General features: G+C 57.7%; 2 protein-coding genes across 5 annotated transcripts; both read left to right on the top strand.

The window, feature by feature from the left end:
• The first annotated feature begins 10,912 nt into the window (after nucleotides 1-10,912).
• On the top strand, nucleotides 10,913-32,070 carry LOC125159270 (granulocyte-macrophage colony-stimulating factor receptor subunit alpha-like). 4 transcript variants are annotated; one of them, XM_047847406.1, is made up of 12 exons: nucleotides 10,913-11,028; nucleotides 16,308-16,409; nucleotides 17,272-17,414; nucleotides 18,651-18,774; nucleotides 21,283-21,412; nucleotides 21,506-21,678; nucleotides 23,070-23,203; nucleotides 26,235-26,264; nucleotides 26,682-26,817; nucleotides 27,975-28,071; nucleotides 31,486-31,567; nucleotides 31,853-32,070. In XM_047847406.1, exons 1-12 carry the CDS (start codon nucleotides 10,965-10,967, stop codon nucleotides 31,946-31,948), a joined length of 1,311 nt encoding a protein of 436 aa, XP_047703362.1. In that variant the 5' UTR covers nucleotides 10,913-10,964; the 3' UTR covers nucleotides 31,949-32,070. The 4 variants fall into 4 exon arrangements, with proteins under 4 accessions (XP_047703362.1, XP_047703364.1, XP_047703363.1 ...); XM_047847405.1 differs by lacking the exon at nucleotides 10,913-11,028 and adding an exon at nucleotides 12,005-12,339; XM_047847408.1 differs by lacking the exon at nucleotides 16,308-16,409 and having other exon boundaries at nucleotides 10,937-11,028.
• Nucleotides 32,071-39,553: 7,483 nt separating this feature from the next.
• On the top strand, nucleotides 39,554-61,107 carry LOC125159257 (granulocyte-macrophage colony-stimulating factor receptor subunit alpha-like). Its single transcript, XM_047847385.1, has 12 exons — nucleotides 39,554-39,770; nucleotides 44,080-44,173; nucleotides 45,475-45,617; nucleotides 50,914-51,040; nucleotides 51,122-51,248; nucleotides 51,739-51,923; nucleotides 52,488-52,621; nucleotides 54,088-54,111; nucleotides 57,914-58,049; nucleotides 58,555-58,648; nucleotides 59,521-59,602; nucleotides 60,937-61,107. Exons 2-12 carry the CDS (start codon nucleotides 44,101-44,103, stop codon nucleotides 61,012-61,014), a joined length of 1,203 nt encoding a protein of 400 aa, XP_047703341.1. The 5' UTR covers nucleotides 39,554-39,770; nucleotides 44,080-44,100; the 3' UTR covers nucleotides 61,015-61,107.
• Nucleotides 61,108-69,137: the final 8,030 nt, after the last annotated feature.

Here is a 69,137-nt window from a genome sequence, read left to right as displayed (position 1 = left end):
GGATCCACGTGGCCAGCCTGGGAGATGCAGGACGACGGGACAGGCAGGGGTCTTAGGACAGCCTGAGCATGTGGGTCCCCAGAGCGGAGGACGAATGTCTTGCACACTGTCCACGGCTGGCTAGAAAGTACAGGACGAGGAAGGGTTCCAGATGGTTCCTCACTGCCTTGGGACTCTTCCTGCAAGAACTTCCTGGGAGACCCGTCTGTGTCCCAGACCCGACTCAGCCGAAGGACACGCACTGAGACGTCAGAGGGCCATCTTCCCCGGAAGGCGACGACGTCCTCCTCCGGCTTCACAAGAAGCCCCATGAGCCAGTGACAGCCACGTCCAAGCAGGAGCATCTTCTTCTGAGTCACAGGCGGGTCAGAATTGCATCCACAGAGGAACTGAGGGGCCGCCGTCCGACATAAACTCTTGGGAAACACTCGAACCTTGCCCTGCTTGGAGTTAGCACAAGGTTCGCGGCAACCGAGTAGATGAGTGACAAAAATAACCCCAAGAAACAGCAATGGCCATGTGGAAGCATGTCAGCCACGTAGATTCAACGGACTCCGTGGTCATGGGACTGACCTCCGTGTACCTGGGAGGGTCTAGAACAGAGGTTTTCTGTGTGAGGGATTCCTTACAGGAGCAGAGTGACCAAAGTCAGTAAGACCTGAGTCTAATTAAACTCCAGTTGGGGTTGTTAAATATACAATATAATGGGGACACGTGGGTGGCTGAGTCAGTTGAGCGCCCGACTTCGGCTCAGGTCACGATCTCACGGTTCCTGAGTTCAGAGCCTGGAGCCTGCTTCGGATTCTGTGTCTCCCTCTCTCTCTGCCCCTCCCCCACTTGTGCGCACTCTCTCTCTCTCTCTCTCTCTCTCTCTCAAAAATAAACATTAAAATAATAATAAAAATAATAACTAAATAAATAAACAATATAATATACAGATAATATATATCGTATAAAGTATATACATATAATGTAGGTAATCAATATAAAATATAGTAAATAAAAGCATATACAATCAATTAAATAAATATATAAATACATAATTGTTTATATGTTGCATGAAAGCATATATTTCTATAATATTTACATAATATATAATGCATAGTATATGTGACATGTAAGATATATATTATTCATAATGAATATTACTAAATATCTAGTTTCCATTATATAAACATACATATGAAAATATGCATATATATATTACATATATAATATAAATACATACATATATGTAATAAATAAGACATATACAAAAGTATATATGACATTTAAAATAAATATATAGGGGCGCCTGGGTGGCTCAGTCGGTTGAGCATCTAACTTCGGCTCAGGTCATGATCTCACGGTCCATGAGTTCAAGCCCCGCATCGGGCTCTGGGCTGACAGCTCAGAGCCTGGAGCCTGTTTCGGATTCTGTGTTTCCCTCTCTCTCTGGCCCTCCCCTGCTCATTCTCTGTCTCTCTCTGTCAAAAAATAAATAATGTTAAAAAAATGTTAAAGAAGTATATAAATATAGATTAGATTATATATTGCATACAGGCATATACATTATATATAATATATAACACATAATATAGGGGCACCTGGGTGGCTCAGTTGGTTGAGCATCTGACTTTAGCTCAGGTCATGATCTCAGAGTTCATGGATTCAAGCCCCACATTGGACTCACTGTTGTCAGCACAGAGACCACTTTAGATCCTGTCTCCACCCCTTCCCCACCTGCGCTTTCTCAAAAATACATTAAAACACTTAAAAAATAATAATAATACATAATATATGTTACATAGAAAATATAATACATATTATATAATAGATATAACATAAAAATCTATATTTTCTAATATGCACATATATCTAAACATATATGTGTATGTAATGTATAAAATGTAATATATATTACACAAAAGTATATATTGTACATACAAATATATGTAGTACATAACGTGTGATATATCTGCCTCATAAAAGTATACATTATGTAGGGGCACGTTGGTAGCTCAGTCAGCTAAGCATCCGACTCTTGATTTCAGGTTTGTGGGATCGAGCTCCGCATCGGGCACTGTGCTGACCATATGGAGCCTGCTTGGGATTCTCCTCTCCCTCTCTCTCTGCCCCTGTCCTGCTTGCAAGTGCACTCTCTCTCTCTCTCTCTCAAAGTAAATAAATAAACATTTTTAAGTATATATTATATAATATAGATATATAAATATATGTAGTATACATAAAATAATATACTACAGGTATTACATAATATATAAATACATGCAATATATAAAGTATAATTGTCTATTAAATAAAAGTATACGTTATGTAATATAAATATATGTAATATATAAAGTGAATACATCTATTACATAAAAGTATACACTATGTAATATAAATATATACAAGTATATGTTATATGTAACGTGAACACATCTATTACATAAAATATACGCTACATAATATATAGAAGTATATATAATACATAAAGTAAACACATCTATTACATAAAATAGACACTGCATAATATAAATACATACAGGTGTATGTAATATATGAAGTGACCACATGTATTACAAAAAAGTATACACTATATAATACAAATATATACAAGTATATGTAATATATAAAGTGAACACATGTGTTACAAAAAAGTATACACTATATAATATAAATATATACAAGTATATGTTATATGTAATGTGAACACATCTATTACATAAAATATACACTACATAATATAAATATATACAGGTGTATGTAATATATAAAGTGAACACGTCTGGGGTGCCTGGGTGGCTCAGACAGTTAAGCATCCGACTTTGGCTCAGGTCATGATCTCACGGTCCGTGAGTTCAAGCCCCGCGTCGGGCTCTGTGCTGACGGCTCAGAGCCTGGAGCCTGTTTCACATTCTGTGTCTCCCTCTCTCTCTGCCCCTCCCCCACTCATGCTTTGTCTGTCTATTAAAAAAAAATGAATAAACTTAAAAAAAAATTTAAAGTGAACACATCTATTACATAAAAGTATACGCTATGTACTATAAATATATACGAGTATATGTTATATATAATGTGAACACATCTATTACATAAAATATACACTAAATTATATAGATATATAGAGATGTATGTAATATATAAAGTGAACACATCTATTGCATTAAAGTATACATTATGTAATATAAATGTACCCAGTGTATGTGAAATGTAATATATGCATTACATAAAATATATGTTATGTCTGACAAAATATATGGGATATATATATTGAGTCATAAAATGAAACATATAATGAAACATAAAATATGTAATATGCACTGCAATACAGCCTATGTTATATATAGTGCATGCATATGTGATATTCATCACTTATCCTATGCCAGTCTATAAGACATACAAGTGTATCTGACAGTGTGTGTGTGTGTGTGTGTGTGTGTGTGTGTGTAATGAGGTCACTACACAGTGTGGTTCTGATATTAACTGACACCCCTACTCACCAGGACACAAACCCACCCTGACTTCATCTAAACCTAATCTCCCCCCTACTGGCCCCCTTGGGGGCCAGGTGACACATTCAGGGGGACACATTCAGTCTCCAACGCCCTTGGTCCACCCTGGAAATACCGAGCCTGCCGGCGGGGTTCAGGCTCTGCCCTGTACGCTTTCTCAGGGACTGAAAGTCTGTCCCCACATCCGGGTCCCCCCGGGTGGGGAGCACCATGTTGACGTGAGGGATGAGGCACCCACCGGGCACAGGAGCAGCAGTCAGCAACCCAGCCACCAACCCTGTGCCCCTGAACGTAACTGTGAACCAGGGCCTCCCGACACCGAGGAGATGGGGCCACAGCACATCTCCCCAGGAAGTGCTCGGTCTTGCTCACTGGCAGGCAGGAAGTTGAGAAATCCTGCCTGAGGCTGTTCGGAAACGCGCCTCACTGTATCTGCTTCTATTTCTGGGAAGAGATGTGACAAGTGGCCAGAGCTGCACCCACCCCAGAAAGCTTGCTGACGTCCTGCTTCTGAGTAGTTGCCCACCTCACCCCTGCCCTACTCTGGAAGAGTGATGAGGACAGCCCCCTTCCTTCTTCTCTGGAAGGACACAGTGGGCGGGAGGGTCCCCGGGCCGTGAGGGAGGGGAAGGGAGCCTGCAGGGACAGAAAGGGCAAATGGGTATCCCCAAGCCCCCAGTGCAGGTGTCCAACTCCACACCAGGGGCATCTGGGGCTGGACAGTTCTCTGATGCAGGTGTCCTGGGCTTTCAGAGGTATCCTTGGTCTCTACACCCAGATGCCAGTGGGATCCTCTTCCCACTGAAATGTCCCAGAGATTGTCCAACGTCCCCTAAGGGGCAAAATCACCCCTACTGTTAAAGCATTGCCATAGACACACAGATAGAAAGATGGCTTGATACACTGATAGATGATGGATGGATGGATTGGTGAATGGATAGATGATAGATAGATAGATAATAAAAGAATGAATAGATAGGGGATGGATGGATGGATGGATGGATGGACGGATGGATAGATAGATATGATGTATGGGTGGATGGTTGGATGGATGGATAGATGATAGATAGATAGATAGATAGATAGATAGATAATAAAAAAATGGATAGATAAGGGATGGATGGATGGATGGATGGATAGACAGAATATATGTTGGGTGATGGATAGATAGATAATAAAAGAATGGATAGATAGGGGATGGATGGATGGATGGATGGATGATGGATAGATAGATATGATGTATGGGTGGGTGGATGGATGGATAGATGGATAGATAGAATATATGTTGGGTGATGGATAGATAGATAGACAGATAGATAGATAGATAGATATGATGGGTGGATGGATGGACAGACAAGAAGATAGATAGATAGATAGATAGATAATACAAGAATGGATAGATAGGGGATGGATGGATGGATGATGGATAGATACATATGATGTATGGGTGGATGGATGGATGGATGGATAGATGGATGGATAGATAGATAGATAGATAGATAGATAAGATGTATGGGTGGGTGGATAGCTGGATGGAAAGATGGATGGATGGATGGATAGATAGAATATATGTTGGGTGATGGATAGATAGATAGATAGATAGATATGATGGATGGATGGATGGACTAGATAGATAGATAGATAGATAGATAAAAAGATATGAGGGATGGATGGATGGGTGGATGGATGGATGGATGTACAGACAGAAGATAGATAGATAGATAGATAGATAGATAACAAGATATGAGGGATGGATGGATGGATGGATGGGGGATGGGGGATGGATGGATAGATGATGGACAGGTAGGTGGACAGACAGACTCTCATGGCCTCACCACCACTGACGTCCAGGGCTGGAAGTCCATAACACGGTACATCCTGTGCAGTGTAGACTCCTGTGCACTGCCTCTGGTCGCTACCCCGTGGATCCCGGTAGCAGTCCCCACACTAGCATGACACCAACCATCCCCAGACACTGTCAGGTGTCCCCCGGGCAGGGGGAGGATGGAGACAATAAGAGTGAAATCTCCCCCAGTAGAGACCGTCTGAACCCGGGCCTGTTGACAAACTGTCTAAGAGCGTTCCATGGGGACTGGGGGCCACAGGGAGGCTCTGTGAGGGTCCGGTGTGAAACCGCACAAAGGAGACATGAATCCCGCGGGAAGGCGGGTCCAAGGTGGAGACGAACACAGGCAGCTGCATCCCCATTGCGATGGGCGGAAAGGGTGTGTGTGCACATTCGCACGCGAACCCCCGCGCAGCAGAGTCTGCTCACGAGAACGCACCGTGCGTCATGACTCTCCAGATAGCTGGGTGCCTCCCCGCCAGACCCGCCTCTGGCCTATTTGCACGAACGCCCCGCCTTTCACGGTGGCTGCCCAGGACCCGCGTAAGGACAGGAGATGCTTTTGCAAAAGCATTCAAGGCGCGCTGAAGCGTGTTCACATTTCCGCTACGGGTCCCGGTGTTTCCTAAACGTTCCTGCTGGTTTCTTCGACGTCCTTCCATCTGGCGTATGTTGGGACGCCCGGCCCGCCCATATGGGACACGCACAGAGGCACACACACTTTCTGTGTCCGGGGAAACAGAAGCGAAAAGTCAGTGGAGGTCGGTGGGGACGGGTTAACGACGTGACGGGGATTGACGATGCCCCTGTCGTGATGAGCACAGGGTGAGGGAGGGAAGGGTTGCATCACTATGTTCTACAGCTGAAACGAATATTACACTGTACGCTAACTACACCGGAATTTAAATAAAAATTTAATTAAAAGTAAAACATGCTCAGGGCGCCTGGGTGGCTCAGTCAGTTAACCTTCCGACTTCAGCTCAGGTCATGATCTCACCGTTCGTGGATTCGAGCCCCGCGTGGGGCTCTGTGCTGATGGCTCGGAGCCTGGAGCCTGCTTCTGATTCTGTGTCTGCCTCTCTCTCTGCACCTCCCTTCCCCCGCCCTCAAAAATAAATAAATGTTAAAAAAATAATTTTAAAATATTTTATTTCCAGCAGGCTCCGTACCCAACGTGGGACTTGAACTCACTACCCTGAGATCAACAGACTCATGCTCTACCGACGGATTTTTCTACAGAAGCCACGAATCATACCGCCGGTGGATCAAAGGAGTTTCCACCCTTTTCTTTGTTAATTATCTTATTTTCTGTCCTGGCCAAGACCTCAGACACAATGCTGAATAGCACGTCTGAGTGATAGCATGCCAGCCCTTTCGTCCACGTCATGATTTCTATGGCTATTGGTTTTTATTCAAAATCCTGCTTTCTCTATACCATACCTGTTATTTATTTCAGCTTTTTAAAAATTGTATTTAATAAATTAATTTTGTTTTGGAGACAGAGGACACAAGTAGGAGAGGGGCAGAGACAGAGAGAGAGACAGACAGAGAGAGAATCCCAAGCAGGTTGGTCACTCAGCACAGAGCCTGACATGGACCTCGATCTCACAAATCGTGAGACCATGACCTGAGCCAATATCAACATTCAGATGCTTAACCAACTGTCCTACCCAGGTGCCCCTCTTTATTTCCCCTTTTCAATCTGTTGACTTTCTAAGGAAAAATAATCTATCCCGTGGAACTCTAAAAAAATCTTGAGTATTCAGACTTTTTTTTTTTTTTTTACATTTTTATTTATTTTTGAGACAGAGAAACACAGAGCATGAACAGGGGAGAGTCAGAGAGGAGACACAGAATCCGAAGCAGGCTCCAGGCTCTGAGCTGTCAGCACAGAGCCTGATGCAGGGGTTGAACTCACGAACCCTGAGATCATGACCTGAGCCGAAGTCGGGCACTCAACCGACTGAGCCACCCGGGCACCCCTTTTTTATTAATATTTCCTAAAGCCTCGTCCATCCTACAGCTTCCGGAACAAGTGCACCCCAAGGTAATTCATACCGACGGTGTTGGTAAAACACTCTCCCCTCAGACCATCCACAAGTCGTAGGAATGGCGTAAGGTGCCGAAGTGTCCTGTCTGCTCAAGGCTGGGTCCCAGGTCCGCCATGTTTTCCAGCCATGTTTCTTGCTCGCGGTGGATCCAAAGGCACAGCGTCGGGGGCTCCGTGTGCCATGCGAGACCTCCTATGTTTGAAGCGATTCTCCCGATTCCCCCTCTCGGAGCCTCTCCCTTGGTGGTCTTGTGCCTCCCGGGGTCACGTAGGGCATCCCACGGCTTCTCCTCAAGACGGGCTATGGGTGCGGGCCTGTCTTTCTCACTTCTGTCACCGAGCTTTGGGTCCCTTCCCGCCCAACTGCTGACGGCTGTTCCCGCCTCTAAGAAAAGGAACAGAAGAGACTCGGGGACCACAGCTGCCGTCAGCTCAGAGGGAACTATAGGTCAGGACGACGGAAAGCCCCTTGTACATGGACATCCCTCATCATGGAGGAGGAGGCTGGGCGTCCCGGCCAGCGTCGGGAGACGAGGCAGGGAGGGCTCGTACCCTTCACAGCGTTGCTGACTCCCCGACCACGTGGGAGCCCAAGAAAACGTGTCACTCTCCCCACGTCCACAGGCCAGGGCGCACACCTCCGGGATTGGGAGCAGACCACAGGTTCGGGGATTCATCGTAGAGCTTAGTTCTTGGAGCAAGTCACTCCGTCTGCCGTTCTGGGCCTGTTCTGGAGGCTCAGGAACACGGGACCTTGTTTCCGGAAAGGCAGAGAGAAGAATAATCGAGTAAATACTCCACATCTGGGGGTGCTGGGGAGTGAGGGGAAGAAAGGATGAGAGGCAGGGCCCCCCGGTGTGGGGACCTGAGACCCCCTTCCAGAGGACGGTGAGGAAGACGTAACCAGAAACCTCTGCTGCCTGTCAGGACCCGGTCATGGGAACCCGCCTGAGCCCCTCATCTGAAACAAGAAAGGGCACGTGTCAGTTTCCTCGGGATGTAGGGACAAAGGATTCCATCCAGGAGGCTTGAAACAGTAGGAATTGATCCTTCCCCAGCAATGCAGGCCAGTGTGAGATCCAGGAGGGGCAGGACCCCTGAGATCCAGGCAGGGCAGGGCCACTGAGATCCAGGAGGGGCAGGACCCCTGAGATCCACGTGGGGCAGGACCCCTGAGATCCAGGCAGGACCAGTGAGATCCAGGCAGGACAGGGCCACTGAGATCAGGCAGGGCAGGACCACTGAGATCCAGGCAGGGTAGGGCCACTGAGATCCAGGAGCGGCAGGGCCACTGAGATCCAGGAGGGTCAGGGCCTCTGAGACCCAGGAGGGGCAGGGCCACTGAGATCCAGGCAGGACAGGACCCCTGAGATCCAGGCAGGGCAGGGCCACTGAGATCCAGGTAGGAGAGGACCACTGAGATCCAGGCAGGGCAGGGCCACTGAGATCCAGGAGGGGCAGGGCCATTGAGATCCAGGCAGGGCAGGGCCACTGAGATCCAGGAGGAGCAGGACCACTGAGATCCAGGCAGGGTAGGACCACTGAGATCCAGGAGGAGCAGGACCCCTGAGATCCAGGCAGGGGACGACCACTAAGATCCAGGAGGGGCAGGACCACTGAGATCCAGGAGGGGCAGGGCCACTGATATCCAGGAGGGGCGGGGCCACTGAGATCCACGTGGGGCAGGGCCACTGAGATCCAGGTGGGCAAGACCGCTGAGATCCAGTCAGGACCAGTGACATCCAGGCAGGGCAGGACCACTGAGATCAGGCAGGGTAGGACCACTGAGATCCAGGGAGGGCAGGGCCACTGAGATCCAGGCAGGGCAGGGCCACTGAGATCCAGGCAGGGCAGGACCACTGAGATCCAGGCAGGGGACGACCACTAAGATCCAGGAGGGGCAGGGCCACTGAGATCCAGGAGGGGCAGGACCACTGAGATCCAGGCAGGGCAGAGCCGCTGAGATCCAGGCAGGGCAAGGCCACTGAGATCCAGGAGGGGCAGGACCCCTGAGATCCACGTGGGGCAGGACCCCTGAGATCCAGGCAGGACCAGTGAGATCCAGGCAGGACAGGGCCACTGAGATCAGGCAGGGCAGGATCACTGAGATCCAGGCAGGGCAGGGCCACTGAGATCCAGGTGGGGCAGGACCACTGAAATCCAGGCAGGGCAGGGATGCTGAGATCCAGGCAGGGCAGGACCACTGAGATCCAGGCAGGGCAGGACCACTGAGATCCAGGCAGGGCAGGGCTGCTGAGATCCAGGCAGGACCAGTGAGATCCAGGCCGGACAGGGCCACTGAGATCAGGCAGGGCAGGACCACTGAGATCCAGGCAGGGCAGGGCCACTGAAATCCAGGAGGGGCAGGACTGCTGAGATCCAGGAGGGGCAGGGCCGCTGAGACCCAGGCAGGGCAGGACCACTGAGATCCAGGAGGGGCAGGACCCCTGAGATCCAGGCAGGACCAGTGAGATCCAGGAGGGGAAGGGCCCCTGAGATCCAGGCAGGGCAGGGCCACTGAGATCCAGGAGAAGCAGGACCCCTGAGATCCATGTGGGGCAGGGTGAGCATCACCACCACCACCACCATCAGCAGCAGCAGCTCTGCTTGATGAACTGTCTTGTTTTCAAGGGAGGTGGTCCAGAAACCAGTCCTTGGCGTGCATCGGAGAGGAAGACAGCCTCCAGGTCTCCACCTGCACACGCGGGCACGAATGAGCTCCCCAGAGTGAGCGAGAGGCACCAGCTTTCCCGTGATGCCCCCGGGCCCCGAGGGATGCCCAGCCCAGCACATCCATGTGGCTGGAGCGACAGTGGGGACAAGGGCTGGAGCTGTAGGGACGAGTTGACCATTTCCTCGCTGTGAGTTTCTGGAAGATCGTGGCCTCCAATGGCTACCACATTCGATTCTCAGAAGGTGACCTTATAGCCAAGGTTACACGTCACCTTCAGCAAAGCTGAAAACCTATTGTGTCAGGTAAAACCCCGAGGCCCAAAGAGAGAAAGAAGAAAAGGGAACACGGAGTGCATGTGGTTATTCTTAGAGAAAGTCCCGTTGCCGCCCTTGGGTTCGGAGATTCAGCAGGACTCGCAGAAGTCCGCAAAGCTGTTGCGCCCGTGGCCCTGACTTCATACAACAGAAGCCAGAGGGGGAAATCGGGCCCACGTAGAGGGGCTTGGCAGAGCCCGAGACAGGGGACGCGTGGGCTTACAGTTGTCCTGTCTCCATGGACGTGCGGAGGGTGGGCAGGTGTCCCAACAGCCTCCTGCGGCCACGCACGCGAAGGATAACAAAACGCGCCCTGAGCCGTCAGCCTGCACTCGGGGGCACGTGCTTGTGCACACGGATGCTGGACGGGAGGGGGTCACGCCCCAGGTCAGCTCTCCAGGAGCGCGGACAAGCCGAGGCTTCCATTGACCGCAGACAGGGGTCCCGACTGTATAGAATGAGCCCGCATCACAGGAAGGGGGCGGGCGCTGAGCAGAAAAGGGAAGTGTCGGCTGAAATGCCCCTGCAGTGCAATCACGGTCCTCACTTTCTGACACGGCCCAGAGCCGCCTGACACAGCGGCCAGATGGCAGCGCTCCGGGAAACAGAGAGAGAAAGCAGGTGGCCAGCGCAGAGGCTGGAGCCCTGGGGTAAGGCGGGTTCCTTCCCTGTCTGAGTCTCCGATGCGCCTTGTCACCGTGGTACCTGTTCCTGCCGCTGACACTGGCCGTCAGGGAGCACCTGAGGGGGAGGAATGGGAAAATCCGGATGGGGGGCCCCCGCTCAGAGGGGGGAAAATTGCAACAGCATGTGGGCGCGGTGTCGGAGGGTCTGAATTAGCCTCAGGGATGGATGAGCCCGCTTGCTCCGGGAGCAGGCTGAGCCCCCCGTGCAAGGCTGTGCATGGGGATCCCGGAAACCACTCGGGACTTACTCCGGAGGCTTGGATGCGCTCAGAAGTACCACGTACACACGGTCTTCCATACGGGCAACGGTGCTTCCCAGATCCTGGGGATACACGTTCCTGACGGTCGCTCATGTCAAAGCCCCCGGCAAGCAAGTGGAGATCTGCTGGCCGGCCTGGGTAGCAGGTGTCTCTGGGGACAATGACGTGGTGATGGAGCGCATCCGCGTCTGGTGACAACCAAGAGAAGACGGGAAAGTTGGGTAGGCAGTGGACGCAAAGGAGAGCAGTGCTATGTGGTCACCATTCATTGGAGACACGCAGCCCGGGCGGGTCCAGGTTGGCAGGAGGGACGTGAGTAGTGTCGAGCAGTGGGCACGGGGTCCCCCTTTTGGGGGGTCGAGGACGCCCCAGCTCAGGTGGGGAGGATGCCTGAACGTCGCCGATGCGCGAAATGCTGCGGAACCGTAGGCGTTGAAAGGGTGGATTTTATACCGTCTGCGTTTTTCAACGTTTTTTTTTTTTATTTATTTTTGGGACAGAGAGAGACAGAGCATGAATGGGGGAGGGGCAGAGAGAGAGGGAGACACAGAATCGGAAACAGGCTCCAGGCTCTGAGCCATCAGCCCAGAGCCCGACGCGGGGCTCGAACTCACAGACCGCGAGATCGTGACCTGGCTGAAGTCGGACGCTTCACCGACTGCGCCACCCAGGCGCCCCTCGTCTGCGTTTTTAAAAATCAAGGCAAAGATAAACTCAAGGAAGCACGAGATCCTACCCCCCTGCCCCGCCGGATGGCATTTTCCCATCCGGTGGAGTGAGGCCGGTAGGAGCTGCCCCCCAGAACGGGCGTGAGCAGGGAAACCAGGAACCCTGTGGGAGGTGCCTACGCTCACTACACCAGGCGCCTGAGACATCACGGCACCAATGACTTCACGCTTCACCGCAATGTCCTCCTCGGGGACTGTCGGCATCCTCGGCCAAGAGCCGCACAACGTGACTAACCATCCAGTCAGAAGAGCAGCCCTCCCGTGGGTCCCCTGCCCGCCACCCTTGGGTATGAAACAACCCAGTTGTTTGCTTTTGGGTTTTTCTTTTTTTTCCTTCATCCAGTTTACAGAAGTTGATGGTTTTGCTCCATCACCATGAGCAAGAAGAAACAGGCAGGGGTCAGTGCAGAGGAAGCAGAATGGGGAACAGGTCCAGGCGGGGGCAAATTTCGGTGCAGTAATTCAGGGCGGCGGGTACACTGGGGCGGTGGGGCGGGCGTCCATCCACAGGCACCTGCTGCGTGTGCAGCCCCCAAGCAGGTGGTACGGAAGGCTGGAGAAAGGAGGAGAAACGCGGATTCGAGACGTTTACGGGGGTGAATGGAAAACAAGGCTGGGAAGGCCTGGGTGGGGCAGGGTTCAGCCTGCAGACGGAGGAAGCCGGAAGGTCGCCATAGCTCTGGACTGCTAGGTGCGGGGGAGGCCGGGAAGTTGGGACAGGTCTGGTCCCCGCTTTCATTTCCTGTTTTATAGCAAGTGTGGTGCCCTGCGGGCAGGGTGGGCTCTGGGAGGTTGGGAGGCAGGAATTGGAGGCCGGGGGCAGCTCCCCGGTGCACGGTGGCTCAGGTGTGCACCCCTGGCATGTGGGGAGCTGGCTGGATTCTGCACCGTTGGGCTCCAGCCGGAGAAAGTGGTGCACAGCAGGGGAGAAGGGGCTGGGGCATCTAGAAGAGTCCTTAGTAGGCAGGCCGCCTGTCACTGCACAGAGTGAGTGGGAAAGGAGGCAGGCGGTGAGGAATGATCCCCCACAGCTCAGAGGTCCGTGAGGCAGGGAGCAGCGAGGCAGGGGCCTGTAGCTCCTACAGAGGGAGGAGCCCCTGGGTGGGGCTGGACGTGGGGGAGAGAGGAGCCCAGATGTGCTGAACTGGCCATGCGTGGGAGGGAGACAGGAGAGGGAGCTTAAGGGGGGCCCAGGGGGAGAGGAAGAGAGCCCATGAAGAGAAGGACCAGCTGGATGGAGGCAGCCAGAAAGCAGACACTGCACGAAATGGGAAAGGACTTGGTGAGAGAGAGGGAGGGAGGCGGTAAAAGGGAGGGAAGAAAGAAGGGACAAGAGGAAGGAAGGAAGGAAGGAAGGAAGGAAGGAAGGAAGGACAGAAGGAGGGAGGGAGGGAGGGAGGAAGGCAAGGAGGGAGGAAGGGAGGAAGGAAGGAAAGAAGAAGGAAGGAAGGAAGGAAGGAAGGAAGGAAGGAAGGAAGGAAGGGAAGAGGGAGGGAGGAAGGGAAGGAAGGAAGGAAAGAAGAGAGGGAGGAAGGGAAGGAAGGAAGGAAAGAAGAGAGGGAGGGAGGGAAGGAAGGAAGGGAGGAAGGAAGGAAAGAAGAAGGAAGGAAGGAAGGAAGGAAGGAAGGAAGGAAGGGAAGGAGGGAGGGAGGAAGGGAAGGAAGGAAGGAAAGAAGGGAGGGAGGGAGGGAAGGAAGGAAGGGAGGAAGGAAGGAAAGAAGAAGGAAGGAAGGAAGGGAAGGAGGGAGGGAGGAAGGGAAGGAAGGAAGGAAGGAAGCAGGAGGAAGAAGGGAAAGAAAGAAGGAAGGAAAGAAAGTAGAAAGGATGCAAGGAGGGAGGGAAGAGAAATGGGAAGAAAGAAAGGAAATTTGTGGCTATCTGTTCTGTCAGCACCCGGGGAGCTAATACACCAAGGGTAAAGAGGGAGTGTTTAGAAAAGATAGAAAACAGACCATTAACACAAGGAAATTACAGAAAACACCATCATGTGTGGTACGAGAGAGAGAGAGGAACCTCCAAGGAAAGATAAGGAGTTAAAAGGATGAGGTCACAGGGAACACAAAGGCAGGAGGAAACAGCAGAGGCAGTTAGTGGCTGAGAGGGAGAGAAATACTTAGAGACCTAAGACCCTCATTACAACTAACAAGTGACAACAACAATCACCAAGGAATGAACCCCAGCAAAAATACCACCAGGCAGATGGTGGGCAGACCACAAGACCCCACCCCAAACCCAAGCGTAGCATCAGGTGTTCTCTGTTGAGTGCAGCTTTATGTGACCAGATCCCTTTGCTTTTGTCCTTACGTGTTGAAAAAGTTTTTAATAGACTTTGGTTTTTTTTTAAGAGCAGTTTTAGGTTTACAGAAACATTTAAGTCAAAATTAAGGGATTCCTATATATGTGCTTCCCCTTGGACCTAGTCTCCCCCATTATTAATATTTGGCATCAGTGCTGCACAGCTGTTATAATTGATGGACCAATATTGATACGTGATTATTGATTAAAGCCCACGGTTTACATTAGAGTAACTCTTGGTGTTGGACATTCTTTGAGTTTGGACAGATGTGTAACAACATGGATCCACCGTTATAGGATGATAACAGAGTAGTTTCACTGCCCTAAAAATCCTCTGTGCCCCACCTGCCCATCTGTCCCTCCCCCAACCCTGAAGACAGCTCACTTTTTTCTGTCTCCATACTTTTTCCTTTTCCAGAATGTCATAGAGTTGGAATCATACAGGACGTATCATTTTCAAGCTGCCTTCTTTCACTTAGTAAATTATTTAAGCTCCTCCATATCTCTCTGTGCACTTACCCCTTTTTATTTCCCTCTTTTATTTTTACACACCCCTTTCAATAGTTGCAAAACTCAAGTTTTTAAAAAAAGAAGTTAAAAAAAAGAGAAACCTCAAAATATTGTTATTACCTCAATGGAAACCTGACCTATCATTTCTTTTTCTACTCGCCCCAAATCCATGCTAATTATTAAGACAGAATCAGAGTGTGTGTCAACTATACTCCTATTAAAAACATTTTGGAGGCACCTGGTGGCTCAGTCGGTTAAGCGTCCGACTTTAGCTCAGGTCATGATCTCATAGTCTGTGAGTTCGAGCCCCGCGTCGGTCTCTGTGTTGACAGCTCAGAGCCTAGAGCCTGCTTTGGATTCTGTGTCTCCCTCTCTCTCTGTCCCTCCCCTGCTCGTGCTCTGTGTCTGTCTCTGCCTGTCAAAAATAAACAGCAAAAAAATTTTTTTAGTTAAAAAATTTTTAATACAAATTAGAAAATTAAAATTGTATGAACCAAACAAGAGTCGGCACAATGAGAAAGTAATAGGAGTGTGTGTAATTTTCTCCCAAGTACTGTGACATATCGGGTGTGGCTTCAAGACTCATCTGGACCATGAGTCAAGCCTTATCAGCATGGCGGACGTGTGAATTTGCAGGGTAGATTCGCGGGGCACTGGTCAATCTCCATCCACGCTGTGCGGGGAGATCATTTTGTAACCTGCCTCTCACAGGAAGCTCATTCTGGAGAAGACAGAAGTCAGTGAGTGGGTTCCTGGTTTCTTGGTCATGCGGGCTCTCGAGTAGGTGGACAGCCCAGGCCATTCTCTGCAGGTGGAACCGGAATGCATTTCTTTGACAAATGAAGGCGTAGCCTGGGGAAGGGCTTGGGGAGCCTGCGTTCCACCCGGACCCCGGTCAGAGATGGTCCAGAAGTGTCCGGGAGGCAGAGTATGTGGAGCCAGGACCTCACTCACAGTCCAGCAGCCTGGGAACGACCCTGACTCTCTGTCTCCACTGTTGTTTTGTGCGCAACATGGCCATCAAGTTGGTGCCCATCCTGGACTCAGCCCTGAGCCCTAGGGAGTGACTGGATCTTGGTACCTGTGGTGGGCACAACATGCTCAGAGACGTGTCCATCCCGATGTCAGCATGGTGGACGTTGTAATAAGGGCCCCGCGGACGTCTATCTCCTCCACTAGATTACAGACGGGAATGATGCCAGAGCATGTGGTCAACTCACCACAGGGACACAGAGGACACAGGGTGGGCTGGAGCCCGTGTACAGGCTGCAGTCCAGGCCCTCAGTTCTGGGGACCCCCTGAGACCGGTTGTAACTTGCAGTGACCCCAGGCAGACCAGTGGGCTGGCCATCAGCCTGGGGATGGTCTTGTGGTGAATTCTGTCTGGGTCCTCCTGCCGAGACCCCTAGTGAGAGCTGATTTCCTCACAGTGTGACTGTCCCTCCACCAGGGCTTCCTCGTCCTCCCAGCCGCCCCCTGGGACCCTTGGCCACGACCATCCTGTTCTGTATGCTGCTGGACTCAGCGTTACCCCTGACTCAGGAGCACCAGGGTAAGGGCGTGAAGCTGTCTGACCCTTTTCTGCCCGCCTCATTCCGCGTCCTGTGTCCCTGGGGACACGTCCTGACACGTGAGGTCTCTGGGTCCTCCCGCACCTTACGCGCCTGCACAAAGTCTGTGCTGTCCAGCCTGGCCCCTGCCGTGTGCTTGCACGTGATGCTGATGAGGTCTGCTCACTCCGGAGTGCCCTGGGTCCAGGGCTGTGCACAAGCTGGCTGGATGTGTTCTCTAAATGCATCCATGTTGTCAGAGTTCTGTTGACCGTCAAAGACTTTCTCGGCTGGGTTATGTCTGGGATTTGGTCACTAACTGACAGCTTTCCTGCTTTCTGATACCACTTCTGCCTCAGGACCAACCGGAGGAAGCCCGATGCGCTGTCCTAACATATCACAGGGGCGCCCCGCTTCTAGGGAGTCACGTGATCTCCCCCACACCCACAGCCTCTGCTCGGGGCACAACCGAATGGCCCCGCTTGTCCACTGTGAAACCTGCCCTCCCCTCTGTCCGCCCTTGAGTCTCTGACAAGTGCCACCAATGGTGGCCGACTCCCTCACCGTGGCAAGCTCGCGGTAAAAATAGCCTCTGCTGGTTCTCACTTGGTTGGTCTTGTCTCACGTACACGGTAGGCGTCCTCACATGGAGAAAAGGCACGGAGATCCAGGCAGGAAGGGGAGATGGGGACGGGGCAGATTCTCAGGATGTGCCAATGCCCTGGGGCCACCTGGGGTGGGACAGGGGAAGGGCACAGCATGTCCCAGCCTTGATTTTTGCTTACAAGATATGGGATGGGTCAGCGGGTGGGGAGTGACGATGGGAAAAGGTCAACTTCTGAATCCGGTGGCTACGTCTTTCAGATGTTCCAACCACGGAATGGGTCCCCAGTCTAAATATGAAGTTTGACCGAAGGACAATGGAACTGAGTTGGGACTGCAAAGAAAACACTACCTACCTCGAATGTGTGATGATCCACAAGGAGAAAGGAGAGATCAGAAAAAAGGTAAGATGATCTGATAAAGTCATCTGGTATCCTTCACGAGGCTCTCTTCACGTTAGCAATAAGGCTACAACAGGTGGGGATGAACAGCATGGGTATGACGTTGGGACACATCATGGTTCTAGATGTACCAGGGAGATAAGGGCTGGCCCGTGTCCAAAAGGTGCCTGGGGGCCCGATTCCCTGGGGACTTCCTTGGAAAATGTCTTACCCCAAAAGGAAAGGGAGGGCGGGGCTCCCCAGAAAGGATGCCCAGCTCAAAGCTCCTATGAGGTTAGACCTGTCACAGGCTGTAGGGTGGGACCCTTGGGGATGATCACCCACCAAAAGAGAGGGAAATGAGACAATCTGGTGGGATGCAGGACCCAGGGCCACAAGGGCAGATTCCGATCCGGAACCCGAATGTGCCCAGAATTTCCAGGGGGCACTTTCCGGGAGACGGAATGTCCAACAACAGTGATCAGGGGGAAGACATATGGCTTATTCTGTGATTTTCAGGCTTTGGTGTCCCGTCAGAGGGTGTTGCTTAGGGGAACCACTGTCCTCCCAGTGGAAACTGCAGCCTTTTGCCCGGTGCATCCATCCAAACTCATCCACACGGTGGACTTAATCCCAAGAAAGACATAGCAGTAGTCCCGAGTGTTCGATGACAACAAGGTCACAAGGCTCACCAGATACAATGGTAACATGAAGCCTGTGACTGTATGAGGGGTTTGAGACGGGACAAGAAAACTCCCCCACCTGGACCCCACTGAGCCAGAATCTGCATTTTATTTTTTAAATTTTTTTTTTAACGTTTATTTATTTTTGGGACAGAGAGAGACAGAGCATGAACGGGGGAGGGGCAGAGAGAGAGGGAGACACAGAATCGGAAACAGGCTCCAGGCTCCGAGCCATCAGCCCAGAGCCCGACGTGGGGCTCGAACTCACGGACCGCGAGATCGTGACCTGGCTGAAGTTGGACGCTTAACTGACTGCACCACCCAGGCGCCCCCAGAATCTGCATTTTGACCGGATCTCTGGTGACTGAGGGCCCCAGTGAAAGAAGGCCTCAGTTCCCGCCTTCTAAACAACACTATACACTGCAGGGTTGAGGTCCCACCTACGCGTTGGCACGCCAACACCCACCCAGAGAGTGTGCATGGGTGGTGGTGACTTCACGGGGTCAGTGGATGAACAGACGACATCCAGATGAGAAGAAAAAATTTCCTAATGCGCTGACTGGTTGCATCTTTTTAGCCCAAGAACAAAGACTGTCACTGCAACTTTTCCCATGATTCTCTCCATGGGGGAGTCACGTTCGTGGTTAAAGTAAATAGCACCCAAGGACCGATTCCAGAAAAACTGGTCTACGCTAACCCAGGTAGGGAAAACATCACAGTGATCCTTCTGGACATCATTACCCTCAAGGCATGCCCAATTTTGTCTTTCTTGTCTGACTTTGCTCACTTAGCATACATAACACCTTCTTTTTGTAACTGAATACTACTCCATCGTGTGTATACATCACATCTTCTGTATCCATCCATTCAGCAACACCGTTTAGGCTGTGTCCACACGTTGGCTATCGCGAATCATAATGAATGATGATTCACATTATTGTGAATATGTGCCGTAATGAACATGGGGGTGTGTATACCTTTTGGGGATCCAGATTTCGTTTCCTTTGGGTATAGACCCAAAAGTAGGGATTGCTGGGCCATATGAGAGTTCTGCGGTGAATATTTAGAGAAACTTCCTAATTTTTCCACAGTGGCTGCACTCACTCACATTCCCACCAGCAGTGCACAGGGTTCCCTGTTTTCCACACCCTCGCTGGTATTTATCTCTCCTCTTTTTCATAATAGCCATTTAGCGGGTGTGAGACGACAGCTCCTTGCGGCTTTGATTCGCATTTCTTTGATGATGAGTGATGTGGAGTGTCTTCCCACGTAGCCGTTGGCCATCTGTGTATCTTCTTCTGAAAAATGTCTATTGAGGTCCTTTGTCCTATTCAGGTTGTTTCAGTTTTGGGGGGTCTTTTGTTGTGTTTGTTTGTTTTCTTTTGTTGTTTTCTCCTTCTTCGCCTCCTCCCACTTCTCCTCCTTCTCCTCCCAAACCCAGAGTCAAATGCTTAATGGACTGAGCCACCCAGGCGCCCCTTATCTGTGTGTTCTTAAATTTTCTTCATCAATGTCGGATAATATTCAGTATACACATCTCTCACCTTCTTGGTTCAGCTTATTCCTTGGGGCGCCTGGGTGGCGCAGTCGGTTAAGCGTCCGACTTCAGCCAGGTCACCATCTCGTGGTCCGGGAGTTCGAGCCCCGCGTCGGGCTCTGGGCTGATGGCTCAGAGCCTGGAGCCAGTTTATTCCTAAGTATTGTATTCCTTTTGTTGCTATCAGAACAAAGGGATTATTTCCTTTTTTAAATTTTTCTTATTTTTAAGTAATCTCTACACCCAATGTGGGGCTCAAACCCACAGTCCCAACATCAAGAGTCACATGCTTTACCAAATGAGCCAGTCGGGCACCCTGGAATGATTTTCTTAATTCTCTTCCTAAACGGGTTGCCATTAGAGTATACAAATACTGCTGATTTTTGTATGCTGATTTTGTATCCTGCAACTTTATTACATTTATTTATTAACTATAATAAAAGTGTTTTTTGGGACACCTGGGTGGCTCAGTTGGTTGAGCGGCAGACTTTGGCTCAGGTCATGATCTCGCGGTTCGTGAGTTCCAGCCCCATGTTGGGCTCTGGGCTGACAGTTCAGAGCCTGGGGCCTGCTTTGGATTCTGCGTCTCCCTCTCTCTCTGCTCCTCCCCTGCTTCCACTCTGTGTCTCTCTCTTTCTGAAAAATAAATAAATATTTTTAAAAATTTTTAAAAAATGAAAGTGTTTTTGTTTGTTTAGTTTTTAGGGGTTTTCTGTACACATATGATTATATTATCAGCAAACAGATAATCTTGATTTTTTTTTTTAATTTTGATACCTTTATTTCTTTTTCTTGTCGAATTGCTCTGGCTAGGATTTCCCATGCTATGTTTAAATTGAGGTGGTGATGGGGCACCTGGGTGGCTCAGTCGGTTAAGCAACCAACTTCAGCTCAGGTCATGATCTCACAGTCTGTGAGTTCGAGCCCCACGTCGGGCTCTGTGCTGACAGCTCAGAGCCTGGATCCTGCTTCCGATTCTGTGTCTCCCTCTCTCTGTCTGCCCCTCCCCTGCTCACGCTCTATCTCTCTCTGAAAAATAAATAAACATTAAAAAAATTTAAATCGAGCTGGTGAGAGTGCCTACAGTAGACTCATTTCTTACCTTACAAGGTAAGCTTTCTGTTTTTTTTCCATTGCTGTTAGCTATGGGCTTTTTACATCTGTCCTTTATTGTGTTGAGGCAAATTCTTTCTTTACGTATTTTATTGAAAGGTTTTTTTTTTTTCAATCATGAATGGATACTGAATTTTTGGATATCGGGATGTGATTTTCTTTCCTTCCGTGTGTGTATGAGACTTTGGCTTCAGGGTGATCCTGTCCTCACGAAATGAATTTGGGGGACACCTGGGTGGCTCAGTCTGTTAAGCGTACAATTCTCGATTTCAGCTCAGGTCATGAGTTTGAGCCTTGCATCAATGAGGCTTCCCGCTGACAGCACTGAGCCTGCTTGGGATTCTCTCTCTTCCTCTCTCTCTCTGCCCCTTCCCACCTCTCTCTCTATCTCTCGAAATAAAAAGTAAATAAAACAAAATGAATTTGGAAGTGTTTCCTCTTCTTCCATTTTTTGGACGTGTTTAAGAAAGACTGGAACGAACTATTGTTTGAATGCTCGGTAGAGGCTCCAAGCATGTGGTCCATTTGCCCAGATTGTTTCCTTCTTGTGTCTTCTCAGGTGGCGAGGGCACCGCTGCCCAAAACTTCTCCTGTTTTATCTACAACGTGAACTTCATGAACTGCACTTGGGCGAAAGGTCGGGCTGCGCCTGATGACGTCCAATATTTTTTGTACATACAAGACTTTAAGTAAGTGTCGACCTTGTGTAGGTGGCCTTGAAAAGCACAGGACGGGAGGGGGGGACGCCGTGACCGGTCTCCGAACACCTTGAAATCTTGTAGGGAAAAACGGGAAAGAGAGTGTCCTCATTACGTGACGGACTCACGAACCCACGTCGGATGTCACCTGCACGATCTGTCGGGATTAACGTTCCGCAATTACTTCCTGGTGAACGGTACCAGCCGAGAGACGGCGGTCCAGTTTTTTGATACGATTTTGTCCTTGAAAAAAATAGGTGAGAAGGGCGTCCTGTGGGGTGAACCCATTGCTTGGCAGGCGAGCTTGGAACAGGATTTGCTGGGACACCAGCCCGCGTTTTTTGGGGCTGCTGTTAGCACCTGGCCACAAACTGGGGGGGTTGGAAGAACGGAAAGGTATTCTCTCGCAGCTCTGGAGGCCAGAGACCCCGAGTCGAGGTGTCCATACGGTTCCTTCCTCCTGGAAGGTGGCCGAGTAAGGGGGCCAGCACCTCTTCTACTCTGAACTCAGCGTGGTGAAAAGGTGTGGTGCCCCTGCCCCCCACCGCCCACCGGAGGAAGCCAGAGCCCGCCCCCCCCAGGCCCCCACAGTGAAGTCCCAGCAGGACAGAGGGGGACATTCGGACCGGGAGGTGGCGGGAGGGGAATTCGGGCTCGCTTGTGGACCTCCCCATGTGGTAGCGGGCACAGCCTTCTCTTGCCTTTTGGGGGGACCCCGCTGACAAACGGATGCCAGCACACGTCTCCCCCAGCCCCCTCTTGCAGAGCCACCTGTTGGGGGAGCTCTAGGTGGTCGCTGGGGCCCCTGGGACTGTCACAGTAGGACAAACGTCCCCTGGCCCAGACGTGGCCACCTTCCTTCCGAGGGAACCCCCACTTTTCTTTCTTCTTCCCCGTGTTTCTAAGACTTTTATTGGACCCAGGAGGCCCCAAGATTATTGCAAACTTCAGCCCTCCCGGCTCTGTGGCCCAGGGCTGACCAGAGCCTTTGAATTTCCCGGGGTCCAGAGCCGTGAATGTGTCTTTTGTTATGTTAACGAGGTGACCGCTAAAAGCGCTCCGGGTGGGGGCCGGTTGCCAGGGTTACCAACCGCAGGCTCCGTGGCTTTGAATTCTCAGTTCCCTCCTCTGACTTCGGCCAGGGGCCGGGGGGAATGGGAGAGGGGCTGGGGGCCCCAAGGGGCAACGGTTTAAGGAGTCGGGTCTGCGTAAGGAAGGCTGCGTGCCGTCCCGAAAGGACCGGGAACGGAACGCGCCCCCTCCCACCTCCGGGGTTGAGGACCGAATGTGGCCGCCGGGAGGAGACACAGACCGCACGTCCCCAGCCCTGGCGCCACCCACCCCGCGGGGTATCCCTTCGCCGCTCGCCGGGTCAGGACGTGCGTCCTCTCCGCCCGGCTGTCCCCATAGTGGCCCCGTGCCCGCTCAGCCCCCCTGCGTCCCTCCTTCCCTCCCCCGGGGTTCCCGGGTCCCTCCCCGCAGCCGGCCACGCGGTCACGCGTGCGCACCGCCAGCCCTGCCCACGCGCCCGCCCGCGGTCCCCTTTGGTGCTCCGGGGGACCCCTGCCGGCTGCCCCTTGACGCCCGGCGGGCGGACCTGGGCCGGAGCCCCCGGGGCTCCGGGCCGTGACCTCGGTCCCCCTCGCAGAAATATACAGCCCGCCCAACAACGTCAGCGTCGACTGCAACCCGTCGCACTGCCAGATCCTCTGGGACCCGCCCAGGACGCGACACCCCTCGTCCGCCTGGGACTTCAACTACCAGCTGCGCATCCAGAAACAGGTCAGTGCGCTCGGCCCCGGACCGGACGGCGTCGACCCAGAGGGCAGACCAGCGCCCCGCCCCCCGCCGCGAGGGCCCGGGGCCCGCGGCCCCGCAGGGATGGGTGAGGCGGGGCGGCGGGGCAGAGGAGGACACGGTGCCCCCCACGGGACGGTCACCCCGCGGCCGGTCCCAGGGCGAGGGGACACCCCCGGCTGCACCCCGAAAGCCGTCGGGGCTTGGAGGTGAGCAGGCGGAGGCGGGACGCACAGGCCCTGGCCGTCCACGCCGCCGGCACCCGCCTGGAGAAGGGGGTTCTTTCCTCCAGGACCGCCGGGACCCAGTGTAGACAAGGCAGGTTCGCTCCGCCCAGACCACGGGAGGCCAGGGGGGGCAAGGCGGACTCTCTCTTGCTCATCAACGGAGACTCGGTATAGACAGGGGGGACGCTAGGCTCCATATGGACGTGCGCGCAGTGTAGACAGGGGAGACGCTTGGCTCCATATGGACCTGCGCCCAGTGTAGACAGGGGGACGCTAGGCTCCATATGGACGTGCGCCCAGTGTAGACAGGGGGACGCTGGGCTCCATATGGACGTGCGCCCAGTGTAGACAGGGGGACCCTAGGCTCCATATGGACGTGTACCCAGTGTAGACAGGGGGACGCTGGGCTCCGTATGGACCTGCGCCCAGTGTAGACAGGGGGACGCTGGGCTCCATATGGACGTGTACCCAGTGTAGACAGGGGGACGCTGGGCTCCGTATGGACCTGCACCCAGTGTAGACAGGGGGGACGCTAGGCTCCATATGGACGTGCGCCCAGTGTAGACAGGGGAGACGCTAGGCTCCATATGGACGTGCGCCCAGTGTAGACAGGGGAGACGCTAGGCTCCATATTGACTTGCGCGCAGTGTAGACAGACGGGCCACTAGGCTCCATATGGACGTGCGCCCAGTGTAGACGGGGGACGCTAGGCTCTATATGGACCTGCGCCCAGTGTAGACAGGGGGGACGCTAGGCTCCATATGGACGTGTGCGCAGTGTAGACAGGGGGACGCTAGGCTCCATATGGACGTGCGCCCAGTGTAGACGGGGGACCCTAGGCTCCATATGGACGTGCACCCAGTGTAGACAGGGGGACGCTAGGCTCCATATGGACCTGCACCCAGTGTAGATGGGGGACTCTAGGCTCCATATGGACGTGCACCCAGTGTAGACAGGGGGACGCTAGGCTCCATATGGACATGTGCCCATTGTAGACAGGGGACGCTAGGCTCCATATGGACATGCGCCCAGTGTAGACAGGGGGACCCTAGGCTCCATATGGACGTGTGCCCAGTGTAGACAGGGGGACGCTGGGCTCCGTATGGACCTGCGCCCAGTGTAGACAGGGGGACGCTGGGCTCCATATGGACGTGCACGCAGTGTAGACGGGGACGCTGGGCTCCATATGGACGTGCGTCCAGTGTAGACAGACGGGCCGCTACGCTCCATATTGACTTGCGCGCAGTGTAGACAGGGGGGACTCTAGGCTCCATATGGACGTGCGCCCAGTGTACACGGAGGGGGATGATAGGCTCCACATGGCCCTGCGTGCAGTGTAGACAGGGGAGACGCTAGGCTCCATATGGACCTGCGCCCAGTGTAGACGGAGGGGGATTATAGGCTCCACATGTCCCTGCGCGCAGTGTAGACAGGGGAGACGCTAGGCTCCATATGGACCTGCGCCCAGTGTAGACAGGGGGGACGCTAGGCTCCATATGGACCTGCGCCCAGTGTAGACAGGGGGGACGCTAGACTCCATATGGACCTGCGCCCAGTGTACACGGGGGGAGGGGGGACGATAGGCTCCATATGGATGTGTGCGCAGTGTAGACGGGGGACGCTAGGCTCCATATGGACCTGCGCCCAGTGTAGACAGGGGGTTGCTAGGCTCCATATGGACGTGCACCCAGTGTAGACAGGGGGACACTGGGCTCCATATGGACCTGCGCCCAGTGTAGACAGGGGGGACGCTAAGCTCCATATGGACGGGCGCGCAGTGTAGACAGGGGGGCCGCTAGGCTCCATATGGACGTGTGCCCAGTGTGCACAGGGGGGATGCTAGGCTCCATATGGACGTGCGCCCAGTGTAGACAGGGGGGACGCTAGGCTCCATATGGACGTGTGCCCAGTGTGCACAGGGGGGATGCTAGGCTCCATATGGACGTGCGCCCAGTGTAGACAGGGGGGACGCTAGGCTCCATATGGATGTGTGCCCAGTGTAGACAGCGGGCCGCTAGGCTCCATATGGACGTGCGCCCAGTGTAGACAGGGGGACGCTAAGCTCCATATGGACCTGCGCCCAGTGTAGACGGGGGGGGGGGGGACGCTAGGCTCCATATGGACGTGTGCGCAGTGTAGACAGGGGGGACGCTAGGCTCCATATGGACGTGCACCCAGTGTAGACGGGGGGGGGGACGCTAGGCTCCATATGGACGTGTGCGCAGTGTAGACAGGGGGGACGCTAGGCTCCATATGGACGTGCACCCAGTGTAGACAGGCCGCTAGGCTCCATATGGACGTGCTCCCAGTGTAGACGGGGGACACTAGGCTCCATATGGACGTGCGCCCAATGTAGACGGGGGACACTAGGCTCCATATGGACGTGCGCCCAATGTAGACGGGGGGACGCTAGGCTCCATATGGACCTGCGCCTAGTGTAGACAGGGGGAGCCCTCACTCCACTTCCAGCAGTGCCCAGTGTAGACAAGGGGGAGCCCTCTCTCCACATCCGCCTGCGCCCAGTGTAGACAAACACGACCTCCAGCCCTTGCTTGGCCCCATCCGCCGCTGGCTTGAACCCCAGGCATGATCAGCCCCCATTTCCCTCCGTGGATGAGTCCCACCCTCAGTCCCCACGTGACTCGGGGTGAAGGCAGCTCACAGGGCCTCAGCCGTCCCCTGGGCCCCGGGGTGTGACCCTTGACCACACTCCCAGGGGACAACGTGTGAAAACTGTAAAAATGTGCCCAATGCAGAAAAGTACATCTAGTTCTGTTTGTTTTTTCTAGAACAACAAGGAACACGCCGGAAATCAACTGGTGAGTTAAAACCCTGACCCAGAAGATTCCTGTGAGCGTGACCCAGATTTCTTCCTGCCAAACACCTGTAGTGGATGGACATCAACGTCCTTTATGGGGACGTTTCCTAAGTCCTAGGGACACTCTGACCTTCCGTATCGTCTTCTGTCCAATGGGGCTTAGCTCAGTCCCCGTCTCTGCTCCTGGCCCTTGTACCCGCTGAGTGATTTCTACTTGGGGGAGCCCCCGAGACCACGTGTTTCTAGACAGTTCTGTTGCTCGGCCCCGTGAGGGAGCGTGCTTCTGAACCTGTCAGCTGCCTCGGTGGGGTCGTTGCAAAGGCATTCCCCCCCGCCCGCTCCCCCCCACGTCCCGCCCCAGCCCTTCTTTGCTGAACACAGGAGACCCTGCCTTGAAACTTTTCTCTTCTGTCCAAAGATCGACGTGACCGGCAAATCAGAAAATAAATACAACTTCCCGAGTCCAGAGCCCAGACCCAAGCACACTGTGACGATACGAGCCTCAGACGCACGGGGACAGCATTGGAGCGCCTGGAGCCAGCCCGTGGAGTTCGGTACGTGACCCGGGAGCACCCCCGAATCCTTCTGTTAGCCCATCCCGTCTCCCTGGAGGCTCACGACCCAGGGGTCTCCGTGCGCTTGTCTGTGCTCCTTCAGAGGAAGGACAAACTCCCCGCAGCCTCCTGAACCGGCCACCCCAGCCAGAAGGACTCTCCTGGTCTGACACTTGTAGGGCAACTTTGTTGAAGCCGTATGCCCGCAGAGAAAAAAAAAAAAACCATATGCCTGGAAATGCGTATGGTTGCAGGGGTCCATTTGCATTTATTTTTTTATTTTTTAAATTTACTTATCTATTTGGTCCATTTCTATTTTATTTGGAGGTTAAAATTTATTTATTTGGTCCATTTTTATTTTATTTGGGAGGTTAAAATTTGTTTATTTGGTCCATTTTTATTTTCTTTGGGGATTTGAAATGCATTTACTTAGTCATTTGGTTTGTTTTTTAGAAATTAATTAATTTTTTTGGTCCCTTTTTTTTAAATGTTTATTTTTTTATTTAAAAAAGTCTTTTTTAATGTTTTTATTTATTTTTGAGACAGAGAGAAACAGAGCATGAGCAGGGGAGGGGTGGAGAGAGAGGGAGACACAGAATCCAAAGCAGGCTCCAGGCTGCAAGCTGTGAGCGCAGAGCCTGATGCAGGGGTTGAAGTCATGAACTCTGAGATCATGACCAGAGCCGAAGTCAGACGCTTATCCGACTGAGCCCCCCAGGAGCCCCTAAATGTTTGTTTATTTTTGAGAGACAGAGCAGGAGCAGGGGAGAGGCAGAGAGACAGAGAGACACAGAATCCAAAGCGGGCTCCAGGCTGCGAGCTGTCAGTGCAGAGCCTGATGCAGGGGTTGAAGTCATGAACCCCAAGATCATGACCAGAGCCGAAGTCGGACGCTTAACCGACGGAGCCTCGCAGGCGTGCCTTTTTGGTCCCCTTTGAAATCGGTTTATCGCACCGTCAGAGCACGTTATGCTGTGGACGATGCAGAGGCCCCTTTGGCTCATGGACAGCTTTGCAGGAAGGCTTCGGGGTGGACACTTGGCGGGTCCCCCGCCGCTCTGAGCCTTTCTCCTCCGCGGCCGGCCGGCGAGGGAATGACTGCCGTGTGTCTCCAGTCTGCCCTGAGGGGTACGAGGTGCGTCCCCCTGTCTCCCCAGGCTCCACACAAGCCACAGCCAGCTTTGTGCACGTCTATGTGCTCGTGGTCCTGGGGACCTTCGTCTGTGCCCTGATTCTCAGCTGCCTTGTGAAAAGGTAACGCCACTGGTGGGTTGGATGGAGCTCACAGAGCTGGTGGTGTGCCCTCAGCAGGGGGCGGTGTAGACGCGGGCCAACGGGGGCCTCGTCGGGACCCCCCGACGGGCAGCCCCAGAGCCCCCCAGGGGCCCTACCGAGCCCACCCGTGCGCCCCCCCCCCTTCAGCCAGATGGGCGCTGGGGGCCCCCGACCTCAGCTTCTCTTTCTGCCAAAGCTTCCTGTCCCCGTGCGAGTCTCACCAAGGCCTCGGGGCCCAGCCGGCGACTTCCAGTCTTCCGGCCTTTGCACATGGGGAACGGAGGCTCCTGTGTGGGCAGCAGACGTGTGCCCTCGGCTCCAACAGGGTCTCGATGCCCCTCACACGCACCTCAGAATGAAAGGCACACGCAGAAAAGTTAATTCTCACCTACAGGCCAATTCAGAGCATGCTTTGCGAACCTGGGGCATCTTCGCAGAGTGTGGCCCTCCTGCACGATGGGGGGACCCTCTGGGTGGCCTCCTGTGCCCAGCCCTCGATGGCCCCCCGCGTCCTGGCTGGGCATCCGGTGGCCGTTCCCCTCAGGACTGAGGCGCGTGGCCAACGGCACAGGACAAGGGGGGGCTTTCCTGGCCGGCTGAATGCGGGGGCCGCATGGCACCCCCGTTGCCCAGGGACCCTGCACCTGGGAGCAGACGGGAACAGGGGCCACAGCCACCGGAACGGTGACAGAGCGCGTGCTTTACCCAGGGCACTTATCTTCGTGAAAAGCTGCTTGCGTTTCCTGTGGAAACAGGAAAAAATGACCACAAACCAGATGTCTTGAAACAACAGAAATGAATCGTCTCCCAGCATTGGAGATGAGAGTCTGAGACCCAGACAGGGAAGGACCACTGAGATCCAGGAGGGGCAGGACCACTGAAGTCCAGGCAAGGAAGGACCACTGAGATCCAAGCAGGGCAGGGCCCCTGAGATCCAGGCAGGGCAGGGCCACTGAGATCCAGGCAGGGCAGGGCCACTGAGATCCAGGCAGGGCAGGGCCGCTGAGAGCCAGGCAGGGCAGGACCCCTGAGATCCAGGTGGGGCAGGGCCGCTGAGATGCAGGCAGGGCAGGGCCACTGAGATTCAGGCAGGGCAGGGCTGCTGAGGTCCAGGAGGGGCAGGACCTCTGAGATCCAGGAGGGGCAGGGCCACTGAGATCCAGGAGGGGCAGGACCACTGAGATCCAGGCAGGGCAGGGCCGTTGAGATCCAGATAGGGAAGGGCCCCTGAGATCCAGGCAGGGCAGGGCCACTGAGAGCCAGGCAGAGCAGGACCCCTGAGATCCAGGCGGGGCAGGGCCGCTGAGATCCAGGCAGGGCAGGGCCGCTGACATCCAGGCAGGGCAGGGCCACTGAGATCCAGGCAGGGCAGGGCCACTGAGACCCAGGCAGGGAAAGGCCACTGAGATCCAGGCAGGGCAGGACCAGTGAGATCCAGGTGGGCAGGACCACTGAGATCCAGGCAGGACCAGTGCGATCCAGGCAGGACAGGGCCACTGAGATCCAGAAGGGTCAGGGCCTCTGAGACCCAGTAGGGGCAGGGCCACTGAGATCCAGGCAGGGCAGGACCAGTGAGATCCAGGTGGGCAGGACCACTGAGATCCAGGCAGGACCAGTGCGATCCAGGCAGGACAGGGCCACTGAGATCCAGAAGGGTCAGGGCCTCTGAGACCCAGTAGGGGCAGGGCCACTGAGATCCAGGCAGGGCAGGGCCGCTGAGATCCAGGCAGGGCAGGACCACTGAGATCCAGGTGGGCAGGACCACTGAGATCCAGGTAGGACCAGTGCGATCCAGGCAGGACAGGGCCACTGAGATCCAGGAGGGACAGGGCTGCTGAGATCCAGGCAGGGCAGGACCGCTGAGATCCAGGAGGGGCGGGACCCCTGAGATCCAGGCAGGGAAGGGCCACTGTGATCCAGGCAAGGCAGGGCCACTGAGATCCAGGCAAGGCAGGGCCGCTGAGATTCATGCAGGGCAGGGCCGCTGAGATCCAGGCAGGGCAGGGCCACTGAGATCCAGGAGGGGCAGGACTGCTGAGATTCAGGCAGGGCAGGACCCCTGAGATCCAGGCAGGGCAGGACCCCTGAGATCCAGGCAGGGCAGGGCCGCTGAGATCCAGGCAGGGCAGGGCCACTGAGATCCAGGAGGGGCAGGACTGCTGAGATTCAGGCAGGGCAGGACCCCTGAGATCCAGGCAGGGCAGGACCCCTGAGATCCAGGCAAGGCAGGGCCACTGAGATCCAGGCAAGGCAGGGCCGCTGAGATTCATGCAGGGCAGGGCCGCTGAGATCCAGGCAGGGCAGGGCCACTGAGATCCAGGAGGGGCAGGACTGCTGAGATTCAGGCAGGGCAGGACCCCTGAGATCCAGGCAGGGCAGGGCCACTGAGATCCAGGCAGGGCAGGGCTGCTGAGATCCAGGCAGGGCAGGGCCACTGAGACCCAGGCAGGGCAGGGCTGCTGAGATCCAGGCAGGGCAGGGCCACTGAGACCCAGGCAGGGCAGGGCTGCTGAGATTCAGGCAGGTCAGGACCCCTGAGATCCAGGCAGGGCAGGGCCACTGAGATCCACGCAGGACAGGGCCGCTGAGATCCAGGAGGGACAAGACCACTGAGATCCAGGCAGGGAAAGGCCGCTGAGATCCAGGGCGGGCAGGGCTGCTGAGATCCAGGCAGGGGGGGACCAGTGAGATATTGGAGGGGCAGAACCACTGAGATTCAGGCAGGGCAGCACCTCTGAGATCCAGGCAGGGCAGGTCTGCTAAGATCCAGGAGGGACAGAACCACTGAGATCCAGAAGGGGCAGAAACACTGGGATCCAGGCAGGGCAGGACCCCGAGATCCAGGGGGGACAGGACCACTCAGATCCAGGCAGGGCAGGGACACCCGTCATTGGGTTTAGGTTCCCTCATCCAGGATGAGCTCACATTAACTTGATTACATCTGCAAAGATAAAATTCCCAGCAAGGTCCTGTTTCCAGGTGCCTGGACTCAGGACCTGAGTATATATTTTGGGGGGACAGCACTCAGCTGTTCAGGCTCAGATGCACAAATGAGGTCAGGCCGCTGGAAATACTGCCGACCATAAACCCAGCTCGCGGGCAGGAACCTGCCGGATCGGAAAGCGTGCTCTCCAAGGTTGGGGGGACAGGGGGACATGTCCGGGGACCCCGGGCTCCCCCAGGATGCCCACGATGGGCCACATCCTGCAGTCCATCCCCGTACCCCAGGGACTCAGTCTCGTGTTTGCTCATTTCTCTGAGATTCGAGCCTTCAGTGAAATCGTTCCCCGGAACGTGGCTGTGGCTTCTCACACGGCAGGAGGACGTGTCCCACGTCACAGACGGGTGAGGTTACATGCCAGTCTGTCCTTCACACGCTCCTTGTGTCCCCAGGTTGTTTGCATCAGAGACCTTATTCCCGCGGATTCCGCACATCAAGGATAAATGGAGTGAGAACGTTCACACTGACCACCAGGTAGGTGGGGGGGGGGGGCAGCGAACCAACACGGGGGTGGGCAGTGAGCCTCCTTCCCCTCCCTTGGTCCCCAGGCTCGGTCCTTCCCCAGGACCTTTGCACGTGCCGGACCATATGCCTGGAGGCCCCTGTCCCAAGCCGTCCCATCAAGTGGTCCTTTTATGCCTCAGTCACAGGGGGCCCTGCCCACCGGGCCCCCGGTTCCCATCCACAGCCCTCGGCCACCCGAGCCCCGCTCGCTGGGTTCCCGAAAACCCGACACCCCGTCCTCCCTGTGCTCCCCAGATCATCTGGGAGAAATCCACCCCGGATACAGGAAAGATCGACCATGAAGAGATCCTAACCGTGGAGGAAGTCACCGTCGCCCCGGAGAGCGTGTGAACCACAAAGATGCTTCCAGCCCCGGAACGTTCTGGAAGCCGTTTTGTCTTTTCATTGTTTGAACACTTATTTATAAGGCGCTCTATTTTTTTACTTTAAAACAACGTGGTCTTTTGCAAGGATGCCTGTAGTCGGAGTTGAATGCCGTTGGGTCCCGACCCCATGACGCGCCTTCCTTGACCCCCGGGGAGCAATGAGCCTTTCCCTCCCGTGGCTCAGGCGTCCCCCTGCCAGCAGCCGGTGGGTCTGGGGCATGGCCTCTGACACACTTGTCCCGTGCGAACAGTGGCCTCCCCGTACAGGGACCATCTCAGGGTCCCGAGCGTAATCACCTGTAAGGGCCCGTTGGTCACAGAAGGTCACATGTTCACAGGCTTCGGGAATCGGGTCGTGGACATCCCTGGGGACATTAGTCCACAACATGGGGGTCAGGACTTGGACACCTTTGTGTGCGGGCATGGGAGGGAGGGGAGGGGACTTCCCTCAAAGATCCTGGCCGCACCTCTGCATCGTGACTTCTGAGAGGGCAAATCCTACGACCTGCAGGCCGCCCTGCGCACGTGAGGGTATGCGCCAGGAGAGCGTCTAATGCGGGCCTTCGTGAGACAACAGGGCACATCCAGGACCGGAAGTGAACGTGGCCGGGAAGGATGTCAGCTGCACGTACCCGGGGTGCCCGCAGAAGGTCTCCAAAGCCAGCAGGAGTGTCCCGTGGAAACCACGGCTTACCTCCGGGCTGGATTTGTTCACGAGGACAAAGCTAACGGGAGAGCAAGATATATGTGGAAAATGTATATACAGAGAGATACAGATGCAGACACAGATACAGGTAGACCCATATCGGAATATATACCCAGAAGGGACAGGAAAATATATACGTGGATACATATGCACAAAGAGATACATATTTGCAGAAATATGTGTGGATACGTATGCAGGAAGAGATACATATTTGCAGAAATACCTGTGGATACGTATGCATGAAGAGATAGATGTTTGCAGAAATACGTGTGGATATGTATGCACAAAAAGATACGCGTCTGCAGAAATATGTGTGGATACTTATGCACGAAGAGATACATGTTTGCAGAAACACATCCGCACATATATACAAAAAGATAGACACGAAGACGATGCACGGATGGTTATCCAGGAATTGGCTCATGCGATGTCGATGGCGGGGCTGCTGAGGGTGAAGCCTGCCGGGCAGGTGGGCATGTAGCAGGGGACACTCCAGACTCGAGGCAGAATTCCTTCTCTGGGCAACCTCAGAGTGTGCCCTTGAGGTCTTCGCCTGATTAGACGAGGCCCACCCCCCCCATGTGAACTAGCATCTCTTCAAGTCAGCTGCTTGTGGATTTTTTGTCCCACCTACAAAACAGCCCGAGTGTTTGACTGAATAATGGGGACGGAGGGGGTGCTGTTGCCCATCCATGTGATGCCCATCCACATGAAATGACCATCACGGAACTATTTAAAGGGTGAACTCATCATGATGTGCTGTCCAGTGGGTCCCCTGTGCCAGTCCTAAGTGACCCCCGCCAGGGCAGTGGGCACACGCTCCCAACGGTAGTCCCCACCCCCAACCTGTGCTTTCCCACGGGCTCCTCTGGGCTCAGGGGTGCCGGCCCCGGGGGGAGGGGCTGGTGCAGACCTCCTAGTCCCGGCTCTTTGTTCCACAGCAGCTCCCAACACTCTTGGAGGAGTTCACGGCTGTGTCTCCGACTCACCCTACCTCATGGGTTCCCACAGGTGCTTCTCCATTCCGCCTCCCAAGCCTCCCCCTCCTCTGACCCTGAACATGTTTTAGAGTCACTTCCTGGATTCGCGAGCGGATGTGATATCAGTCATTATCCTGCTAGTATGAATTTGGAAGCACGGGCCCAGACTCCCTGCATTTCGTTCTCATCTGGAAGCGTGGACGGTGTTGTGGGGAATCTAAACTCAGAAGGAGGAGTCGCTGGCCGTGATTCTTTCATTCCCCAACCAGCTAAGAGTTCGGGCGACAGCCCTCTACCCCACCCCATTATTCAATCAAACACTCACTGAGGGGTGTTTTGTAAGTGGGACCAAAAGTCCGCAAGCAGCTCACTTTAAGTAAAGAGAGGTGACGTCACATGGGGGTGGGCCTCGTCTAATCAGGTGACGACCTCAAGGGCACACCCTGAGGTTTCCCGGAGAAGAAAACCCTAAGATGAGTCCCAGAGGAATACTTTCATGCTCCACACCTTGCAAAGGCCGTAGGCTGTGGGGACCGGCCAGCCACAGGCTGGGGGTCAGAAGGACCAGAGTGGTGGCAGGGACCAGGCCCAGACCTTGGGGTTTTCCTTGGAGCCGTGGTTCTCACAGCCCCGTTGTTCTTACAGGTGGGGCCACACCACTTGTGGGGAGGAAGGCTCCCTCGTGCCTGTGCTCCTGAGATAATGGTCTGGGGCCCACCTCGGCCCCCAGGGTCTCCCATGGTCAGGAGCGTCAGGCGAAGGCACCCGGGGGGCTGAGCGGCTGACGGGGGAGGGAACTGAGCCCATGGGGAGTTCACCCCCAGGAAATGAGACCTGGGGGCACAGTGGCAGTCGCGGGAGGCCGTGCAGGTGAGTGGGGGTCCTTTGTCTTGCACAGGCACGGGGTGAGGGGCCAGGACAGCAGGACAAGTGCTGGCGGTGGGTAAGGGAACCGGGGACCCACTGGAAGGCGATCGGACTCTGGAAATGCAGGCAGGGCAGCCCAGGTGGGAGGGGGCGTTTGCATGAGGTTCCAAGGGGCTGACGACACAGCAGCAGAAACCACTGTGGGAGGCCTTGAAACTTCCCATGTGCATCTCCCCCCAACCCCCGCCCCAGCTCTGCAGACCAGAGTCTGAGATCCAGGCAGAGCTGCTGAGCTCCAAGAGGGGCAGAGCGGCTGAGACCCAGGCGGGGCAAGACCCTTGAGATCTAGGACGGACAGGGCCGCTGAGATCGAGGCAGGGCAGGGCCACTGAGATCCAGGAGGGGCAGGGCCTTTGAGATCCAGGCAGGGCAGGGCGGCTGAGATCCAGGCAGGGCAGGACCACTGAGATCCAGGCAGGGCAGGACCACTGAGATCCAGGCAGGGCAGGGCCGCTGAGATTCAGGAGGGGCAGGACCACTGAGATCCAGGAGGGGCAGGACCACTGAGATCCAGGGGGGCAGGGCCAGTGAGATCCAGTAGGGGCAGGGCCAGTGAGATCCAGGCAGGGCAGGACCACTGAGATCCAGGAGGGGCAGGACTAGTCAGATCCAGGCAGGGCAGGTGCGCTGAGATCCAGGAGGGGCAGGGCCACTGAGGTCCAGGAGGGGGGCAGGGCCTTTGAGATCCAGGCAGGGCAGGGCCACTGAGATCCAGGCAGGGCAGGGCCACTGAGATCCAGGAGGGGCGGGGCCACTGAGATCCAGGAGGGGCGGGGCCACTGAGATCCAGGAGGGGCGGGGCCACTGAGATCCAGACAGGGCAGGACCACTGAGACCCAGGCAGGGCAGGACCACTGAGATCCAGGTAGGGCAGGACCTCTGAGATCCAGGCAGGGCAGGACCACTGAGATCCAGGAGGGGCAGGACTAGTCAGATCCAGGCAGGGCAGGGGCGCTGAGATCCAGGAGGGGCAGGGCCACTGAGGTCCAGGAGGGGGGCAGGGCCTTTGAGATCCAGGCAGGGCAGGGCCACCAAGATCCAGGCAAGGCAGGGCCACTGAGGTCCAGGCAGGGAAGGGCCACTGAGATCCAGGAGGGGCAGGGCCACTGAGTTCCAGGCAGGGTAGGGCCACTGAGATCTAGGCAGGGCAGGGCCACTGAGATCCAGGCTGGGCGGGACCACTGAGATCCAGGCAGGGCAGGGCCGCTGAGATCCAGGCAGGGCAAGACCACTGAGATGCAGGCAGGGCAGGGCCACTGAGATCCAGGCAGGGAAGGGCTGCTGAGATCCAGGCAGGGAAGGGCCGCTGAGATCCAGGAGGGGCAGGACTAGTCAGATCCAGGCAGGGCAGGGGCGCTGAGATCCAGGAGGGGCAGGGCCACTGAAACCCAGGAGGAGCAGGGCCACTGAGATCCAGGCAGGGCAGGGCGGCTGAGATCCAGGCAGGGCAGGGCGGCTGAGATCCAGGAGGGGCAAGACCCACTGAGATCCAGGCGGGGCAGGACCACTGAGATCCAGGCAGGGAGGGGCCGCTGAGATCCAGGCAGGGCAGGGCCACTGAGATCCAGGAGGGGCAGGACCACTGAGATCCAGGCAGGGCAGGGCCACTGAGATCCAGGCTGGGCGGGACCACTGAGATCCAGGCAGGGCGGGGCCACTGAGATCCAGGCAGGGCAGGACCACTGAGATGCAGGCAGGGCAGGGCCACTGAGATCCAGGCAGGGAAGGGCTGCTGAGATCCAGGCAGGGAAGGGCCGCTGAGATCCAGGAGGGGCAGGGCCACTGAAACCCAGGAGGAGCAGGGCCACTGAGATCCAGGCAGGACAGGGCGGCTGAGATCCAGGCAGGGCAGGGCGGCTGAGATCCAGGAGGGGCAAGACCCACTGAGATCCAGGCGGGGCAGGACCACTGAGATCCAGGCAGGGCAGGGCCACTGAGACCCAGGAGGGGCAGGACCTCGGAGATCCAGGCAGGGCTGTGCTCCCTCCAGAGGCTCCAGCAGACGGTCCTTCCTGCCTCTTCCAGCTTCTGGGGCTCCAGGCGCCCCTGGGCTTGTGGCCACATCCCTCCCGTGTCTGCCTTGGTTTTAATGTGGCTTCTCTCTGTGTCTGTGTCTCTCCTCTTGTCAGGTCCCCTGTCACTGGATTTAAGGCCACCCTGATCCAGGATGGGCTCTGTTTACATGCCTCATCACATCTGCAAAGACCCTGTTTCCAAATCAGGTCCCCGTCCCGGGTACCAGGAGCTGGAACAGGGACATATATTCTGGGGACACAAACTCCAGCTTTCTCGTGAGGACTCCCTCCCCCGTGGGTGGGTCCCCAAAGCCCCAGCCCGTCTCCAGCCACACGTGGTCCCCTTTGCCATCCGTCTTCGTATAAAGCCCACCTGGTTTTGGTGAAATTGTAATTTTCACAGCGTTTTCAGCGTTTTCATAGACGCCAGGGTGGGGAGATCAGAGGCCAGAGAAGCAGGGCGGGGGTGGGGGGGTGGGGACGAGTCTTGTCCCTTCCGATTCATCCGCTGGGACTTGAGACGAAATATTTTCCAAGCTCGGACCCGCTGGTTTAGCCGCCAGCCGGTGTGGACAGGGAAACGTTTGTCTGTGAGGCCGTCACGGGCTGTGCGGGGGAGGGGTGCGCGGTTTCCTGCCTTCGTCCGCACTGCATCCCAGCTTGGAACGTTCTGGCGGGTCTGCAGCCTTCAGTTAGAAACATTGTAGGGGCGCCTGGGTGGCTCAGTCGGTTGAGCGTCCGACTTCGGCTCAGGTCACGATCTCGCGGTCCATGAGTTCGAGCCCCGCGTCGGGCTCTGGGCTGATGGCTCAGAGCCTGGAGCCTGTTTCAGATTCTGTGTCTCCCTCTCTCTCTGACCCTTCCCCGTTCATGCTCTGTCTCTCTCTGTCTCAAAAATAAATAAATGTTAAAAAAAAATTAAAAAAAAAAAAAGAAACATTGTAGCCACGTCGACCTCTGACCCTTGTAACTCGTCTCCGTCTCCGTGGAGTCAGCAGCAGGCGGGGAAGGTTCTAGACTCCCGCACACGGCTGGCTGCTGGCCCGAGCCCCCATGTGCTGCGAGACCTGTAGGACCCCAGGGTCCCCCGCGATGCTTCTCTGGGACAGGACCCACCGTCACGCCCAAGACGGCCCGGCCGTCCCCACCCGCAGCCTCGGGGACCCGCCCTTCGCACAACGTGTGTTATATAACCCAGAATGAGCCACGCTGTCCCAGGCCCCCTCCCCGCATGGCCCCCAGCACTCCTCAACGCGGAGGCCGCTAACCGAAAGGGACGGTCACCGTCTTGGCGAGCCCCGGGGCGTCCCAGAGCCGTCACCAAAGTGCCAGCAGTGGAGGTGGTTCCAGAGGCACACAGCTGCCTCCTAATTCAGCGTCTCCTGGGCGTTCACGAGCACACAGGCAGGTGCATCACCCGAGGCCCCTCGTGAGCTCCGGCCAGGGTATGAACTGTGGAAACCCCACTGCACGTTCAACCCACAACGATGATCTTTTCGAATTCTGTGATACGTGTCTAGGGGCGGAGGCAGATTTTTTTTTATAAAAAAAAATTTTTTATGTTTATTTTTGAGAGAGAGAGACAGAGTGTGACGGGGGAGGGGCAGAGAGAGAGGGAGACACGGAATCCGAAGCAGGTTCCAGGCTCCGAGCCGTCAGCACAGAGCCTGATGCAGGGGTTGAAGTCACGAACCGTGAGATGACGACCTGAGCCGAAGTTGGACGCTTCACCGACTGACCATCCAAGCGCCTCTAGAACGTAAACGCGACGTGGACAGGAAGCCAGGATTCTCTCCCTCACGATGGGATTCCCCTTCTGACGCGGGAATGGATCCTTCGCAAACACCCTTTCAAACAGAAAACACACCGAGTCTCGACCACCAAGTCCCCCGTGTCGGCTCTTGGCAGAGAAAATGCTCGGCACTGTGGACCGTTTGCTGTGTTCTAGAACCTTCTAGACCCGCACTGCCTGCCGAGGGCATCCCTGCCCCAAGGCTCCTTCGCCAGGTGCCTCCTGCGTCCCCGAATGTTGCACAGCTGCCTCTACTGCTCCGTAGGACCTCCTCGTTCCCACCGTTGGCCTAGAGGGTCAACCCCATGGTCGCAAGGCCTTTCGCATTCTGGTTCCTTGTGTTGTCCACGTGCCGTGCCTCGGACCACCCCAGACACGGCAATATCCGTGGCGGTTGTCGATCCGAGGGCCGGCTGAGGAGCCCTGACCCCGACGTAGGTCCCGCCTGCCGATTCAGCGGCCGCCCGGCCCCGTGGCGGGCTTCCTTCCCCATGACCAGGAATCTTGCCAAAGAGGGCGCCATATTGAATTGACACTCGTGAGACGCTCCCTTTTCCAAATCACACAGAGACCGCCGACCGTCTCGGGACTCGCGGTCCTCTGGAAACGTCCCACTTAGCTGTGGGGTTGGGAGGGAAAGATCACCGCCCCCAGCCCCGCTCCTGAAGTAGACAGCAAGAACCTAAGCAGTGCAGATGGCTGGGGATGATGTAAACCACTCAATGGTTTGCATGTGCCAAGACCCGTGCTTACAACCACGTCCGCCTGGGGACAACCCTTCCGTGACACCCAGCTGATGGACCTCTTTGCTCGTGTCAAACACCACTTTGTCCTGTGGTGTAGACGAGACAGACCCCACACGCCCCAACGTCTACGAGATCGTGAATCCTGACAATGGGCTCGCCTCCCCCTGAATGAGAGGAGCAGACGTGGGGGGGGGGGGCACAGAAGGTTCCAGAACAGGAAGCCCAGCACGGAGACCCTGGCTCCCCTGTGCTCCCCAGATGGACCCCGTTGGGCAAGTGTCCAGAGACCCGGAGCTGTAGAAACAGGAACCCTGAGTGGCTGATAAACGGCACAGAGCCGGCTTCACGCTGGACACGTCGGGGACGCTTCCTGTCCCGAGATAACAAGGCTGCTGCTCGTTGATGGGCAGGACACGGCTGACGTGCGTCCAGATGAATCATGCGAGGGTCTCCGGGCAGCACAGGCTCCTGACCAGGCCGTGTCTCCTTGTCCGTGCCCAGAGTCTGCCCTCGGGGACCCTGCTCGTCTGGTGTCATCGTCATTGCCTGTCACCCGGGCAGGACAGCGTCCCCTGAAAGTGCTGAGACGGCCCAAGACAGGTGCCGAGAGCTGAGCGGCCAGTAAGTGGACGTCGTCCCATTGGTGGGGGCAGGGGGCTGCTGTCCCAGGGCAGGGGGTGCTCAGGACGGGAGGGAAGGGCGGAGACAGCTGGGCGCATCCCTGACGGAGGGCTGGTCTCTGATACAGACGGGTAGGAGACCGTGGTCCAGGTGGGGACCCAGGCTGCGGGGGTTGATGAGGTGACACCCGGGAAGGGTGCGACTGTGGAAGCAGACCACCAAGGCCACGTCCGGAGCAGGTGCACCCAGGCCGTGACTCACAGCCGCCGGCCGTGGGCGAGCCCTCGGATCGTCCCCGAGGTGCACGGTAACCTCTGCGATCGTCCTGCCTCGGGGCTGGAGGCTCTGGACCAAGGGGCAGATGGGGTGGCTGAGGCCTGAGGCCAACCCTGGTTCCCATCGCAGAAGACGGGCCGATCGGCTGGGAAGGGGCCAGGCGTCATCAGTGACCGGTGGCCGGAGAGCGGGCTTACCTTGCCGAAGCCTGGGGACAGGTCCTTGGAGCCCACAGGAAAGACAGGAAGCCAGGAACAAATGTAGGCGTCGATAGAGGGAACCCCCCCTCGTGACGGGTTAATATTCTCAGAGTGAGAACGACCCTGGGGTCCTGGGGTCACGTGCTGAAGCACCTGGTCGCTGAAAAATGCACAGACGTTTCTCTTGTTTTCTTCCTCTCTTATTTTTTATTGTTATATGTTTTTAAATCTTTTAATGTGTATTTTGGAGAGACAGAGAGACAGAGGGCAAGTGGGGGAGGGGCAGAGAGAGAGGGCGACACAGAATCCGAAGCAGCTCCAGGCTCCGAGCTGTCAGTGCAGAGCCTGATGCAGGGGTTGATTGAACTCACGAACCGTGAGATCACGACCTGAGCCGAAGTCGGACGCTCAACCAACTGGGCCCCCCAGGTGCCCTTTTAATATCGTTATTTTTTTAAGTTTGCACCCAAGTTAGTTCACGTACACACGCGGAGATTTTTCATCGGAGGGCGAGCTGAGGTTTTGTCTCAAAATCACACGGGAGGGAGGACAGGGGTGCAGGGATGTGCAGGGAACCGATTGGGGGTGTCCTTTCGCTTGTCGGGGGCAAGAGACGGTCTCACCTCCCCAGACAGCCCCCGACGGTGAACAAGAGAGACACGGCTGCAAACACCCAGGAACTGCATCAGATTGGGGGCGGGGAGGGCGGGGGAGGTTTCTTGCAGACGCGGGGCGTGGGGGTGCAAACAGAAAACGGGGATCCTGTTTGTTGCACTGAGACGTGTGTAAGAAACGGGGCGTCCGGGAGCGTTGATGGGCACGACCTTGGGGCAAAGCCACGCCAAGAGAAACACATCCAGCTTCCGTGACTCAGGGACACGGCCTGCACGTGAACGTGGAGATTTAAGGACCAATCAGGACTTGGCACACGGCTCGGCCGTGTTCCCAGGAGGCCCCCGGGGTGCCGAGTTCAGATTCTGTCCGCTCTGCGGGATGCCCTGGGGTCACAGGGTGCATCCGACCGTCCCCGGGGTCCGTCCGCAGGCTGGCCCGTCCCGACGTGGGGGCCCACGGAGCCACACCTCTGCCTGCTGAACCCACCTCCGGACGCACCAGGAAGCCCGCCAGGCTCCCCCTCCAGGGTCCAGACAGGAGCCCCCACCCTCGGACTCACAGTGCAGACCCAGGTGATGCTGGGGAGGCCCGTGAACACGCACATGGCCCCCCATCGGCCCCCTTTGCTTTCTGGTGACTCTGCTGTATGACTCAGATCGGGCAGCCGGGACAAATACCCCGCACGGAGCGGGATCCAGAACAGACATTTATTCCTTCCTGGTCCTGGAGGCTGGGCGGCTGAGATCCAGACAGGGCCGAGTCTGGGGGTCTGAGATCCAGGCAGGGCTGAGGCTGGGGGTCTGAGTTCGAGGCAGGGCCGAGTCTGGGGGTCTGAGATCCACGCGGGGCTGCGTCTGGGGGTCTGAGATCCAGGCAGTGCTAAGGCTGGGGGTCTGAGGTCCATACAGGGCTGAGGCTGGGGGGTTGAGATCCAGGCAGGGCCGAGGCTGGCAGGCTGAGCTCTAGGCAGGACTGAGCCTGGGCGTCTGAGGTCAAGGCAGGGCTGAGGGTGGGGGGCTGAGATCCAGGCAGGGCTGCATCTGGGTGCCTGAGATCCAGGCAGGTCTGGAGGCTGGGAGTCTGAGGTCCAGGCAGGGCTAAGGCTGGGGGGTCTGAGATCCAGGCAGGGCTGAGGTTGGGGGTGTGGGATCCAGGCAGAGCTGAGGCTGGGAGTCAGGTCCAGGCAGGGCCGAGGCTGGGAGGCTGAGTTCCAGGCAGGCTGAGGCTGGGAGACTGAGATCCAGGCAGGGCTGAGGCTGGGAGTCTGAGATCCAGGCAGGGTTGAGGCTGGGAGTCTGAGTCCAGGCAGGGCAGAGGCTACAAGTCGGAAGTCCAGGAAGTTCCGAGGCAGGGAGGCTGAGATCCAGGAGGGCCTTAGTTGGGGAATCTGACGTCCAGGAGGGGTTGAGCTTGGGTGTCTGAGATCCATGCAGGGCCGAGGCTGAGGGATCTGATATCTGGGCAGAGGTGAGGTTGGGGGTCTGAGATCCAGGCAGGGTCGAGGCTGGGTGTCTGAGTTCGAGGCTGGGCCGAGTCTGGGGGTCTGAGATCCACGCGGGGCTGAGGCTCGGTATCTGAGGTCCATGCAGGGCTGAGGCTGGGTGTCTGAGTTCGAGGCAGGGCCGAGGTTGGGGGTCTGAAATCCAGGCAGAGATGAGCTTGGGTGTCTGAGATCCATGCAGGGCCGAGGCTGGGGGTCTGAGATCCACGTGGGGCTGAGGCTCCGTATCTGAGGTCCAGGCAGGGCTGAGGCTGGGAGTCTGAGATCCACGCGGGGCTGAGGCTGGGGGTCTGAGATCCACGCGGGGCTGAGGCTGGTTCCTCCTGAGGCCTCTCTCCTCACCACGTAGACACCATGTCCCTGAGTCCTCACGTGGCAGTCCCCTGTCTGTGTCTGTGTGCTGACCTCTTCTTCTCTAAGGACCCCAGTCCTGAGGGACCAGGGCCACCCTCGTGACCTCATGTTCCCTTCGTCTCCTCTTTAAGGCCCAACCGCCCAATACAGCCCCACTGAGGTCCTGGGGCTGAGGGTTTGAACTCGTGAATTTTAGGGGACGCTATCCAGCCACCGGATCCCCTCTCTTGGCGAAGGGACACGTCCACCCCCAGTGTTCTCAGACCCCCTTAGTCCGGGACCTCAGCTCCTGAGGCCGAAAATGACCTCTTCCCCCTCAAAGCCTTTTCTCGTCTTTGGGCCTCAAACGGCGCTTGGGACTTTATCGCCGGGCCCGGCTTCCTGTCTCTGTCGGCTCTGGGTTTCTCGAAGGGCCGCCCCTGGGGTTCTGTGTTGATGGGGAGCCCGACTCCGCACAGGCCCTGCCCCGAGGGCTCACTTCGCCTCGTGGCCCGGACGTGTGACTGTGCTTCCTTCCGTGCTGGTAAACGTTTCCACGATGACCCCACGCCGTCTGGGTCCTGGGCCCCCAGAACCCCAAAAGGACCCCAGAGGCCCCGAGGGGCGTCGGTGTCATGGGAGGGCCACCCCCCAAAGGGAAGGTGGGATGACGTGAACCGAGAGGCAGGCAAGGTCCAGGATGAGGCACAGACAGGCCCCCCTCCCCCCTCGGGCTGACCCAGGACAGGTGCGCCTTGAAGGGCACCAGAACGCGTCACCCCAAAGTTTCCGTCTTGGGCACAGGGGTGATTTGGAGGGACAGGCTGCTGAGAACCAGCAGAAGCAGGAAGTCGGGCACCTAACCCACTGAGCCACCCAGGCGCCCCGTAAATGGATGTTCTAATGGTGGAGATGTTTCCGTATGGGGAGAACTACACCCAGAGACGTCTCATCATGTGAGAGACTCTTATTAACAAGACAGACCTTAATGGCCATGAATTTCCTGCGTTTCCTGTTTTGCGTTTCCCCAGAGATGTACGTCCCCATCGGAAAGTCCGGAACCTCTTTTCCCAGGCTGAATCTGACACGGCTTCTAAGCCCTGGTCATCCGTCCATCTCCCTGAGCCGCATGTTTCTTTCTAAGACCCCATGTGTATATGTGTAGTTAAAACTGGTGTGTCTGCTAAACTTTCATCTGTTTAATTTGCGGGCGTCGGGTTCAGAACCTAAGAGGTTACCAGGAAAAGATTTTTTTTGTCTCAGCAGCAGGAATGCGGACGTAACCAGCAAGGGCCAGGGATGCGGCCAGGAGCTCATTAGCGGTGACACCCTTGGTGGGGAGGCAGCTGGGGATCTGACCTCTGACCTGGTGTCTCCTGTGAAGGTGCAGCTTTGGGGCTGGGATATGGTGGCCGTGCTGGATCTTGTGACCTTCCTGGTCGTCCTGAAGTCGGCGTGCTGTGCACAACCACGGCCGGGTAGGTAGAGGCAGGCACCCCGGGACGGGGTGGGATTGTCACTCCCCCCCTGCCCCCGTGAGGCCAAAGGGGACAGAAGTCCCTCCCCCAAGACCTAAAGCGTCACCCGGCCCCGAGACCGCCCTGCTGGGGGAAGAATTTGCCTTTTGCAAATCGAACTACAGGTGTTTATTCGCGGGCAGAATCAGGGACCCAAGGGTGAAGATTCGATCCCGCAACACGTCCACCGGAAGGTGCCAGAGAGCATGTAGACATGTTCCCGCAGGTGGCCCAGGAAAACGGGGTGCCCAGGGGCGTCTGGGGGGCTCAGCCGATCAAGCGTGTGACTCTGGACTTCGGCTCGGGTCCCCCACGATCCCATTTCACAGATGCTGCAGATCCTGGGATTGGGTTGCAGTTGATGTTTGCACAGAGCCCAACGCGGGGCTCGAACTCACAAACTGCGAGATCAGGACCTGAGTCGAAGTCGGACGCCCAACCAACTGAGCCCCCCGGGAGCCCCTTCTCCGTAGTTTTCACATGATTTTATGCATTTTTCAAATTACTGTCACTGTGGCTAATTATAAATTATTTTCTGTATTTTTCTGAAATTTTCAAATTGTCGTCACGATCGCTAACTTGTCTGTATGTTTCCAATGATCTTCTGTAGTTTTCAAACTATTTTCTATGTTTTTCTTTTCTTTTTATTTTTTTAAAGGATTTTATTTTTCAGTAATCTCTACCCCCTGCACGGGGCTCGAACTCACAACCTGGAGATCAATAGTTGCACCCTCCACCCACGGAGCCAGGCGGGTGCCTCTGTATTTTTCCGTATTTTTCAAATTATGACTGTAGCCAACTCGTGTCTTTCAAATTATTTTCCGTAGTCTTCAAATTATTGCTCTACCCAATTTGTCTGTTTTTCTGATTATTTTCTGTATTTCCCAAATTATTATTAGTATAGCTTAGTTCACGGGCGAGAAGTGACGTCCCTGTGGTTTGTTCGTTTTCTTAGTTTTTTTTTTCAGCTCGTTCCTTTAAGAAAAAGTTTATGCGTTTATTTCTGAGAGAGAGACAGAGCGCAAGTGGGGGAGGGGCGGAGAGAGAGGGAGAGAGAGAGAATCCCAAGCAGGCTCCGTGCTGTCAGCGCAGAGCCTGATGCAGGGGTCGAGCTCACGAACTGCGGAAATCGAGAGCCAGACGCTCAACCCGCTGAGCCCCCCACGCGCTCTGACCTTGTGGGTTTGATTTGCAACCTCCCCCCCCTCCCACGACTAAGGCTTCTGAGCATCTTTTTGGTTTTTTTGCTTTTTTAATCACAGCGCAAGACAAAATATCCCCTATTATAAACATGCAGCTGGATTCAAGGAAAAAAATGTTAACCTGGACTTACACCAGAAACGTGAGTGACCAGGAATGCACAATAGATACGCCCACTGCCTATTCCGCCACGGTGAACCCACAGGTGAGTGTCCGGGGCTCACGCCTTGTGGCTTTGCGCCTTGTGAATCCGGAATTTTCCTGTGAGACGACTCTCGCGCCCCTGGCCTGCCTCGATTCCCACCCCTGTTGCTTTTGCCCGGGAAGAAAAAAACATTTCCTGTATCCTCTTAGGCTCTGGCGTAGGGATGTGCAAATTAAAATGACACGCGCCAGATTTTTCGGGAGAAAAGACGTACAGATTTGTTCCTATGGTAACTTTTTACATCCACGAAGGTTCAGAGGAAAGAAGGGAAACCCCAAGGAGCAGGGAGGTTTGGGACCAGTTTTTTAAGAGGGTGAGGAATTCTGAGTGAGAGGTGGGGTGTCAGAGGAATGGGCACTTTGGCTTCTGGGGCCAGTAAGTTGTGGGGACGTGAGTGGGCAATTAGCAACAAGCCTAATGGCAGATGTGGGTTATTTTAATAAGCTCTGTGTATACAGTGTCTTCGCGGTGCTGGCTCTCCGCATCAGGCGGGAAGGGTCACTGCCCTTGTTTTGGCCCAGGAGAAGGTGGGGGCGGGTCATGCCACCTTTGACACCTTTGGGGACATTTGCACTCTGCCTCCATATAGTGGGGATAAAATTTACACACTAAATCCCGCGTATGAGGGAGAATATAACAGCGGTCTTTTCTGCACCTGCCTTTACTTTGATTTCTCCCCTTTCGTGAGGGGGAGGGGAAAAGATAGGGATTTGTCCCTTACGTGCATCCCACCCCCTTCACGTTAGAACAGTCCCGTCTGGATTCCGTCCCTGTCTTTGGTCTCTGTTCGTTCACTCATCGTATACTTCACACGCTTCCTCAGTTTCATTCTAAGGAGGTTGGGCAAGGAAAATTAGCCATTACACTCTTATGTTCTGTCTCTGAGGGCTGTGAATTAACCTGATGAAGGATTATGATGAAGAGGCGAGAGGAAATGTATTTCTGTGCATATGGAGTTTACAAAAAGAGTAGCCCAATGAATAGGTAAAATTAGGGCCTTGTATACCTAACTGGTAGGGAAAAGGGAAGAGAAGGGCGCCTGGGGGGCTCGGTCGGTCGAGCATCAGACTTCAGCTCAGGTCATGATCTCATGGTGCGTGGGTTCGAGCAGCCCCGCATCGGGCTCTGTGCTGACAGCTCGGAGTGGAGTTGCTTCGGATTCTGTGTGTGTGTGTCTCTCTCTACCCCTCCCCTGCTCATGCTCTGTCTCTCTCCATCTCTCAAAAATAAATAAAACGTTGGAAAAAAATTTTAGTCAGATAAGAGAACCCCCTCCAAAATGTTTCTTTCTGCATATCTTGAATCCCAATGTCTTCACCTTAAAATGATTACGGGGTTCCCCGGGGGAGGGTCCCCACAGCGGTGGGGGTGCCCCGGACAGGGCTGTACCTGTCTGCCTGCCGAACAACGGTGCAGGTATGACTCCTGCCCAGGCCGTTTTCAGCGACCCCGATCCCCTCCCTCCGTGGAGCGCAGTTTCCTTGAGAGGCCCCTCGGGATTGCTGACAGCTCGGAGCCTGGAGCCTGCTTCAGATTCTGTGTCTCCCTCTCTCTCTGCCCCTCCCCCGCTCACCTGTGCGCGCGCGCGCGCGCGCGCGCGCTCTCTCTCTCTCTCTCTCTCTCTGTCAAAAATAAACATTTTTTTTAAAAGTTATGAACTTGAAGAAAAAGTAATAAAATAAATGTCAAGGTTATTAAATAAATATAAAAATTTATGATTATGAAAAATATAGATAAATAAAAAACTGTGTTGGTCATTTCTGTGCATTTCATAGCATTCTGCTGATGGCTTGAAAAAAATTTTTTTAATTTTAACTGTTTGCTGTGGTGCAGGAAAGCCACTGATGTTATGGGCTCTGTGTCCTCAGGTCCTTACCCTCATTTATAAATTCACTGTGTTCGGGAAAGCATCCGGTTCTCCGAATTTTGTCCTGTTTAGAAAGAATGCTAATGTGGCTCTTTCCTCTAGAACCGTGTGGACTTTCTGTTTCCATTTCAATTTTCATTGTGAATTCAAGAAAACAGTTCAAAAATTCAGTGTTTCTGTACTTACAGTAGTGGCCGTTGATGTAAAAAAGAAAAGGGCAGAAAAGAAAAGAAAAAGGAAAAGAAACAAGAAAAGAGACAGAGGTCTTTTGTCAGGTCAAAGAGATTCCCTTAAATTCTTGCTGATGTAAGCGTTTTTCACCCACAGAATTTGCACCTTCTTGAACACTTGTTTTGGGACCTCAGCTGAGATGATCAGGTTTTCCCCTCCCCATCCCCCTGGTCGGCCTCACTAATACACACCGTGCACAAGCTTAGTACAATTTTTAAATTTTTTTAAGTTTGTTTATTTTGAGAGAGAGAGTACAAGCTGGGGAGGGTCAGAGAGAGGGAGAAAACCGACTTCGCCACCCAGGCGCCTCCGAGCTTAGTACAATTTTTTTTTTTTAAAAAAACGTTGAATTCCGGGGCGTCTGGGCGGCTCAGTCGGTTAAGCGTCCGACTTCGGCTCAGATCATGATCTCACAGTTCGTGAGTTCGAGCCCCATGTCGGGGTCTGTGCTGACAGCTCAGAGCCTGGAGCCTGCTTCAGATTTGTGTCTCCGTCTCTCTCTGCCCCTCCCCTGCTCACGCTGTCTCTCTGTGTCTCTCAGAAATAAATAAATGTAAAAAAACAAAAAAACCAAAAAACAAAAACACCACGTTGAACTCAGTATATGAGCCTGGCGTTTGGAGTTTTATTCTTTTTTATAGTATTTAAGATTTTATTTTTAAGTAAATCTCTACACCCAACGCGGGGCTTGAACTCACAGCCCTGAGATCAAGAGTCGCACCCTCTTCCGACTGGGCCCGCCAGTCGTCCCACGTTTTTAAAATGTTTTCAATGAAGTCGGTTCCTTTCGGAATATCCTGTGGGTGGTCTTGGATCCGAGCTGTGCCAGCAACGGAAAGTCGAGTCTGGCTGTGTTTTCTTAAAAGCCCCCGTTTGTGTGAGTGTGTATTTTGTGGTTCATTCCCTTCCGTGAGGTCTGCACAAATCTGAGGGTTTTCTCCTGCAGGAAAAAGAAAAAAAAAAACACCTCGCTCTTTTGCAGAAAGAGGTTGCAATGCTTTCAAGTAGCTGGCAGCTTCCTGCTTCCCGCTGGTTTGAAAGGGAATCTTCCAGAAGGAGACCCTCGCTGAGCCGCCTCCTGGGGCCACCTTTATCTCAAACCGCCTCATGTGCCAGTTCTGTCCTCTCCCAAGGCTTTAGTAGGAAACAGCTCATTCCGTTTTTTGTTTTTTGTTTTTTTTTTTAATAGTCAGGTTTTGTTTTTAGTTGGGAGCTGGGGGCTTTTCTGCAGACTCAGAAAACGCGGCCGCAGAATTGCACAATTTCTCCCTGGGATTTGGGGTTTTCCGTGAGGCCCAGCAGGCAGCGATCGGAGGGCATTCCTGAACTTGGGTGTGTTTTATTCCTTCCTTGGCAGCCCCCCTCCTGCAAGCCGGACGGGAGGCCGGACTGGGGTTCTTTGCAGCCTGGGGATCTCCAGCCGCTCCCCCCGGGAGAGGAGAACTCCCTGTGCCCGGTTCGGCACACGCGGGAGCTAACGGTGGTCCGCATTTCCTAGGTTTTGAACTTGAGGAGGAAATGTGCGTGCGTGTAATGATTTCCCTCCTGGCCACACTCCACCGGATCACAGCCACGTGGGCAGAGTCCACCCGCTGGGCCGCCCTGCACCCCTGGAATCCGGGGTTTGACAAACAGGATGCGGCCGTGCTGACTCTTCTCGCCGCACGTGGTCTGGTTTTCCTCTCGAGCTTTTTTTAATCTCGTGTCCTCAGTGCGCTCCGTGTTTGGCACAAGAGGCCGCCTTGGGCTGGCTGCTGTCGGCCTCCCCGCGGGCCCGCGCCGCCCTGGCCCCTTTTTCCAGTTCCGCGTTTCATCCCGGTCTGCGTAGGAGCCGTCGGGAGAGACGCCACGCTCCCGGGGGGAAAGACGGTGATGAGAAATGAACAGTGCCATTCGCCCATGAAGCAGACCACAGCGGGGTACCTGCAACAATGTGCATGAACTTGGCAAAAATGTTGCCGGGTGCCGGCAGCCGCGGACACAAAAGGCTACATTGTGCCTCATCCCAGTTGCACGCAATGTCCCCAGCAGACAAATCGTGTACCAGGAAAGTGGCCCAGGGGCTGGGGGACGGGGACGGGGCCGGCAACTCGTCTTTGTCAGGTTTCTGGAACAGAACGTTTTGCCAGGAAAGGGCGTCTGTAGACTTAGCATTTCGCAGACTCCTGATTTTGGGCCTGTTTGCTTTTCCTTAAATGAGGGGAGTCCCCCCCCCCCCCCCCACCGACACCAGGCCTGGGAAGTGACAGGGACGGAGTGTAGGGATCAGTGACCGTCACCCGGATGCTTGCAGAATCCCCTTCCAGAACGTATGCTGGAGGCCAGATTTCGGAGCGCAGGCCCTGGCGGGATCCTCAGGTGTATTCGCGCACCTTGTCCCCCTCCCCGCCCCCCGCCACGGCCCCCGTGCCACAGCCGTCTAGGCTCTAGCCAGGGTGTCGGCCACCCTCTCTTACCTTTGCAGAGCCTCAAAGTCAGGCTGAGAAGTGGGAACACTTTCTATTGGTGCCGATGTGCAGAAACACTTTTCCTCTACACTCTTAAGTGATGTCCACGGGGCGGTGCAAATTAGACTGACAAAAGACAGATGAAGCGAGGCAGGTTTCACATGGTGTTAAAATTCTCGGTGTCATGAGGTGGGGGGGGCTTCATAGAAAGAAGAAAACGGACCCAATGCAGCAGTTAGACTTGGGAGTTTGTATACTATTTTCTTCACACACAACAGTAAATCGTGCAGATGTGACAAGAGATGGGAAAAGAGGTTTGAGGCGGCCGAGGTCAGCACACTGGGGGAAGATACGTGTTTGAAGGAAAGTATGCACAGAAGTAGGGACGTCGTTGGCGTTAACCAGGTCCTGGCTGTTATGGGCCAGATGTGAGCTCTTTGGATTATGGCAGAGAGGGCGGTGTCCCCATGCGCCTGATTTCGCGGGACCTCTGAGCTGGTTCTTATAGGCGAGGGCGGGGTTTCCCGGAGGTCGTGGGTCAGGGTGTGCTCTGTCCCTGCTGACGGTAATTCTTTGGGGGAAAGAAATGCAGGCTGGGTGTCGTTCCCGTGACATCTGTGCTGTAGATTCGATGTCGTCCGGGCACTGGTGGGGCGTCTGGAGTGGTCTCGGCGTTCAGGTGCCCTGGGCCCTTCCCGCCGGGAGCCCCAGGGCAGGGGCGCCTGCAGACAAGGCAATGCGGCCTTTGCAGGTGACGGAGGACCACACCTACGTCTGCACCTTCCCCAACTCCGTGCTGCACAGGGGGGCCAACCTGACCGTGAACGTCACTTGCGACGGGGACGTGTTCCTCCAAGTCCTGACTTTCACTAACCCAGGTGAGGTCCCCGTCAGCTGCGGACGCGCGGTTCCCGGCCCGCCCGCGGGGCACCGACGGATTTCGGGCCGTGTCTCCCCAGGCAGGGAAGGTTCCGGAGCCATGAACTTCTCCTGCCTCATTTACAATGTGCGCTTCATGAACTGCAGCTGGGCGCCCGGCCCGGCCGCCCCGGCCGACGTCAAGTATCGACTGTTCTGGGCATCCAGGTGACCGGGAGCCCTCACTGCGCCTGGGACCCGCGCGGGGGTCCTCACGTCAAGTGCTCAGCCTTTGGTTCAGGGCCCCAGGGTGCAGGGGGGCGTCTCCCCGAAAGGTCCCAAAGTCACCCAGGAATGCGCCCATCGGCCAGGCCCCTGAGGGGGGAGAACCGGGCAACTTTGCCGCGTCCTGGCCCCAGCATGCAGCCCCCCTTCCCGTCCTAGGGACGAGGACATCCCCCATTTGGACACTGAATGCTTCACGGAAGGGGTTGTAACCCCCTCGCTCTGCAAAGGGCGGGCCCCTGCCCGTGCCTGCCGCGTGCCGGCCGGTCGCCTGGGATGCACATCGCGTTCTGGTTTTACGCTCATTTGGGGGACGGGACTGTCGCCTGTCATCAGTGGGTTCTCTGGGTTGCAGGGGGGGGTGTGTGGCTGGCAATGGCTGCCCACGAGAACTCACAGGCGGGCCTGCCCTCACCCCCCTTGCACGTGACAGGCATGAGGCCGACGCGGAATGCGTCCATTACATCCTCGGCCCCACGGGGACCCGCGTGGGCTGCCATTTCGACCAACTGGGCGAACCCCAGAGGACGGATAATTACTTCTTCTTGGTGAACGGAACCAGCAGGGAAACGGCGATCCCGTTTTTGGATTTCACTCCATTTAAGGCCGTCCAAATCGGTAAGTCGCGGCCTCCCTCGCCCTGCATTCGGCTCGCCGTCCAAGGTGACGGGTGTCTGGCTGCCCCCGGGGGTGGGGGGGATGCTTCTCTAATACGTGTATTTCTTCCAAGAGGCGCATCACAGCCTTCTTGTGCGTGGGAATACAAAACAAGAAAAGAAACTTCTCCTCTACACTCTTATGTTCTGTGAGCAAGGATTGCAAATTAAACTGACAAGCACTCTATTAGCGGGAGGAAAGCATACAAATTTAATTTTAATTCTTACGTGCCTGCAGGGGGCCTTCATAGAAAAGAAATGGTCGAGGGCGCCTGGGTGGCTCAGTGAGTTAACTGTCCGACTCTTGGTTTTGGCTCAGGTCATGATCTCACGGTTCGTGGGTTCGAACCCCGGGTCAGGCTCTGTGCTGACAGTGCAGAGCCTGCTTGGGATTCTGTCTCCATCTGTCTCTGCACCCCCACTCCCCACACTTGCTGTCTGCCTCTGTCTCAAAATAAATAAACTTAAAACAAAAGACAACAAATGGGCTAAACACGAAACACTTTGTCGTGTTTCGCTGCCCTAGAGAAGTACGATCCACCCAGGAACATCACCATCACCTACAACCGGTCACACCACATCATCCGGTGGGAACATCCCGAGATCCGATTCGACCTTTCGAGTCACATGCTGTATTACGAGCTGGACATCCAAACGCCGGTAAGAACCCACGCGTCCGTGAACGGCCCACACAGCGTGTGCTGTCCCATTTGCCCCTGGGGCGTGAACCGTGCGGATTCATTTTTGGTCTTAAAAAGGAACCTCTATGGAGGCACCTGGGTGGCTCAGCGGGTCAAGCCTCGGCTCCTGCGTTCGGCTCAGGTCAGGATCTGATAGTTTGTGAGTTCGAGCCCTGCATCAGGCTCTGCGCTGACAGCACGGAGCCTGCTGGGGGCTCTCTCTCCGTCTGTCTCTGCCCCTGCCCTGCTGTCTCTCTCTCTGTCTCTCTCTCAAAACAGATATACTTAAGAAAATTGTTTATAAAAATTTTTTTTCAAGTAATCTCCATGCACAAGATAGGATTTGGTCCTGAGCACCCCAGACCCCAGGACCTTTGCACAGACTGCTCCCTGTGCCCACAGGCTCTGCCTCTGTCCCCAAGTGTGAGGTCCTTCTCCATCTCCACACTGAATGAATGAAGGAATGTTGGGAATATCCGTGCACGGCCCCCACACCCCACAAGAGCGCCTCTCCTGCCCACGGGTCCCGCCACAAGGCGTGATCTGTCGTCCGCGATCTGTCCCCGGGTGTCCACGTGTCCACGTTCCCAAGGCCGGCGCCAACCACTGGCCCCGTCCCACAGCCCGCAGCGCCCTTTACGGCACAGTCTGGCGCTCTCTTCAAAGGCGTGGCGGGGTCCCCAGGCCCAGCCGGGTGTGGACCCCTCACCTGTCGGCACCTTTCCAAACGGAAGTTAGGCGGTGTCCCTTCTGTCCTGAAAATCCTCGCAAGATGCCAGGTTTGGGTCTTGGATTCGGGTTCGTACCCTGGACGTGGCTGCCAAGAGTCTGCAGCTTCCGCCCTGCCCGCTGGCATCCTGGTCCCCAGGACTCCTGTGCGTGACCTCACACGGGTGACCTCACACTGGTTCCTCACAGGTAACCCCAGGCAGGTGATAACACAGGTGACTGTAGACAGGGTACCTCACCCAGAGTGGGCCGCGGGCCTCTGATGTGGTTAGTCCACACCGGACATCTGAATGTTCGGACAAGATGTGACCGTCGGAGCCGCCTTCTCGTCCCTCACACCGTCCCCAGGACAAATTCACCAGCCAGCGGTAGAGTCACAGCGACGGAACTCGGTGTTGAAGTTTCTCTACCCTCTTAAGTGCGGTCCCTGAGGGCTGCGAATTAAACAAAAGGCAGGGGCGTCCGGGTGGCTCAGTTGGTTGAGCGTCCCACCTTGCTTCCCTGGAGGAGGAATTTCTGATACGTTCGCTGTCCTTACCAGAACTGAGGTGTCCCCACAGTGGGGTCGTATGGACCCTCATTCCCGGTCTTTTCTCTTTATCAGGTAAGGAACCTCTGACAAGCCTGCCTCATCCCGGTCCAGGAGGTCCAGGCAGGTTCCCACACTTGCACACGGTGCAGAAAACGCAGACACTGACCATTTTTCCTTTCTTACAGGCGAGCTCCGCAGAAACAAACCGTGTAAGTATCTCATCCCTTCTCTGTGACTTATGTGCGTGGGCCCGGAAAGCAGGGGGGGAGGGGGGAGACCTGGTTCCACGTTCATTGACCACCTGGGCCGTGGGGTCCCAACCAGCCCCTTAGCGGCCCTCAGGGTTTCACTCTCGCGTTGGGACGCTGTATTTCTCCGCTGCCCCTGACTCAGCTCAGGTCGCCTTCGGACGGGAAAACGTCCTTCCAGACGATCTCCTTTGGGCCGATGCAGCTCCACGTTGTAGTGAGTGTAACAGCGGCCGGAAAAGCTTGTGTCCCCTGAGAACCCTGCACTGGGGTCATATTTGGAAACAGGGTCTTTGCAGATGTGAGTAACTGATGGATCTGAGATGAGACCATCCTGGATCAGGGGGGCCCGAAATGCAATGACACTGTCCTTACGACACAAAGAGGACACACAGACACAGAGCAGAAGCCACGTGAAGAGGGAGGCAGAGACGGGAGGGACGCGGCCACGAGCCCAGGGGCGCCTGGAGCCCCAGAAGCTGGAAGAGGCAGGAAGGAGCCTCCCCTGGAGCCTCTGGAGGGAGCACAACCCTCCCCTGCCTGGATCTCAGAGGTCCTTCCCTGCCTGGATCTCAGCAGCCCTGCCCTCCTGGATCTCAGCGGCCCTGCCCTGCCTGGATCTCAGCAGCCCTGCCCTCCTGGATCTCAGGGGCCCTGCCCTGCCTGGATCTCAGTGGCCCTTCCCCTCCTGGATCTCAGGGGCCCTGCCCCTCCTGGATCTCAGTGGTCCTGCCCCTCCTGGATCTCAGTGGCCCTGCCCTGCCTGGATCTCAGTGTCCTGCCCTGCCTGGGTCTCAGGGGCCCTGCCCTGCTTGGATCTCAGCGGTCCAGCCCTGCCTGGATCTCAGAGGCCCTGCCCTGCCTGGATTTCAGTGGTCCTGCCCTGCCTGGATATCAGCGGCCCATCCCTGCCTGGATCTCAGCAGCCCTGCCCCTCCTAGATCTCAGCGGCCCTGCCCTGCTTGGATCTCAGCAGCCCTGCCCTCCTGGATCTCAGGGGCCCTGCCCTGCCTGGATCTCAGTGGCCCTTCCCCTCCTGGATCTCAGGGGCCCTGCCCCTCCTGGATCTCGGTGGCCCTGCCCTGCCTGGATCTCAGGGGACCTTCCCTATCTGGATCTCAGCGGCCCTGCCCTGCCTGGATCTCAGCGGCCCTGCCCCTCTTGGATCTCAGGGGTCCTGCCCTCCTGGATCTCGGTGGCCCTGCCCTGCCTGGATCTCAGCGACCCTTCCCTGCCTGGATCTCAGTGGTCCTTTCCTGCCTGGATCTCAGTGGCCCTGCTCCTCCTGGGTCTCAGAAACCCTGACCTTCCTGGATCTCAGTGGCCCTGCTCTGCCTGCATCTCCGTGATCTTGTCCCTCCTGGATCTCAAAGGTCCTGCCCCTCCTGGATCTCAGCAGCCCTGCCCTGCCTGGATCTCAGTGGCCCTGCCCCACCTAGATCTCAGTGGCCCTTCCCTGCCTGGATCTCAGTGGCCCTTCCCTGCCTGGATCTCAGTGGCCCTGCCCTGCCTGAATGTCAGGGGTCCTGCCCCTCCTGGATCTCAGCGGCCCTTCCCTGCCTGGATCTCAGTGGTCCTGCCTGGATCTCAGTGGCCCTGCCCTGCCTGGATCTCAGTGGTCCTTCCCTGCCTGGATCTCAGAGGCCCTGCCCTGCCTGGATCTCAGCGGCCCTGCCCTGCCTGAATCTCAGTGGCCCTGCCCTGCCTGGATCTCAGCAGCCCTGCCCTCCTGGATCTCAGTGGCCCTGCCCTGCCTGGATCTCAGTGGCCCTGCCCTGCCTGGATCTCAGCGGCCCTTCCCTGCCTGGATCTCAGTGGTCCTGCCTGGATCTCAGTGGCCCTGCCCTGCCTGGATCTCAGTGGCCCTGCCCTGCCTGGATCTCAGGGGTCCTGCCCTGCCTGGATCTCAGTGGCCCTGCCCTGCCTGGATCTCAGTGGCCCCGCCCTGCCTGGATCTCAGTGGCCCCGCCCTGTCTGGATCTCAGTGGCCCCGCCCCTCCTGGATCTCAGTGGCCCTGCCCCTCCTGGATCTCAGGGGTCCTGCCCTCCTGGGTCTCAGTGGCCTTGCCCTGCCTGGATCTCAGCGGCCCTTCCCTGCCTGGATCTCAGGGGTCCTGCCCTCCTGGGTCTCAGTGGCCTTGCCCTGCCTGGATCTCAGCGGCCCTTCCCTGCCTGGATCTCAGGGGTCCTGCCCTCCTGGGTCTCAGTGGCCTTGCCCTGCCTGGATCTCAGCGGCCCTGCCCTGCCTGGATCTCAGTGGTCCTGCCCTGCCTGGATCTCAGGGGTCCTGCCCCTCCTGGATCTCAGTGGCCCTGCCCCTCCTGGATCTCAGGGGTCCTGCCCTCCTGGGTCTCAGTGGCCTTGCCCTGCCTGGATCTCAGCGGCCCTTCCCTGCCTGGATCTCAGGGGTCCTGCCCCTCCTGGATCTCACTAGCCCTGCCCACCTTGGATCTCAGTGGTCCTGCCCTGCATGGATCTCAGCAGCCTTCCCCTGCCTGGGTCTCAGCAGCCCTGCCCCTCCTGGATCTCAGTGGTCCTGCGCCGCCTTGGTCTCAGTGGCCCTGCCCTGCCTGGAAATCAGCGGCTCTGCCCCTGCTGGATGTTAGACTCCTGGTCTCCAGAGCTGGGGAAGGATGCCGTCTGTGGTCTTAAGCCACAGGGTGTGTGGTCATTGGTCAGTGTTGCGGTCAGATGCTGGAACAGACATGAGCGCCCCCCCATCCTCTCAAAGGCAACAGCGACCCCCATCCCGCAGATGCTCTCCCATCCATCACCTGGGTTCCCGTGGGCCTCACCTGCTCCCGGGTGACACCCACCCCGCTGGCCAGATGCTGCCCCACAGACCACACTTGCAGTGCCCGGGACCAGGCTGAGGGTCACGTGCAGTCTCAAGGCGCCCCTGGGGGCCAGCCTCGGGCGCCAGGTGTCCAGTGTGGGACCCCTCGCCGCTCAGACGCCAGCTGAGATCCAGGGCACCGCAGGCATTGGCCAGGCGGTGTGTGTGGCTCCCGCTGCCTGGGGGGCTCTCCTTGGGGGCGGGGGGATCCCTGCTGCACCCCTCAGCGTCCGTCTGCAGGAGCAGGCCCGGCAGCTCCCTGGGTCCTCGTCTGCCCTGCCCCCCGTTCCTGCCCCAGGGCCCTGCGGGTGGGGGGCCGGTAGCAGGGCGCCTTCAGAGCTCAGAAAGAACAGCGGGGTGTTTCAGCCGCGTGCACGGGAGATCAAGTGCGTTCCACGCGCAGAGGACCGTCCAGATGGTGCCCTGGGGCTCAGGACTGTGCACTCTCGGGTCCCTGTGGCGCCAGGGAAAGGCAGGTGGGGACAGCGGACGCCTCCCGGCCAGCGGCTCCGATTCAGAGCCCGGCCGTGCCGCCAGAAAGCGAACGGGCCGACGGGGCTCCACGGGGTCTGTGCGGAATAACGGCAGGCCGCGTCCCCAGGGCGCGAGGTCTCTGCCCGAGGTGTGGGTGCAGCTCAGAGAGTTGTGGGCGCCAGTCGTGAAGCGCGCTCAACCTCCCCGGCGGGGGAGGCGGGGCCTTACCTCCCCGGCTTTGGCGGAGCGAGACTGACCAGACGGACGCGCGGAGTTGCTCCCGGACGCACGGAGTTGCTCCCGGACGCACGGGTGTCCCTGCGCGGGGTGTGCGGCCTGGTCCCTGCACGGACCCCGGAGCTCAGAGCCCAGGGGACCCCCCCCCGCCCCCGGCCTGCTCCCCGACGCCCCTTCAGCAACGCCCCTCACGCACAGTCCCCTCCCGTCTCCAAGGTTTTCCAGAGGGGACAGGACCCCAACGTGTACCTGATGCCCAGTTCCGCCACCAGAGCCAAGAGCGCCTTCCGGGTGAGGGTGCGTTACATGTACAACCGCCTGTGGAGCGAATGGAGCCCCACGCAGCGGTTCGGTGAGTGGCCGAGGCCCCCCGCGCCGCGCAGGGACCCTTCCTTGGGGCCCCGGCTTGGCGTCCTCTGCCGTCTGGTCTCGGCACCGCTGCCGTGGGACCCAGGCCCCCCTGAGCGCATCTCGAGCCGTCACTGCCCTCTCACCTGTGACCCTCTTCCCATCAGGTCCCGTTCACGGGTCTCTGGGGCACCACGTGGGCCTCTTTGGGGGTCCGGGCACCCCGCAGCACCCTCTCCCGGGTCCCTGGGGGCCCCCTAGGGGCCCGTCCCCCTAGACTCAGCCACCTGAGCGAACCAACCTGCCCAGAGGGACATGGGGAACCCCACGAGGCCAGGGTCTGCGTAAATGGCCCCCTCCAGGGGTCCCACAGGACTGTTCCGGGGGCGTGAGCCCAAAGTATGCGCCAGCTGGATGCCCATGCGCTCTGCAGGCTGGCAGCCCCCCCCCCCCCCCCCGGAAGCGCCTGGTGTATGCAAAGCTGACCACCTGCTTCTCTTCCCGGCCAGGCCTCCCGGAGCAGGATTTCAGCGGCGCCCTGGTGGGGCCCGTGGTGGGGACCGCGGCTTTGTCCTCGCTCGTCCTCATGTTCCTCTGCAAACGGTAAGCGCCCCCCACCCCCACTCCGGACTTTGCAGAAGGCCACGCGGCGCTGGCTCGGGAGCCTGGGGAATGGCCAGGGACCGCGAATCCAGAGACCGAGAATCCAGAGTCCGCGAATCCAGACACTGGAGTGGAGTCGAAGTTGCTTGAGGCTGGGGAGGGGCGGGGGTCTCCTGCTGTCTCCGCTGCTGTCAGCGGCCCCACAGCCACACTGGGATGTCGGAAGGACCCTCCCGTCCCACGTACCGCTGGACTGCGCGCTTCCATGGGGTCCCAGCCAGAGTCCTCCGGGTCCAGACGCTGCACTTCGAGGTCGCCAAGGGGACAAAGCACCATTTGGGACGCCCCGTCCCCGTGTCCACGACTGGGGACTTGCTCACAGGGTCCGCGGTTAGGGAACCCTTCCTGGGGCCTCAATTAGGACGGTCCTCTCGCGGGGGGGAGGGGCAGTGAGCCTCCGGGGGGGGGGGGGGGGTGCAGCAGGCGGGTAACGACGCATGCGCAGCTCTGGACAAGCGCAGGAGCAGGGGAGTCTCCAGGAGACCCCGCGGCTATGGACGGTCGATGGGGGCGGGTCGTTCTGCCTCCCCGGCGTGCTCCCCAGGACCCTCTGATACTCAAGGACCAAAATCAAAGCCCTGGGGCGTCTTGGGGACCTGGAGAGTCCGGGGGTCCTTATATACTTTGTGGTACTTTAAAAGACCTGGGGTGGGGGGGGGGGTCACTTGGAGAGGATCTGAGGAGTCCTGCGCGCGTCTTCGCTGGTCCGGCAGGTGCGCACCAGGCCTGGCGGGTGTCCGTGGGCGCTGCGTTTCTCAGGAAGGGACGCGCAGAGGCCGTGGGGCCCTTCACGGTGTGCGTCTCCCCGCCAGGTTCTCCGTGAGGCGCAAGATGTTCCCTCCCATCCCGCAGGTGAAGAAGGAAGTCGCCAAGGCCCTCATGCCCACACCGGGGGTGAGTGACCCCTCCGTCTGCACCCAGGAGGTGGGCGCGTCCCCTCCCGGCTGCCAGCGCCGTGTGAGGTCCCGGGAGTGGGGGCGGGGGTGTCTCTGGCGGTGGGGGCAGTCCGGGGGTGCGCTGTCCGTGGGCGGAGGGTCAGCGGAGGGGCCACGACCCTCCAGCACCCGAGGCCGTGCGCGTGGGCGCTCACCACGAAAGCCGAAATGCTGGGCGTTGGAGACGCACGGCCGTCCGCCACCCCGGTCCCCGGGAGCGGGGGTGTGGCCCGTTTCCCTGCCGCCAATCCGGGGCTGGTCCTTCGGTGCTGGTGGTTCCCCTCCTCGGGGGGAGCTTGTGGGCGCCGGCAACCGCCCCCCCCCCCCATTACCACACCTCCCGTCACAGGAACAAAGACCCTACTTCCAGATCCAGCCGCCTTCGCGTCCTCATGCGTCAGCCCAAGCGCTCCCCCTGAGGAGGCGGTGGGATACCCCCAAAACGCCCCGTCGGGGCGCCCCACCCCGCGGCTTCCATGACCCAGGCTGCCTTCCCGGGGTGCTTAGGGTCCACGGAGAAACTTGGGGCGAGGCTACGGGGCTTGCAGTGCGCTCAGGTTTCCAGCTCAGGTTTCCAGTGTGCTCCCTCCAGAGGCTCCAGGGCAGGGTCACTCCCTGTCCCTTAACTTGGGGGGGGGGGCTCCCTGAGGCCCCCGGCGGCCCCCAGCGTCCAGGCTGGATGGAGCCTGATCTCACAGGGGGCTGTGTCACCTGGTGGCAGCCGGGGGCACGGCAGCCTGCGGGGTCCCCGAGGGGCGCCCGGGGCAGGCAGGGGGGACTTGGGGGGCCTCCAGTGGTGTCGCCGGGCAAAAGGGAGGGCTTCCTGGGTGTCCGCTGGGGTGAGCGTCACAGTGACGCATGATTTCCATTTATGACAGGTTTGTGGAAACCTAAGTCGCCCGCTCCCCACCCCCACTGCCCCTGTCACCTATTCCAAAGGCCCAAGGCGGGGGCGTTGTGCCCCCCACCAGCTGCGTCTGGTTCCAGAGCATTCTCATGACCCCCAAAGGAGAGTTTGTCCGCATTAAGCATCACCTCCATCGGATCCCAGGCCCCCCCAACCCTGGGGGCGCTCACGTCCACCTCGTGTGTCCGGATTTCCCTGTTTCGGGAGTTTTGTCCCCTTGGGGTCTCGCGCCGAGGTCCTGTGTGTCCCGCTTCTGTCCCTGAGCATCGTGTCCTTTCCGCAGCCGAGCAATAGTCCCCTCCCCCCCGCCCTGTTTGCACCCGCCGGCCTCGGGGCGTGGGAGGGTTCGGGAGTCTCGACCCTTGCCTTCTCTCTCTCTCTCTCAGGTCGCCTGGGACGAGGGCCACCCCCCGCCGGGCCCCCAGGACCCCGAGGACGTGGTGACGCTGGAGGCAACGTGCTGACGGGCACGGGGAGGAGGGGAGATGGCGCGTCCCGCCTGCGACCACCTCTGGTACCGTGTGGTGTTAGTAAAATACATAAATAAAATAACGTAATAGGACGAAATAAAATCTTACAGGGCGAAGAATGAAATGAGGTGACAAGACAGCTTCTCGGGTTTTGCAAAGTGCCGGCCTGAACGCGGGTCCCCGTGCTGGTGAACCGGGGCTGCGCACGCGAGCCCGCGTCCTTCGAGACGCGCTCGGCCCGCCGTCCACGCGCGGTGCGTGGCGAAGCTGCGGGGGCGTCACCGGGGGCCGTGGATGCGCGCCAGCAGCGGGGCCCGGGGTCGCCCACGCCAGGCCCCCGGGTCTCCGGACGACGGACGTGCGCCCACACGCCTCAGCCCAGGGCTCCGGGCTCAGGGCGAGGTGAGCAGGGTCCCGGCCGCACCCACGCAGACCGAGGCCACAGACGCGTCACCTCCGTGTTTCACAAGAGCCGCGGGCCTGATAAGCAAGGGTTTTCTTGAAAAACGTCCCTGGTTTGATCGGGCCCGGGTAAGATGCACGGAAGCCAAGCGTGGGCCTCTTTCGAAAGGTTTCCAAACGCCCCAGAGACAGAGAACTTGGGCTCCGCGCACAGGAAGTGCGCGCCCAATATCTCCGCGGGCAGCTGGCACCGCGGCCCCCAGACCCCGTCCGGCACCGCCCAGGAGCCGCCCGGTCAAGGGATCGTGGCCGATAAGCACCCACGGCCGCGAGGTTGCAGGACGGACCCTGCAAGGACCGCGGGGAGGACCTCGGAGCCCAAGACAGAGCTCCCTGCTGGGAACGCGTGTTGTCGCTCTTCGGACGGAGACTCTCTTAAGGGGGAGTCTCCGCTGTATGCACATGGCTTGGGCCGAAGAACCGGAGCCTGGGAATCCAGCCCCAGCTTGGGCCCCTGGCCAGCAGCTTGCCGAAGGGACGGTCACCTGCGTGCCTCCGTGGGTTGGGGACCCACGGGATGGCCAGGCCCTGCTTGCTGAGACTGGGGGCTGGGATCGCGGGTCACAGTGGGGGAGGGGTGACTGATAACCGTCGGAGGGACGATAAGGAAGAGTGTTGTTATTTTAGGGGCATCCTGGGGTGGCCGGGACAAACGACCACACTGGGGGCCTCAAACCACAGGTTCATACTCCCCCCAGCTGTGCACACCAGACATCTGAGATCCATGGGGGACAGGGTCACAGAGGTCGAGGCAGGGCAGGGCCGGAGATGCAGGAGGGGCAGGGCCATTGAGATTCAGGAGGGGCAGAGCCATTGATATCCAGGTAGGGCAGGGCTGGTGAGATCCAGGAGGGGCAGGACCCCTGAGATCCAGGAGGGGAAGGACCCCTGAGATCCAGGCAGGGCAGGGCCACTGAGATCCTGGCAGGGCAGGGCCACTGAGATCCAGGCAGGGCAGGGCCGCTGAGATCCAGGCAGGGCAGGACCAGTGAGATCCAGGAGGGGCAGGGCCACTGAGATCCAGGCAGGGCAGGGTCACTGAGATCCAGGGGGGGCAGGGCCCCTGAGATCCAGGCAAGGCAGGGCCGCTGAGATCCAGGAGGGGCAGGACCCCTGAGATCCAGGAGGGGCAGGACCAGTGAGATCCAGGCAGGGCAGGGTCACTGAGATCCAGGGGGGGCAGGACCACTGAGATCCAGGCAGGGCAGGACCACTGAGATCCAGGCAGGGAAGGACCACTGAGATCCAGGCAGGGCCACTGAGATCCAGGAGGGGCAGGGATGCTGAGACCCAGGCAGGGAGGGCCCCTGAGATCCAGGAGGGGCAGGACCCTGAGATCCAGGGCCCCTGAGATCCAGGAGGGCCCAGGCAGAGCAGGGCCACTGAGATCCAGGTGGGTAGGACCACTAAGATCCAGGAGGGGCAGGGCCACTGAGATCCAGGAGGGTCAGGGCCACTGAGATTCAGGTAGGGCAGGGCCGCTGAGATCCAGGCAGGGCAGGGCCGCTGAGATCCAGGCAGGGCAGGACCACTGAGATCCAGGCAGGACAGGGCCACTGAGATCCAGGAGGGGTAGGGCTGCTGAGACCCAGGTAGGGAGGGCCCCTGAGATCCAGAAGGGGCAGGACCCTGAGATCCAGGGCCCCTGAGATCCAGGAGGGCCCAGGCAGAGCAGGGCCACTGAGATCCAGGTGGGTAGGACCACTGAGATCCAGGAGGGGCAGGGCCACTGAGATCCAGACAAGAGAGGGCCACAGAGACCCAGGCAGGGCAGGGCCGCTGAGATCCAGGCAGGGCAGGACCACTGAGATCCAGGCAGGGCAGGGCAGGGCAGCTGAGACCCAGGAGGGGCAGGGCCGCTGAGACCCAGGCAGGGAGGGCCCCTGAGATCCAGGAGGGCCCAGGCAGAGCAGGGCCACTGAGATCCAGGTGGGGTAGGACCACTGAGATCCAGGAGGGGCAGGGCCACTGAGATCCAGGCAGGGCAGTGCCGCTGAGATCCAGGCAGGGCAGGACCACTGAGATCCAGGCAGGGCAGGGCAGGGCAGCTGAGATCCAGGAGGGGAAGGGCCACTGAGATCCAGGCAGGGAAGGGCCACTGAGATCCAAGTGGGGCAAGACCACGGAGATCCAGGCAGGGCAGGGCCGCTGAGATCCAGGCAGGGCAGGGCCGCTGAGATCCAGGCAGGGCAGGGCCTCTGAGATCCAGGCAGGGCAGGGCCTCTGAGATCCAGGAGGCGCAGGGCCACTGAGATCCAGGAGGCGCAGGGCCACTGAGATCCAGAGGGGCAGGACCACTGAGATCCAAGCAGGGCAGGGCCGCTGAGATCCAAGCAGGGCAGGGCCACTGAGATCCAGGCAGGGCAGGGCCGCTGAGATCCAGGCAGGGCAGGGCCGCTGAGATCCAGGCAGGGCAGGGCCACTGAGATCCAGGAGGGACAGGGCCACTGAGATCCAGGCAGGGAAGGGCCGCTGAGATCCAAGCAGGGCAGGGCCGCTGAGATCCAGGCAGGGCAGGGCCCCTGAGATCCAGGCAGGGCAGGACCCCTGAGATCCAGGCAGGGCAGGGCCCCTGAGATCCAGGCAGGGAAGGGCCCCTGAGATCCAGGCAGGGAAGGGCCTCTGAGATCCAGGAGGGTCAGGGCCACTGAGATCCAGGCAGGGCAGGGCCACTGAGATCCAGGAGGGGCAGGACCACTGAGATCCAAGCAGGGCAGGGCCGCTGAGATCCAAGCAGGGCAGGGCCGCTGAGATCCAGGCAGGGCAGGGCCCCTGAGATCCAGGCAGGGCAGGACCCCTGAGATCCAGGCAGGGCAGGGCCCCTGAGATCCAGGCAGGGAAGGGCCCCTGAGATCCAGGCAGGGCAGGGCTCCTGAGATCCAGGCAGGGCAGGGCCCCTGAGATCCAGGAAGGGAAGGACCCCTGAGATCCAGGCAGAGCAGGGCCACTGAGATCCAGGCAGGGCAGGGCCACTGAGATCCAGGCAGGGCAGGGTCACTGAGATCCAGGGGGGGCAGGGCCCTTGAGATCCAGGCAGGGCAGGGCCGCTGAGATCCAGGCAGGGCAGGGCCAGTGAGATCCAGGAGGGGCAGGGCCAGTGAGATCCAGGCAGGGCAGGGCCGCTGAGATCCAGGCAGGGCAGGGCCACTGAGACCCAGGCAGGGCAGGGTCACTGATATCCAGGGGGGGCAGGGCCCCTGAGATATAGGCAGGGCAGGGCCGCTGAGATCCAGGAGGGGCAGGACCCCTGACATCCAGGGGGGGAAGGGCTGCTGAGATCAACTCAGGGGGGACCAGTGATATCCTGGAGGGGTAGGACCACTGAGATTCAGGCAGGGCAGGGCAGCTGAGATCCAGGAGAGGCAGGGCCCCTTAAATCCAGGCAGGACTGTGCTCCCTCCAGAGGCTCCAGGGGAGGGTCCTTCCTGCCTCCTCCAGCTTCTGGGGCTCCAGGCGCCCCTGGGCTTGTGTCGGCGTCCCTTCCGACTCTGCCTCTGTCTTCCCGCGGCTTCTCCTCTGTGCCTGTGTGTCCCCTCCTGTCTCTTAAAAGGACCCTAGTCATTGCAATCCGGGCCGCCTGAACCAGGATGGGCTCATCTCAGATCCTTCACTGATTCACACCTACAAAGACCCTGTCCAAGTAAGGTCCCCTTCACGTGCTCCAAGGGATATAAATTTCGGCCAGCAGCATTCAACCCCCGGGAGGGACCCACGTCGCAAAGGCTGTGGGCGTCCGCGACCCCGTGTGCTGGCCCAGAGGGAACACCCGCTTCCCCGGAAGCAGCATCCCGAGGTGTCTCTGGGAGAATGCGTCCGCGGTCCAGTTTCTGCACAGACCGGGCGCCAGCCTCGGGGACGGGGGCAAGGTCGTCCCCAGGCAGCCGGCTGGCGTGTTGGAGCCGGGAGCGCCCTCCCCTTCGGGGTCAGGGGGCAAGCGTTGGGCGGCTGTATTTTCAGCCGGGAAAGTTCAGCAGGGAATCCCCTCATCTCGGGGGAATCCGACCGACAGGGGTTGGGGTCGTGCCATCGGGCCCATGTGATGGGAGCGCGAGGCCAGCCTCTCGCCAGACCACGAAGGCCCCCAGGGGCGCAGGGCGACCTCAGCACTGAGCTCAGGTACCTGGGACACACGTCACCTGTGCTCTTGCCCTGGGCTGTGGGAGGAGCGGGTTGTTCCCCACACCCTGTGCCAAGCACGGGAAGGACAGCTGCACGCTGGCCCCCACCTCTGCTGAGGCTCGGGGACCCCAGGCAGGAGCCCAGGGACCAGGACCCGCAGCCCCCCCTCTTGCTTCTCCATGAGCTGCACCCATCACTCCGAATCCCGGGCAAGGCTGGGGCAGTCATGAGTCCGACGGGGGGGGGGGGGGGGCTGAGTCCTCCATTCCTAAGAGACCCTCACGGTGGCCCCTCGAATCCTGGACTCAGCTTCCTGCTGGTCCTGCTCAGACCAAGCTCCGCCCCCGCAGAATCGGGCCTTCTCACTTTGGAGGCAAGGAATCGGCAGGGAAGAATGGAGAGAATTCTCCGGGGCCCCCAAGAAGCAGGCTCCAGAAATCCTCTTCCGTACCAGGGGCCACTGTCGCTTCTGAGGCTGGGTCCGTGCCAACAGGGCCTGGGGCCGCCCCTCCGTTCCCCTCCACCCCTGGCACGGAACAGGTGCACGCAGGATGGTCCGGATGCAGGCCCCCGGTTCACGGCTCAGCCCACCTGAATCCGAAGGACTAACGCATTCCGGGCTATGGCACCACCAGACGGAAAGACAAAGGCTGGTCACCTGAGTAAGCACAGCGAGAGTATCGATATACGTCGGATACGTTAGTCTTAAGTAAACAGCACGGGGGACCAGGCTGGGCTCACGGAGAAGGTCTATTCTGGGGCTGGAGTGTGCAGGACCGTGTGCACAGGGGACCCGGCTGGGCTCACAGAGAAGGTCTATTCTGGGGCTGGAGTGTGCAGGGCCGTGTGCACAGGGGACCTGGCTGGGCTCACGGAGAAGGTCTCTTCTGGGGCCAAGGTGTGCAGGGCCGTGTGCACAGGGGACCCGGCTGGGCTCACAGAGAAGGTCTGTTCTGGGGCTGGAGCTTCAGGGTCCGTGTGCACAGGGGACCCAGCTGGGCTCACAGAGAAGGTCTGTTCTGGGGCGGGAGCTTCAGGGTCCGTGTGCACAGGGGACCCGGCTGGGCTCACGGAGAAGGTCTCTTCTGGGGCTGGAGCTTCAGGGTCCGTGTGCACAAGGGGACCAGGCTGGGCGGAGAAGGTCTATCTGAGTCTCTCCAGTGCCAGCTGTGCTTCCTGCCTCACCCACCGTCTCCCCACTTTCTCTTCCCTGTTTCTGTCCTCTTTTCCTCTACCATCGAGACGCGCACACCCTGTCCTGGTTGGGGTGCCCCCCGTCACCCTCAGGACAAAAGCCCCCCCACTGGAGACCCTCCCCCCGCCCCCGGGGCTTGCCTTGCCTTGACGTTCCCCTTTCTGAAATCCGGTTGTCTGGGCACGTGACAGCCTGGGGGACAGGACAGGTGAGCCAGCAGCCGGGGCTCCAGCGGGAAGGTCCAGGCGTTCTGGAAGCGGCCACGAAAGGGTCTGGCATTTGCCCGTGTTCTGGAGGGGCCGCTGCTCCCAGCCTCGGTGCCCGGTCCTCGGACCCTCCGGTTTTCTCCCGGGTGACAGGGGACACGTGCGCAGGGGGGAGCGTGACGGAGGAAAGAGAGAAGCGGCCGAAAACTCATCTCCAGGAGGGGAGCCACCCCGCAGGTGGTTATGAGTCACTTTCCTGGTTCTGCCCACACCCTCCTCATCACAGAGCCCCCAGGAGCTGTGCATTGTCGCAGGGGGACGACCTGCCGAACCCGCCCTGCCCCCGGAGCCCTCGACATGTCCACTTCTGCCCACGGAGCCTGCCTCCTCCCCAGGTGCTCCCTCTTTCCTCGGACCGCTCTGCGCCCCTGTCCCCACCCTGGCCTTCCCCGGCCACTCTGCCCCCCGGCCCTGGGATCTTGTGGAGATGAAGTCTAAGACCCAGGCGGGACCACTGAGATGCAGGAGTGGGGAGAGGGCTGCTGAGATCCAGGCAGGTCCGAGATGCTGAGATCCAGGAGGGACAGGACCACGGAGATCCAGGCAGGGAAGGGCTGCTGAGATCCAGGAGGGGCAGGACCACTGAGATCCAGGAGGGGCAGGGCCACTGAGATCCAGGCAGGGCAGGGCCAATGAGATCCAGAAGAGCAGGGCCACTGAGATCCAGGCAGGGAAGGGCCATTGAGATCCAGGAGGGGCAGGGCCACTGAAACCTAAGATGGGCAGGACCATTGGATCCAGGCAGGGCAGGGCCACTGAGGTCCAGGCAGGGCAGGGCCAATGAGATCCAGGCAGGGAAGGGCTGCTGAGATCCAGGCAGGGCAGGGCCACTGAGATCCAGGCAGGGCAGGGCCGCTGAGATCCAGGCAGGGCAGGGCCACTGAGATCCAGGCAGGGAAGGGCCACTGAGATCCAGGAGGGCAGGGCCACTGAGATCCAGGCAGGGCAGGGCCACTGAGATCCAGGAGGGACAGGGCCACTGAGGTCCAGGCAGGGCAGGGCCACTGAGATCCAGGCAGGGCAGGGCCGCTGAGATCCAGGCAGGGCAGGGCCGCTGAGATCCAGGCAGGGAAGGGCCACTGAGATCCAGGAGGGACAGGGCCACTGAGATCCAGGAGGGCAGGGCCACTGAGATCCAGGCAGGGCAGGGCCACTGAGGTCCAGGCAGGGCAGGGCCACTGAGATCCAGGCAGGGAAGGGCTGCTGAGATCCAGGAGGGGCAGGACCACTGAGATCCAGGAGGGGCAGGAACACTGAGGTCCAGGCAGGGCAGGGCCACTGAGATCCAGGAGGGAAGGGCCACTGACATACAGGCAGGGCAGGACCTCTGAGATCCAGGGGGGGCAGGGCTGCTGAGACCCAGGAGGGGCAGGACCACTGAGATCCAGGAAGGGGAGGGTCGTGCTCCCTCCAGAGGCTCCAGGGGAGGGCCCTTCCTGCCTCTTCCAGCCTCCCGGGCTCCAGGCATCCCTGGGCCTGTGGCTGAGTCCCTCCCTCCCGTCTGTGCCTCTGTCTTCACGGGGCTTCTCCTCCCTGTCTCCGTCTCCCCTCTTTTGTCTCTTGTAAAAACACCTGTCATTGGATTCACCCTCATCCAAGATGGGCTCCTCCCAGATCCTTCACTTACTTAGAAAAGACCCCTTTTCAGGGCACGGTCCCTGCAGGGGGGTCAGACTGACTTCTGGTGACCCCTCCCGCGTCACAGGGTCCTGAGCCTGGGGAAGGCCGCATGTTGTCATGGCGGTGAGCGGGGTGCAGGGAAGGGGCTGGACGGGCTCAGTCCAGGCGCCGCCGCTGGGCTCGGGGCCATCTCGATCCCAGCTGCACAGGCAGCTGGGGTCCGTTTGCCGTCTGGAGGGAGCGGTTGACCCCATAAGCCCCGGGCAGCGACCTGACCAGGGGACCCGGAGCCCGAGCAGGGACGGTGTCAGAGGGCACGAGGGAGTTTCCAGCGGGACCTGCAGGGAAGCCGGCCAGAAGCCACTGGCCCGGCCATCCAGAAGCCGCACAGGAAGCTGCCCCTGCCGGCCTGGACGCTTAGGAGCAATTAGGGTTGTCACAAAGAGGAAGGGGAA

The sequence above is a fragment of the Prionailurus viverrinus genome, unplaced genomic scaffold, assembly GCF_022837055.1.
Source record: "Prionailurus viverrinus isolate Anna unplaced genomic scaffold, UM_Priviv_1.0 scaffold_48, whole genome shotgun sequence".
In the NCBI taxonomy this organism is placed as follows: Eukaryota; Metazoa; Chordata; class Mammalia; order Carnivora; family Felidae; genus Prionailurus; species Prionailurus viverrinus.
Note: the sequence above shows the minus strand (reverse complement) of the source record. Positions and strands in the feature narration are given on the sequence as shown.

Bases quoted from the DNA above. Each gene is read 5' to 3' on its own strand.
- LOC125159257 (XM_047847385.1), top strand. From the start codon at position 44,101: ATGGTGGCCGTGCTGGATCTTGTGACCTTCCTGGTCGTCCTGAAGTCG. The intron at 51,924-52,487 runs GTAAGTCGCGGC...TCGCTGCCCTAG, and splicing joins ATTTAAGGCCGTCCAAATCG to AGAAGTACGATCCACCCAGG. The intron at 52,622-54,087 runs GTAAGAACCCAC...CCTTTCTTACAG, and splicing joins AGCTGGACATCCAAACGCCG to GCGAGCTCCGCAGAAACAAA.
- LOC125159270 (XM_047847405.1), top strand. From the start codon at position 12,210: ATGACTTCACGCTTCACCGCAATGTCCTCCTCGGGGACTGTCGGCATC. The intron at 12,340-16,307 runs GTATGAAACAAC...TCCCTCCACCAG, and splicing joins CCCCTGCCCGCCACCCTTGG to GGCTTCCTCGTCCTCCCAGC. The intron at 23,204-26,234 runs GTCAGTGCGCTC...TGTTTTTTCTAG, and splicing joins AGCTGCGCATCCAGAAACAG to AACAACAAGGAACACGCCGG.